The sequence below is a fragment of the Setaria viridis genome, chromosome 2 (genome assembly GCF_005286985.2).
Source record: "Setaria viridis chromosome 2, Setaria_viridis_v4.0, whole genome shotgun sequence".
Lineage (NCBI taxonomy): Eukaryota > Viridiplantae > Streptophyta > Magnoliopsida > Poales > Poaceae > Setaria > Setaria viridis.
The window spans coordinates 11,426,464-11,496,772 of NC_048264.2; the positions used below are offsets into that span (position 1 = coordinate 11,426,464).

General features: G+C 44.0%; 6 protein-coding genes and 1 non-coding gene across 9 annotated transcripts; 4 read left to right on the top strand and 3 right to left on the bottom strand.

Annotated features, from left to right (window-relative positions):
• Window positions 1–4,384: 4,384 nt before the first annotated feature.
• On the bottom strand, window positions 4,385–4,523 carry LOC117846719 (small nucleolar RNA Z247). Its single transcript, XR_004638448.1, has one exon. It is a non-coding gene; the product is annotated as a small nucleolar RNA Z247 (small nucleolar RNA).
• Window positions 4,524–6,660: 2,137 nt separating this feature from the next.
• LOC117846236 (probable inorganic phosphate transporter 1-7) lies at window positions 6,661–8,409 on the bottom strand. The gene has a single exon (XM_034727361.2). It carries the CDS (start codon window positions 8,382–8,384, stop codon window positions 6,759–6,761), a length of 1,626 nt encoding a protein of 541 aa, XP_034583252.1. The 5' UTR covers window positions 8,385–8,409; the 3' UTR covers window positions 6,661–6,758.
• A 2,302-nt stretch (window positions 8,410–10,711) lies between these two features.
• On the top strand, window positions 10,712–14,442 carry LOC117846002 (adenylate kinase isoenzyme 6 homolog). 2 transcript variants are annotated; one of them, XM_072292109.1, is made up of 3 exons: window positions 10,712–11,938; window positions 13,760–13,905; window positions 13,979–14,257. In XM_072292109.1, the coding sequence occupies exons 1-3, from the start codon at window positions 11,729–11,731 to the stop codon at window positions 14,025–14,027; spliced, it is 405 nt and encodes a 134-aa protein (XP_072148210.1). In that variant the 5' UTR covers window positions 10,712–11,728; the 3' UTR covers window positions 14,028–14,257. The 2 variants fall into 2 exon arrangements, with proteins under 2 accessions (XP_072148210.1, XP_034582991.1); XM_034727100.2 differs by having other exon boundaries at window positions 10,727–11,938; window positions 13,993–14,442.
• An 18,541-nt stretch (window positions 14,443–32,983) lies between these two features.
• Window positions 32,984–44,083, top strand: LOC117843539 (poly [ADP-ribose] polymerase 1). Its single transcript, XM_034724163.2, has 20 exons — window positions 32,984–33,267; window positions 33,951–34,000; window positions 34,384–34,570; window positions 35,358–35,538; window positions 35,619–35,916; window positions 36,539–36,734; window positions 36,802–36,960; window positions 37,358–37,418; window positions 38,820–38,883; window positions 39,003–39,257; window positions 40,631–40,868; window positions 40,946–41,058; window positions 41,143–41,219; window positions 41,309–41,472; window positions 42,094–42,285; window positions 42,403–42,511; window positions 42,704–42,786; window positions 42,878–43,015; window positions 43,429–43,611; window positions 43,700–44,083. Exons 1-20 carry the CDS (start codon window positions 33,124–33,126, stop codon window positions 43,745–43,747), a joined length of 2,940 nt encoding a protein of 979 aa, XP_034580054.1. The 5' UTR covers window positions 32,984–33,123; the 3' UTR covers window positions 43,748–44,083.
• A 387-nt stretch (window positions 44,084–44,470) lies between these two features.
• LOC117843540 (uncharacterized) lies at window positions 44,471–48,259 on the bottom strand. Of its 2 annotated transcripts, none has more exons than XM_072292110.1 (7): window positions 47,879–48,259; window positions 46,847–46,956; window positions 46,253–46,422; window positions 46,042–46,130; window positions 45,720–45,822; window positions 45,495–45,637; window positions 44,471–45,027 (listed from the first exon to the last, which is right to left on the bottom strand). In XM_072292110.1, the coding sequence occupies exons 1-7, from the start codon at window positions 48,119–48,121 to the stop codon at window positions 44,926–44,928; spliced, it is 960 nt and encodes a 319-aa protein (XP_072148211.1). In that variant the 5' UTR covers window positions 48,122–48,259; the 3' UTR covers window positions 44,471–44,925. The 2 variants fall into 2 exon arrangements, with proteins under 2 accessions (XP_072148211.1, XP_034580055.1); XM_034724164.2 differs by having other exon boundaries at window positions 46,238–46,422.
• Window positions 48,260–52,852: 4,593 nt separating this feature from the next.
• LOC117842163 (zinc finger protein JAGGED-like) lies at window positions 52,853–53,507 on the top strand. Its single transcript, XM_034722529.2, has one exon. The coding sequence runs from the start codon at window positions 52,950–52,952 to the stop codon at window positions 53,253–53,255; it is 306 nt and encodes a 101-aa protein (XP_034578420.1). The 5' UTR covers window positions 52,853–52,949; the 3' UTR covers window positions 53,256–53,507.
• Window positions 53,508–57,610: 4,103 nt separating this feature from the next.
• On the top strand, window positions 57,611–58,291 carry LOC117842117 (thaumatin-like protein 1). The gene has a single exon (XM_034722471.1). It carries the CDS (start codon window positions 57,611–57,613, stop codon window positions 58,289–58,291), a length of 681 nt encoding a protein of 226 aa, XP_034578362.1.
• Window positions 58,292–70,309: the final 12,018 nt, after the last annotated feature.

Here is a 70,309-nt window from a genome sequence, read left to right on the forward strand (position 1 = left end):
AACGGGTAAAATCTTTTTCCTTTTTATTTATTGTGTGCTCGTTTGTGTGTGCCGTAGATCGCGGAGTACCCGAGGAGGAGCGCGAGGAGGAGTTCGACCGCGAGCCCGAGCCCGAGGACCAGTACCGCGAGCAGGAGCTCCCGGAAGGCTTTGAGAACGGCAAGTCCAATCTCACCCTTTGATGCATATTTAATACCCAGTTTTTCAGACACAACCTATTGGCCTGTTTTATAAAATGCATATTGCTTTATCGCAAGACATGGTTGGATAGCCACCCCTTGATTGTTATGATTATTCCTTGTTGTCCCATATTTATCTCTAAATATGAGTTGCTCTGTTTAGATGATAAATACTGCTAGAATGCTTAGGAACTCATTATCCAAATTCAAACATGACTACATCTGTTTATTCGGAAAGTAACTGTGTGAGTGTGTTCAACTGAGGAGTTGGGTTTTCGGGTGTAGAGAGAGGTGGTGGATGAGATGGATGGGCGTTTCTTGTGTGGAATGCCGGGTTGTTGGGCTCGTACCTTAGTGGTTGAGCAGAGCGGGAGATATCCATCTTGTCATGGCTAAGGACCGAGTTGATGTGTCATCCTGCCTAATTCCATCATCGTACAACCACTCGACCGTTGTATGGGCAACGGCTTAGCATAAACCCCACTAGCTAAACTGCTAGGCTTCAGGTGTGCTGGTGAGCAGCGGGAGCCCTTGGAAAAGGACTAAGCTCTTGGTGACTTAGGTCCCGGTTTCGGCCCCGTGGATGGGTTGCTAACCCCTTGGGTGCTTCCGTGTTGACTAGTCAGCGTTGGCTAAGGTGGGTAATGGCTTTGTTAGGATCCGTACCGTCACTAAGGTGATCGTGATACGGTACCCTACTTGTGGGAAAAGTGTACAACCTCTGCAGAGTTAAAACCTATCCGGGTAGCCATGTCCACGGCATTGGACGAGTTACGGCTCGGTCACACAACTAGCTTTTGGGGATGACTGGTATTTACGGTGTGTGTGGGTGTGTGGAATTTTGGAAGTGTCCGGCAGTTGTGCCGTGCGCTACGGCGGACGGGGAGTCCGGTAGCGATAAAACTTGGATCCTTTGTGTAGGATCAACCCCGCTTGTGTTATCGTTTATTAAAATATTTTGTTGAAACTTCTTTAAAATGAAACCCTGCATATGTCTAAAATTCAGCTTTATTGCAAATGAACCATAGCTATACCCTTGATGATTCATATGCATATTCTTGTTGTATCCCCCTCCGTGGATGGGGTTGGACTTGCTGAGTACTTTGTACTCACCCTTGTGTTGTTACTCCAGAGGAGGATCCGGACTTCGTCGCCGAGGATTTCGAGTAGGAGGTTGCATCTGCACCCAACACTGCCTGCGGTGTTGGCCCTTTTGCAGGATGCTTCCGCTGACGCATAGTTCCGATTGCAGCCCGGAGTCCGACTGGACTACAACTTGGATTTGTATTGTTATCGCTTTAGTCTTGCTTTGGGTATGGCTTGCCCGCCCGCTCCTTCGGGAGTTGTACGATTTCTGAACTATCTGTTGAATAAATGTGTTATCAGCATCCTGGGACTGATAATTAGATCACATTTAGTCTCTGCTTATGTGGGGACGCTTCACTTTGAAGGTTTAAAGTCAAGATCCTACAGCTTCATGCTTAGCCTAGCATACCAGGCCTGTGGTGCCCGTTTGAGACCATATAGAGCTTTATCTAGCTTGCATATGTGACTTGGTTTAGACTTATCCTTGTACCCTAGCGGCTGCCTCATAAATACTTCTTCCTCAAGAACACCATGAAGAAACGCATTCTATACATCTAGTTGGTGAAGGCTCGAACCTTTTGATACTTCTATAGATAGGATTAACCGAATAGTTGCAGCTTGATGACTGGACTAAATGTATCCTTATAGTCAATACCGTATTGTTGCTTAAACCCTTTGCTACCAACCTAGCCTTGTACCTATCAATTATTCCATAGGCATGCCTTTTTATCTTGTAGACCCACTTACAATCAATCATATTTTTACCACAATTAGCAGGTACTAAGTGCCAGGTTTTGTTTTTCTAAAGAGCTTGATACTCACAATCCATAGCATGTTTCCAATTAGGATCACTAAGTGCTTCATCCAAATTATGAGGCTCACCCAAGGCTGTGAAAAGTCCATACCGTACTGAGCCATCAGTGTATACTTTTGGCTTGACGATCCCACTTTGAGATTGAGTTCTTGCATGCAGAGGAGCAACAACAGAGTCTTGTTGCACTAGAACATCCGGATGTGCCGCTGGAGAGCTCATAGTAGCATCAGGAACCGTCTTCGCAGAAAATCTGAGCTCGGCAATAGAGGAAGATTCGCCCCCGTGCTGCGAGCGACTCAACGGCGCGACAGGCGGCGACGTGGTGGGCTGAAAAAGGCTGTGCGGTGGGAGTGTGGGGGACAGTGCCCCACTTGTCCCCGCAGTGAAAGACGGCACCGTCATCATGGCACTCCGTGGCTGGACCGGAGCATGCGCAGGGGATGAGGGGATCGACAGTGATCCCGAAGCCGATTCGCTGCTTGGAACCTGCGCCGCATCACCTGAATCTGCTCCATGTCCCGCGCCTAGGCTTCCTCCCATGTGATAATGCCCTTGTAGGTTCCCTGCAGCATTATTTTCACCAAGATTTTCTCGACGATCATCAGATCGATTAGTAGAACCAGGTGAACTATTGAGCACAGGATCAAGTACTATAGCATCCCCAGTCATGTCAACAAGAGAAGGAGGTAGCAATAAAATTTCAGATCGAAGCAAGGCACCAGCATTTGGATGAAGTTCAGAGAATGAAAAGACAAATTCATCAAACACGACATCCCTAGAGATGTAAACTCGCCCGATAGATATGTCAAGGCATTTGAACCCTTTGTGAAGGTAACTATAGCCAGGAATGTTCTTAGATTGGAATTCAAGTTTTCTATTATTGTAGGGCCTAAGATTAGACCAACAGGCACATCCAAAAATTCGCAGGGCTGAATAATCTGGCCTTTCATGATGTAGAACCTCAAGAGGTGTAGAGAAATCAAGAACTTTTGTGGGTGTGCAACTAATCAAGTATGCAATTGCAAGGAATGCCTGATCCCAGAACTTGAGAGGTGTGCTCGGATGAGATAAGAGGACAATACCTACTTCTACAATGTGCCAATGTTTGCGCTCTGTTGAGCCGTTTTGCTGCTGCGCATATGGACATGAGATGTGATGGGATATCCCAACTTGTTGAAAGAAGGAATTAACTTTTTCATACTCGCCACCCCAATCTATTTGCATAGATATGATCTTGCGATTGAATAAGCGCTCAACAAGATTTTGAAATTCATGGAAGCACTGAAACATTTCTGATTTGTGCTTTAAAAGATAAATCCAAGTAAATTTGCTGAAGTCATCAATGAAACTAACATAATATTTCTTCCTTCCAACAGAATCTGGAGCAGAACCCCATACATCAGAAAAAACCAATTCTAAAGGAAATTTAGACACATTCGATGACTTTGGGTATGGAAGCTGATAACTCTTAGCCTGCTAACATGCATCACAGACTAGGTCTTTATTCTTATCACTAGACCAAGGAAGGTTATTATAACTAATGACACGATGAACAATTTCAAAAGATAGGTGCCCTAGACGACTATGCCACCTTGGTGATGAAGGCTTAGCTGCGGCTAGAACTTGTCTGCTGCTCGGCTCATGCACACTGGAAGGAAGGGTGTAGAGGCCTCCTCTACACTTGCCTCAAAGGAGAACACTCTTTGTTGCATGATCCTTTATTAAGAAAAAATCAGGATGGAATTCTAAGAAAGCTTGATTATTGGAAGTGAGCCTATGAACAGAGATTAAATTCTTGCGAGCATCAAGAACATGTAGGACATCAACAAGGTAAAGATTACGACTAGGGGTATGCACAATAACTTGACCAACATGATCGATGTTCATACCTGCACCGTTGGCTATCTTGATCTGCTCGTTGCCGTTGTAGACATCGTGGACAACAAGCTTGTTTAGCTCACCAGTGATGTGGTTCGTGGCGCTCGAGTCGACATACCAGTTGGTGTCGACGCCGTAGGTGTTCATGGCCGCTCCAGGGCTCCTTTCATCAAGGGCAAAGTCCTGATCAAAGCGGTACCAGCACTCAATTGTGGTGTGCCCTCCTTTGAAGCACACTTGGCACTTCACCTTGGCCTTCATGCCTCCTCCATTGTTGTTGGTGTTGTAGCCATCACTACCACCATTGCCATGATCACGCCGCCACTGTTGCCATGACCACGCATGTTGCCGCCACGACCACCTCTTCCACCGTGCATTGTGGCGTAGGCGGATGACTTGGACCCACCGTACAGCAGATCAATTCGCTGCTCAAATGTGAGGAGTTGGGTGTACAACTCCCCCATGGTGATTCGCTCCAGCCATGCCAGAACAGCTGAAACAACCGGGTTGTACTCAGCGTCCAGCCCGATGAGCATGTAGCTGACGAGTTCCTCATCATCAAGAGGCTTGCTGGAGGCCGCCATCTCATCTGAGAGGGACTTCATCTTGCTGAGGTAGTCCGCCGCAGACATGTTGCCTTTCTGCATCGTGGCGAGGGCGATCCGTGTGCTCACGGACTTGGCGCGGGTCTACGATGCCAGCATCTCCTCGATGTCGTGCTAGGCTTCAATCACCATCTTCTTATCAGCGATCTGAGTCAGGATCTCCTTGGAGGCTGTCAAGAGCAGGTAGCCAAGCACTTGTTGATTGGCTGCTACCCACTTGGCGTACGCCTCGTTCGGCGTTGAAATCTTCTTCGTGTCGATAAGCTCTTCAATCTCCTTGGGAGGCTCGACAGCCTTGCCATTTAGGAACCCCTCCAGCTGGGTGTCCCGGATGGCAGGCATGATCTGCGCCTTCCATAGGGAGAAGTTGTGGTGCGTGAGCTTCTCCGTGACGAGGAGCCCGATGGGTGCCGCGACGAGGAAAGAGGTTGAAGAGCTTGCCATTGCCTAGATGAGTTTGAGGTTGGCCCTAGGTACCATGTAAGTTGGATGAAAGCGTGTACCCCGTTAGGGGCCGCCCTGCATGTTTATATAGAGCTGAGAATAGCCCTCAGCGTGGCTTACATGCCATGGTTGTTGTGATCTGGCCAGCCTCCTAGTTACAAGAGATTTGGTTGTTTAAACAACTCTATCTACAACTAAACCAGCTCGTGATCACAACAACTCATGGTAGAATCTATCTGTTACAAGTGTTTGTTACAAACGTGTTTTCCAACATCCAGGAGAGTAGAATTTGACTATGGAGTATTAGGTTCGGCTGTTGGACATCCACCAGGTGTGTTCGGCGCTTGCAAGAAGATTTGAAGAGGAAGTGTGGACGCGGAGGATGGTAAGAATACTACAAAACAATATAGAGAAATGCTATCTATCTGTTAACTGATTTCTTGAAAAAAAATCTGTCAGATTTATGCCCAATGGGTATGCTTCATGATACATGCCAAAACTAACAAGTGGATCCCTCTTCAAGGACTTTCTTCTCATCCCTTTCCATCCCCTTAATTTCAAATAATCTGATAAATTTCTTGTTTCTTTATCTATTATATTGTTCCTTTGTGATGTGGCAACTTTTTATTGTTTATAATCCGATAGATTTTGTCTAATAAATCGTTCATATTTTTCTTCGTGATGTGGCAACTTTCTATTGGTTGAGAATTCGACAGATTTTGTCTAAAAAATCTTTCATATTTTTCTTTAAGATGTGGCATCTTTCTATTGGTTGAGAATATGACAGATTTTGTCTCATAAATCTGTCAGCAGGCATCTAGACACTCCCAACAATATATTAGTTGGATGTCAATAATTTTGTAAAATGGATTACAAATATTGAATCTTAGATATTTGATCATGATAGATACAATATAGTAAAAAATAACCATATAGATAATAGATCCGCTTCCAACGTACTCCCTCCGTCCCAAAAAGATTGTTTGTTTAACCTTCAAAACTTGTCCCACAAAGAGTATTTATATAACTTTCAAACCATCCAACAAAGGCCCTCATAATACCTTTTGGCCCCGTTAACGAATCGATCATTTACTCCCACCATCGATGCCCGAGCCAGACTCGCTAAATAAAGAAGGCTAATATGTCTGACAATTACTGCAAGTGTGCATGCATAATTAATTGTACTCGGTAATCCATCTGATTAAGAAGAGTTATTATGAGTACTTTGGACTTTTAGCATCGCTACTATCTTATCTAAAATTTTCTAAACGAACCGTCTTTGTGGGAGGGAGAATATATCCAAAGTTGATCCTAATTCGATCTGTTATGGGCATGGGTGTAAAGCCAAACGCCATCACATGGAACCCTCTTAGGCATGAACTTGAGTGTTTTTTTTTTTATCTCAGTAGCTGTGCTACTTTAGTCTCTCTAGCCGAGTTGTATATCCAAAATTTCAGAACACACCCAGGTCTTGTTTCAAGACTAGCCGTTCCCGCTCCCCTTCCCGTTCTTGCTACGTGTATCATTGCTATTGGTTGGTAGCCCACACATTGAGCACCTATCTGGCAGCCATGCCCGGCAGCTCCCGGCCCACCTTCCTGGGAGATAAGTTCAATTTAATTTGAGCTGATTTTTTTGTTATTTTTGACCGATGTTTATATATAAGACTGACATATTTAAATATAAATAATGCGCACAAAATCAATTGCCCCTCAGCCATGAGCACCGGTACCCTTGCCACCAAACGAACATCTACAGCGGTAGAATCTGGGAGTCGCCCACGTCCACGTCTGCGTCATCTTTGTCCATGGACTCGCTGCCGTCACCGGACACCTCCTCCAGCGACCTCCCCTTCGGCTCCGGCAGGAAGCAGGTGAAGAGTATCCCCAGCACGTTGGACGCGCCGAGCACGAACAAGGAGGTGCGGGCGCCAATGCCCAACGGGTACCCCGTCTCGGCCGCCTCGCTGCCGTCTGCCATCTGCGCGGCGTACATGAACCCGAACGTCGCGAAGATGGCACCGACCTTCCCCGCCGCCGCCGACATCCCGTGGCACGTCGCGCGCAGGTGTGCCGGGAAGATCTCCGCCGGCACGATGAAGGTGGTGCTGTTGGGCCCGAAGTTGGCGAAGAAGAAGGTGACGGCGTACATGACCACCAGCCATGTCCGCCGCCCGGGGCTCGCCGTCAGGCCGTCGTAGAGGGCGGCGATGGCGAGCATGAACGACATCATCATGGCGAAGCCGAGGAACTGGATGGCCTTCCGGCCGACGACGTCGACGAAGGCGACGGCGAACCAGTAGCCCGGCAGCGTGCCGCAGAGCGCGATGATGGCGTGCGCGCGGCCGATGCGGTAGGCCTCCTCCAGCGCGCTCATGGTGCGCGCCTTAGGCACCCACTTTGCGTCACTGAAGATCTTCTCCTGGAGGATGTTCTGGGAGTAGACGACGACGTCGAGCACGAACCAGCACGCGGCGGCGCCGAGGAGGTGGAGGCCGTGGCGGAGCGCGAAGCGGCGGGACAGGACGCCGTAGTCGTCCCTGCCCCTGGTGAAGCCCTCCATCTCGCCCGGCTCGCCGGCGGTGATGTCCACCTCGAGCACCCTGGACATGTCGCGCGCGGCCTTGCCGGCGTCGCGGGCGACCAGCGCCGTGTAGCGTGCCGTCTCGGGCATCAGCATCCGCCAGTGGTAGGTGAGGCACGCCGGGATGGCGCCGGCCATGAGGACGATCCTCCACGCGTAGTCGGCCTGCGGCGGGGTGGACGCCGCGGGGTCCTCCTCGTAGGCCGGAGCGCCGGTTCGCGCCTGGAACGTGGCGGAGACGGCGAGCGTGACGATGCAGCCGGCGAGAACGCCGAAGCCCTCCATGGCGAAGACGGCGGCGACGAAGGTGCCCCTAGTCCGCTTGCTGGCATACTCGGCCATGATGGTTGCGGAGAGCGGGTAGTCTCCGCCGATGCCGACGCCGAGCCAGAAGCGGAAGAAGCAGAGCGTGGCCATGACGCCGCCGGCGGTGCGGCCGAAGGAGAGGCCCGAGAGGAAGGAGCCCATGGCCATGAGCATGACAGTCTTGCCGTAGAAGCGCTTGCGGCCGACCCTGTCGCCGAGCCAGCCAAAGAAGAGCTGGCCCACGACCATGCCGCAGAAGGTGGCGCCGCTGATCGCCGCCTCCAGCCGCGGCGGGAGCCGCCCGGGCTCGCCGCGGCCCGGGACGTGGTAGTAGATGCGGCCCAGGAGCCTGGTGACCAGCGTGATGCAGAAGAGGTCGTAGGCGTCGGCGAAGAAGCCCGTGCCGGCGATGACCACCGCGCGGACGTGGTAACGCTGCGTCTCCGCCACGTCCAGCGCGTGCAGCACCTGCAGCTTCTCCCGCGCCATCGTCGCCGCCACCTCCTCGATCGTAAACTAGCCTACACGAGGGAGGGATCAACCCGAGCTCTCGCGACGGCTTATATAAGCAGGCGTGCATTTGGCGCGACGAAGGGGACAACGACAAGATACGAGAGCGCGTGGTAGCTGTCTGGCCGTCTCTGTGGCATTGTGACATGGCCGTGTAGCTAGAAGACACAGGCGCCGACGCCAACATGTCGCAGAAGCAACAAGGGGCAGGTGTCAAAGGGGTCGGTTACGCGGATGGAGACTCCAATGCGCGGGACTGGATCCTACATGCGCAACGCGAAGAAGATGCATGCGGTGCTGTTCGCGAATCGAATATGCTGAGAAACGGTGGTGAATAAACCTTTTTGGAGTTCTGTTGGAGGCCTTTATCGGGTAGTATTTGTAACAAAGATGCACGCTAGAACTTTGTGCACAATGTACACATGCTGTTTGTAGATTTATGTTTACAAACCTTAGAATGGGATCATTTTCAGTTTCCAGGGAAGTAGGCAACTGAGCCGGCCACCTATCCTCAGCTGAAAAACTAACTCAATGGATGCCCCTGACTATTGGAAAATGCTGCAGCTGTTGCAAATTCCACAAGAACAAAAAGGCATTGCATATAAGCCAGCACAATGTGCATTATGCAACGTGTCTTCTTACCCAATGTAAACCTCCAAATTATGTTGCCACTTGCATTGCTTATGTTGCTAGCTTAGGGTTCTAATTATCAAAGAAATGGACTGATTATATTGGAGCATGGGAGAGGCTGCAAGTGGTGGCAGTTAACTCGGACCACTGGCAGCTGCATCCTGCAGGAGGCCTGTAACCGCTGGGGAAAATAGCTGAAGGAGCAGTTAGCCGGACAGCCACGAGATGATGACTCATGCTGTTGGGCTATGTTGTAACATGACGATTCCATCTTCCTGGCAGATGACACATTGCTGAACCACGTACGGTATATACAAGCACCCAGAAATCAATCCATGAAACGAGCAGGTGTTTGGTTGGTTGTACTACAAGCCACAAATACATGGTGTTCTAGACAAGGTTTGATCAAACTTTCACTAGAAATGGTTTCGAGATATTTAGTTTGATCAAAGCTGTTTTTACATTGCTATGAATGTTGCATAGGGTGATTAGTTGATAGCTTGCTTTGCATGATGATTCACCTTGTGCTTTATACTAGGTGTTTGAATAAGTTTTACAATAAAATATATTAAGTTGGTCTTTTATACTGGGTGTTCGAATAAGTTAGTACAATAAAATATATTAAGTTAGAGCAACTCCAGCGATAGGTTCTACTTCGGGTCCCTATTTTGTTGAGTAGGAGCTCCCCCTACTTTTTCCATCCATGTTTTCTAACACCAACTCTAGAAACAGCCCCTACAACTAATCCCTACTTTTATTCTTATGGCTGGGACCCATTATAGATGGCTAAACGGGCAACCCAGCCCGGCCTGGCACGGGCACGGTTTGGCCCAACCTGATTAGGCCCGGCCTGCCTGCTTAGGCCCGCGTGCTGAAGAAGGGGCCCAGGCACGGCCCACAACTTTCTTAGGCAGACCGTGCCAGCCCACTGGCCCGGCGGGCCTTAGTGGGTTGGCTGTGCTCGTGCTGGCCCGCATCACCGCTCCGTGCGCCGTACAATACCCCCTGTCACCGGATGTCGTCTACGCGCTCTCCCTCGACCTCGCCTCCCACCCATCGACGCCTCCACCCTGAAGCTCCTCCTCACCGCGCTGGTGCCAGCCGAATCACGCGCGGCCTGGCAGGGGAAGCGACGGAGCCGCGGAGGGCGCGGCCACGCGGGGGAGGGCCAAGACGCAACAGGAGCCGGCTAGCCAGGAGGGCCAGGAGGCAGTGGGAGCCGGGAGGGCCGGGAGGCGGCGGTGAAGGGGCACGGCCGTACGGGAGCTGGAAGGAGGCGAAGGGTTGAGAGGAGGCAGGGGAGGCGAAGGCGAAGGGTCGAGAAGAGGTGGAGGGTCGAGAGTCAGTAGGAGGTGGCTGGAACTTGGTAGAAGAGGAGCGCGCCGTTGGAACAGGCCGTTTAGGCCGGAGAGTTCATATGGGCCGCCCTCTTAGTCGGGCCAAAACAGGCCGTGCCAGGGCAGCCCACGGGTTGAGGCAGTGGCCCAGGCCCGGCCTGTGGTGTAGGCCAGGCCCGACCTGTAAGGCCGCCGTGCTGGGTCGTGCCTAGACTGGGCCAAAATGCTGTGCCGCGTGTCAAATGGACAACTATAGGACCCATCTGTAAATGTCTAATATTTTTTTCTCATACGACAAGCAGGACCCACTCTCCTCTCCCTCCCACCTTTATCTCTTCTTTCTCCCACATGCCGAACTCGATCCCCTGCGTCGCTTGCTCCCATCCCGCCGGCTACCACTACTCCACCGCATCCCAGGACGGACCTCTGCCCACCCGCCCGGCGTCGTCGATTGAAGCGGGGGCCGGCCAGTGGGCAGCAGGCGAGGAGGGCGACGGGGATCCCTCAGGCGAGGAGGGCGATGGCTCGGACGGCGAATCCGCCCGCGCGGGGGAGGAAGCTCCAGGCGGCGCATGGATTGCACTCCCGCCGGCACCGGGGAGGAATCGAGGGGGCGGCGCGGCTGGAATCGGTAGCGGGGCGGAGGTGCGCGGGCCGCGCGACCCGAATCGAGCGACGGGGCGGAGGAGCAGGGCCTGCGCGGCTGGAATCGACAGGCGGGGCGGAGGAGCAGAGCCCCCGCTGCCGGAATCAACCGGCGGCGCGGAGGAGCATGGCCCGCGTGGCCGGATCGTGTGGGAGCGAAGAGGCCGGCCAGTGGGACGCAGTGGAGCGGGGGCGACGCGATGAGTCTGTGCGGCGACGCGGAGGAGCGGGGGCGACGCGACGAGTCTCTGCGGCGGAGAGGAGCGGGGCAAGGTCCGGTGAGTGGTTTCCTCCTTAGCGTGGGCGGGTTGGAACGGCCAACCACCGAGTAGGGGCCTCCCTACTCACCCGTGGGAGATGGGGTTGAGGAGAGAAAAATAGGGGCCTCCCTAAAGTAGGGATCCGAGTAGGGCCTGCAGTGCGATTTTTTTTGCTCTCGGTTCCTACGGCTTGAGCAGAGACTTTGGGGCTAAACCCTAGACTTTGCTGGAGTTGCTCTTGGTAGACGAGCAACCAAAAATGGAAAAAAGAGTGGAATAATCCGGCCCAGCAAGAATAACACACCGGCCCGCAAAGGCATCCTACTGCCACAAGCCCAGCCCACAACCGTGGTGCTCCTCCCTCCCTACCTCTCTGTCTGGCAGGGGGCCCGTATAAAAGCGTTCGCATCAGTTTTAGAGAGAGAAAGAAACCTAAAACCCTGCTCTCCCGATGGCGGTGGCGAACGGCGGCGCCTCCCGGCGCTCGCGGCCGAACGTGTTGGTGACGGGGACTCCGGGCACGGGGAAGACGACGACGTGCTCCCTCCTCTCTGAAGCTGCGGGTCTCCGCCACGTCAACATCGGCGACCTCGTCCGCGAGAAGAGCCTCCACGACGGCTGGGACGACGACCTCGAGTGCCACGTCATCAACGAGGACCTGGTAAGCCTCCACCTCCGCCGCTAATCCCCCATTCTCCCAGTCCTGGCTCCTGTGTTCATCGAATCGTGTAATCTGTACCGTAATTTCGTCATTTCCCGCGTAGATTAAATTAAAAATAGAGCGGAAATATCTGATTTCTTATGCGTGGATCCTGAAAATTGGTGGTTATTCTGGGGTTGATTTGCGCTGTGCCTTGTATTGTTTTTATCCCTTCCGTGTTAAGCTTTTAAGATGCAATAATTTTGTATATGTGTTTTGTAATAATGTCGTCTGCCCAACAACAGGGCAAGTTTCCAGGCTAGCATTACTGCTTTAGCTAGGCGCCATTTGAGAAACAGGGCCTCGCCCATGGTTAGCTGGTCATTCTGAAATCTGGATCACCTGTCAGAACAGGTAGATTCGAGACATTTTGTATGCTCCTGCAACAAACAAAATCCCATGTTAAATTGATTGATGCATACACTGGATAAATAGGTCTGAAGTCTCATATCTCATTTGTCTCAGAGGTTTACCAAGGTGGTAATTTTTCCTACAACAATGAAATTGATTCACATATTTTAGGCTTGTTTATAACAATGAGTGTATCATGTTCACTTGGCATCTTAGCTGCCAGCCAGGCAAGGACACAGCAGCAACAAGCCAGGGCAATGGTAGAAGTCATCGAGTTCGGATTAGTTAGTCTCTGTTATCTTCTCTTGGTCAGGTCTTAATTGATAAGTTATTTTCTTAATTCCGAATGAATTTACAGCAGAGTATCCTGTTTGCCGATGATGATTGTTGTAGACCTGGGATGTCTGTCTATGGCTCAACTGATGTTGGCATTCAAGAAGACACATTCCACTAGTGCAACATCCACATGGAACTATTGCACTCTTTGTGTGGATGGTGCTCTTCTACTAGACTAAATTTTTCTTGAAACTAACATGGTTTTGTTTTGTGGACCTACATCCTAGCTCTACAACAACGATCACCTGGAACTGAGTCTATATGTGTAAGTTCCTTGTATAATACCATCTGTAGGTAGTTGTAATCTAAGGCTAGTCATGCTACTACCTTTTGTACAGGGTTAACTAATGATCTAAGAGCATGTAAGTTATCCTGTTTGTTATTGATGATTGTTGTAGACCTGGGATGTCTGTCTATGGCTTGACTGATACTGGTATTCAGGAAGAAGGCACGATCCACTAGTGCAACATTCCTCATGGAATCACTCCATTCTTACTGTGGATGGTGCTCTTCTGGATTAGTTTTTTTCTTCCTTGAGGCTAGCATGAGTCTACTTCGTGGACATACATCCTAGCTCCAGAACAGCATCTGAGCAAGGATCTTCTTTCCCAACACTGGCATTAGTTGATCCATGTACATTTATTTTATGTTCTCTTGACGATTCCCTCTTAAGGTGGTTCTAATATATACAACTGTAACAAATGTTGTTATAAATTGCACACAGGTTATTGGTAACTCTTGTGTTGCAGTTGTGACATGTATTGCCATATTGCATTTATGGTTGGTTGATCTTATAAAGATGGAGATGCTTTTATGTGCCACATTCTTATTATGGGCGTAACTAACAAGTGACTGGCCAGTTGTTAGTGTGATGTAGCGACTGCCTCCCCTGTTCAACATCATCCATTTTGGGGCTTACTTTGCTACATATTTGTCATGCTGTTTATTTACATGCTGGTGAACATGGCGCCTGTGGTGCCTGCGGGACTCCATGTTCCCATTTGGGATTTACTCAAGTTCACTTAGAGCACTGTCAGTGTTCCTTATTTCTGCTGTTGGATAGGCTTTTAATGGTTGCTATATTCTTGGTTGCAGGTCTGCGACGAGCTTGAGGACATGATGGAAGAAGGTGGTATACTGGTAGATTACCATGGATGCGATTTCTTTCCGGAGCGTTGGTTTGACCTAGTAGTTGTGCTCCAGACTGACAACTCAATTCTGCATGATCGCTTGACCAGCAGGTAATTCAAGTGAAATTTCTACGGAACCACTCATTCAGAACAACTGACATGCCACGGTCATTATGTCTGACAGAATCTTATTCGCAGAGGTTATACGGGTTCCAAGCTCTCAAACAACATAGAGTGCGAGATCTTCCAAGTGCTCCTGGAGGAAGCGAGGGAGAGCTACAAAGAGGACATTGTGATGCCCTTGCGAAGCGACAATGTGGAGGATATTAGTAGGAATGTGGGTACATTGACAGACTGGGTAAACAACTGGAGACCATCCTGATGAGTTAGTTGACATGTTAAACCTATGTGGTGCCCTTGGGGTAGTGCTGCCTCCGAAAAGAAATGTTATTGACTTCGAGCATATCCTCTGTGTATTGACTTGTATTGTTTTAACAACCGGAGACCATCCTGATGAGCTAATTGACCTGTTAAACCTATATGGTCTGCTAGGGGAAGTGCTGCCTCCGAAAAGAAATGTTGTTCACTTGAATTATATGCTTTATGTTGATTTGTATATTGTTTTATAACAAGATGTTTTTCTTCTAATGCATGCATGTCTTGGATTGTTTTTTTTGAAAAATATGTCTTAGATTGTAAAAATACAATTTTGAATGTGTTAGTACTTTGGATGTTTCGTAGAGATCCTTCATGCCAGTTCGATTATTTCCTTCTGAGGGCCAAAATGGAAATTGAGGTTTGCTGCTGAACCAACGGAACATCTTACACAATTCTTAATGCCTGTTTTCAGACCCACCTCGGGTACACTAAGTTGTTAGTATAACGGCTGGGTTGTTTGTTGAATGGCAATCATAACTTGTATATTGATACATGAACGGTCTTACAGTTCTAAAACTTAGTAATAAAACTTAGTTTTTACTAGGCTCATGCTCATGCGTTGCTACGGGCGAAATAAATTTCTCTTATATAAAAGAAAATGGTAAAAAAAAATGCTTGTCAACCACACCAAAATATGTGTAGCCATGTTTCTGTTCATACAGATTTAGCTTGCATATTCATACATTCACAATCAATATAAATTTGTCGTGCGCATAGAAATTCAAATATCATTCCAATACACATAGCCCAACTGCCACGTTATATTTCAATATTTCAAAAGAAATGTCATGTGAACAAGACACACACTAATAAATCCACTTAAATGGTGAACAATGATGGTAAATGGCACTTGAAAAGAGATTAACACATACATAATTGAAAGGATCTTGTGATGCCTAGAAAGGGGTGAATAGTCTCACTTCAAAAATTTTCTAAAAACCTTCGTAGCGGTATTAGATATGTCGGAACTGCCAACGCTGTGCCGGAACTTCCGATGGATCGAAACTTCCGGTACAGCGTTGGAACTTCCGACAGAGGAAAGTGAGCCGAACGAAATTCAAAATCAAAATTGAATCTACCAGTTCTGCTTGAATCAAAAGGTTATAAATGAAGTGTAGAGACTAATGCAGGTGATAGATATGCTAGGAACCACACAAACTTGTAGATCGGCTTAAATCAAGCTTCTAGGTCAATATGAACTCGAAGAACACAACACAAGAGGTAAGGATTTGTTTACCAAAGTTCACTTCCATAAAGAAAGCTACATCTCCATTGAGCAGCTCACAAAGAGTTGGGTCCTCACTAACCCTTTACCTCCCTCAATCAACCACAAAGGAGGATTGAGTCACTTACTATGAATCCACGAAGGATGGGTGATATAAACGTTCCCAGGCGCACCACACAAAGAGGGCGCTCAAACGGGTGACGTCTAGCTGTCTAGAAGCAATCTTCAAGAGTAACAAATGTGAATCGAAGGCCGAAGATGCTTGGAGTGCTCTTGAGATGAACTTGTTGAACCTCACACTCAAATCCTCAAGACTCACACCTTCAACCTTGCTCTCACCCAATCTCTAGCTCAAACTCTCAAGGATTTAGCTCAAAAGGGAGTGGGGGAGTAGTATTCAATGCTTGGAGGCTATTTTAGCTCGAGTTGTTCAGCAGCAATGAATGAGGGGCCTGAGGGGGTATTTATACCCGAGCCCCAAAAATAAACTGTTACAGTACATTTATTTGCTTGTCGGAACTTCCGACATAGGGTCAGAACTTTCAACGAAGTTAAATTAAAACAGCTGAGAGCTTCTCCTCTGAAGTTTCAAGAAACTTCTAGTGGCCTTTATCGGAACTTCCAACACTGCCAGATAAAAATGGCTGAGCACCCCCGGTTGGAAGTTTCTGAATACTTCTGGTCGGTGTCGGAACTTCCGACACTCACAGAAAATGTGAGAAAACAAGTGTGCAAGTGAGTGAGTTGTGTCTCTCAATGGGTGGTTAGCATCTCAATTGAGCACTTTAGCATCTTCAAGTTATCCATCTGCATCTCCCTTAATAGTACGACATTCCTATACCCAAATTCAAAATTAGAAATTATAGAAAAGTCTTCTTTTGAGCTCAATACCGTTCTTTCTTTGAAATTTAGGGGTTCTTGAGATTCCTTTCATAACCTTTGCACTTCTTTAGAATTAAAACCTATTAATCACTTGATAAAATTAATAATCCCGTAACCATGTATGTCATCAACACCAAAACCCACTTAGGGTACCAAATGCACTTCCAATCTCCACCTTTTTGGTGATTGATGACAATACAATTTGGGCTCACATGAGATATATAAACATTTTAAATCCAACTATATAGGTGAGCTCCCCCTTAACATGTGCATAGAAAAAAAATGGCCTCAAATGCCATTTGCACATATTAAGTGAGCTCCCCTTATATCCTTGCATTCGTGGGGTGCAAAGGTGTGACATGTATATCAACGTGATGCATATGACAAGATATAATCACTAACATGCTTGATTTCTTCTTCATCAAGAAATTCTTTCTTGTACTCATGAAGATATCCGGGGTCTTGTACTCATGAAGCATGGTTTTTGCGGCTTCAATCAATATTCGATTCTTTCTCTACACAATGCCATTTTGTTGAGGTGTGTATGGAGCGGAGAATTCATGCTTGATTTCTTCTTCATCAAGAAATTCTTCAACATTGGTGTTGTGAAATTTCAAGCCATTGCCACTCCTTATTTTCTTGATCTTCAACTCATATTCATTTTGAGCTCTTCTTATGAATTTCTTGACTATTCCTTGAGCTTCACTTTTATCTTGCAAAAAGAATACCCAAGTGAAACAGGAAAAATCATCAACAATAATAAGATCATATTTATTACCGCCAATGCTAACGTAAGCAATGGGTCCAAATAAATCCATGTGTAGAAGCTTTAATGGTCTTGATGTGGTCATGATGTTCTTAGTGGGGTGTGGAGCACCAACTTGCTTTCTAGCTTGACATGCACTACATACCATATCTTTCTCAAAGATAATATTTATTAGTCCTAGGATGTGATCGCCTTTTTGACATTTGGCCAAGTTCCTCATCCCAACATGGGCTAGTCGGAGATGCCAAAGCCAACCCAAGTTAGTTTTTGCCACTAAACAAGTCTTGGACTTAACTCTATCCATTGTGAAATCAACTACATAGAGCTTGCCCTTCAAACGACCCGTAAAAGCAATCGAGAAATCCTCCCTTTTAAAGACGGTCACACCCTCATTAGTAAAGAGATAATTGTAGTCCTTCTCACAAAGTTGTGAGATAGACAACAAATTGTATCCTAAAGATTCAACTAAATAAACATTTGAGAGAGAGTTGTCATTTGAGATAGCAATGTTACCCATTCCGATTATATCCCCTTTGCTATTATCACCATAGACAATGCTTTCTTTGGGTGTGTCAAAATACTCTAGGGATGAAAATATATCCTTCTCCCCGATCATATGATTTGAACATCCACTATCAAGCAACCATGCGGTGCCACTGGAGGAGTAGGCCTACAAAACAAGTTAAGCTTAGAATTTAGGTACCCAAAAAGATTTAGGTCCTTGTTGGTTAGATGGATATATCTTTGGAACCCACACACTTCTAAAGATGGCCTTTTTCGTGTAGGCACCAATATATTTGACCACTATTTTACCATTGTGGTCCATTGTAACCATATAATCGGTGGTGTAGCTTGATGAGGCCTCATGTTCAACCACCTTGTCCTTTGACTTGGTCATAGATATCTCCATGACATTTACCTTGGTAGTTGCATTGGCCGTTGACTTGACTTGAGTTGTGTTGGTCTTTACTATGCCATGTGCCATGTCCATCAAGTCACCAAGGTTTGCACCTTTGTTGAACTTGAGGACTTCCTTACCATTCACCACCTTCCATTCATTTACCTTGCTCCTCTTGTAGTGTCCAAGCCCGTCCATGTATCTAGGATGCCTCCCATCCTTATACTTGATCTTAGGCTCGGGCTTGGCTTTACCTTCATATCCTTGTGTCACTAGCATGTTCAACCTCTTGATTTGAACATCCCTTGCTTTGATTGAATCTTCTAGCTTAGCAATGTTAGCAACACAAGCATTTACATCAATTTTATAGCATCTTGAGCAACCTTCACTAGTGGAAGCATTGGAGTCAAGATTTGCCTTGAAATTGGCTTTGGAGCTTTCCCAAAGAGCACTATAGTTAACTTCAAGGTCTTTGAATTTAGCTGTTAAGCATGAGAAGTTTTCTTGAAGTTCACTCTGAGTAGTCTTTAGAGAAGTTAAAGATTCATTTGCCAAAGTGAGCTCCTTCAACATCCTGTCATGTGAATCATTAGCTAGAGACAAGTCAATAGCCAATTTTTCACCCTTAGCCTTTTGCTCAGCAAGAGCCTTCTCTAAGGCAAGGTTTCTCTCCTTTTCAAGGATGAGCAAGTCCTCCTGCCTATTGAGAGACTCCTTCTTTTTCTCTAGTTTCTCCGAAAGCTTTTTAATTTCTTTATAGCGTTTGTTTCCAAATTCTTTTATTATGTTGTCATTAAGCTTTTCTTCCTCATCATCCAACTCATTTTGCATATTGCTAGATATAAAGGAGGAGATGGATGAGGAGGATGTGGTATCTGGTACCTTGGTTCCCTTTGCCATGAGGCAAAAAGGAGTGTCATCTTGATTGTCGGAGGTGTTGTTAAAGAATCTAGTTGATGTAGTAGGCTTGCATATGGCTAGTATTTCCATACACTCCTTGTTGGACCCTTCATCACTAGAATCCCATTTTTGACCAACATGAGTTTAACCTTGATATTTCTTACTGTAGTCCTTGTTTTTCTCCTTTAACCTCTTCTCCTCCATTTCCTTCTTTTTCTTGTAAGGACAATCGGCAATGAAGTAACCAACTTCCTTGCACTCATAGCATCTTCTTTGTGATGTCTTCTTTCTATCATCACCATTCTTCTTGAAAGCCTTCTTCAAGAATTTCTTACAGTTTCTAATGGCAAATGCAGTCTCTTCATTGGTGCTTCCTTCTTCACTTGAGTCTTCCTTCTTTGACTTTAGAGCTTTGGGACTTGACTCAATCATGGCACTAGAGCTAACATTGAGAGACACACTTTTTTTCATCCTCACGCTAAGAGACTTGGCCACATCTCTCTCAACCAATTCTTGATGTAATATTTCACCGAGAAGTTGATTGGGAGTCTTTGCCTTGAAACTTGGATCTCTTCTGATCATGGTGGCAAGAGTGGGGTTCCTTGGAGTGAAATCTCTAAGCATCTTCTTGGTGACCTTGTGATCATCCCAATCCGTGCTTCCAAGAGATCTAATGTCTGGTACAAGGAGCATTAGTCTATCAAACATTTGCCTCACGGTTTCTTCCTCAAACATGATGAAATACTCTAGCTCTCCGTGAATGAAGTTCATCTTTCCTTCTTTAACTTGATCGGTCCCCTAATATGCCTCTTTAAGTGTATCCCAAATTACCTTGGCAATTTCAACGGAACGGACTTTGTTGAATTCTTGAGCACGTAGAGAGCCAATGATGACTCTTACGGCTTAAGTATTGCGGAAGTAGTCTTGAGCTTGCTCGGCCATTGGTATGCCATTTTTGGGCGAAGTCACACCTACAACCACAACTTCCCAAATAGAAGGGTGAAGCCTATAGAGATGCATTTTCATGTCATATGCTCATTTGGGATAATCCGTCCCATCAAAGTAAGGAGGTTTTCCTAAGTGGACGGATTGAAATTGAGAAGAATGATATTGAGACGATGCATGTGGGTAGTTAGGAGGAACTTGATGATATTCGAAGAAGGGATGCTGGTCATTTTCTTCCTTGATTCTCTTCTTCATCAACTTATTTGCTTTCTTCTCAATCTTAACTTTCATCCTTTCTTTCATTATTTTCTTGGCCTCCAAGTCCTCACCCTCAAGTTCATCGTTTGAGCTCGAATCGTCACTCGAGGTAGCCACATGAATGGACTGTGGTCGACTCCTTGGAATTTGACTAAAGGGGTTGACGTGGCCTCCTCCAAAGCTTGGAGTAGCACCAACAATGACAGCAGCTTGAGCGGTGGCTTCTTCGGCAGTGGCAAGTCCATCCCCACTATGAGAAATCTTCAATCCCTTAGCGGTTAAGCCTTAATCAAGAGATTAGGCTCTGATACCAATTGAAAGGATATTGTGATGCCTAGAGGGGGTGAATTCTCACTTCAAAATTTTTCTAAAAAACTTCGCAGCGATATTAGATATTTTCGGAACTTCCGACCCTGTGCCAGAACTTCTGATGGATCGGAACCTCCAGTACAGGATCGGAACTTTTGATAGAGGAAAGTGAGCTGAATGATAAAATCAAAACTAAATATGTCAATTATGCTTGAATCAAAAGGTTATAAATGAAGTATAGAGACTACTGCAGGTGATAGATATACTAGGAACCACACAAACTTGTAGATCGGCTTGAATCAAGCTTCTAGATCAATATGAACTCGAAGAACACAATAAGCACAAGAGACAAGGATTTGTTTACCGAACTTTACTTCCACAAAGAAAGCTACATCTCTGTTGAGCAGCTCACAAAGAGCTGGGTCCTCACTAACCCTTTACCTCCCTCAATCAACCACAAAGGACAATTGAGTCACTTACTATGAATCCATGAAGGATGGGTGATACAAATGTTCCCGGGCGCACCACACAAAGAGGGCGCTCAAACGGGTGACGTCTAGCCGTCTAGAAGCAATCTTCAAGAGTAACAAATGCGAATCGAAGGTCGAAGATGCTTGGGGTTTTGAGATGAACTTGTTGAACCTCACACTCAAATACTCAAGACTCACACCTTCAACCTTGCTCTAAACCAATCTCTAGCTCAAACTCTCAAGGATTTAGCTCAAAAGGGAGAGGGGAGTAGTATTCAATGCTTGGGGGCTATTTTAGCTCGAGTTGTTCAGCAGCAATGAATAGGGGGGTTGAGGGGTATTTATACCCGAGCCCCCAAAACTAGCCGTTACAGTATATTTATGTGCTTGTCGGAACTTCCGACATAGGGTCGGAACTTTCGACGAAGTTAAATTAAAACAGCTGAGAGCTTCTCCTCAGAAGTTCCTAGAAACTTCCGATGACCTTTATCGGAACTTCCGATATAGTATCGGAACATCTGACACTGCCAGATAAAAATGGCTGAGCATCCCCGGTCGAAAGTTTCTTAATACTTTCGGCCGGTGTCGGAACTTCCGACCCCCTATCGGAACTTCCGACACTCACAGTAAATCTGAGAAAACAAGTGTACAAGTGAGTGAGTTGTATCTCTCAATGGGTGGTTAGCATCTCAATTGAGCACTTTAGCATCTTCAAACTATCCATCCGCATCGCGTTTCTATACCCAAATTCAAAATTAGAAATTATAGAAAAATCTTCTTTTCAGCTCAACACCGTTCTTTCTTTGAAATTTGGGGTTTCTTGAGATTATTTTCATAACCTTTACACTTCTTTAGAATTAAAACCTGTTAATCACTTGATAAAATTATCAGTTCCCTAACCATGCATGTCATCAACACCAAAACTCACTTAGGGGACCAAATACACTTTCAATAATAAGATTTGTCATAGACACCTCTAATTGTACCCTCTGAAACAGTTGAGGAAAGGCAATCCTCTCACTCATATTGAAGCTGAGCCAACTACATTTGGGCAGTCAACGTGTAGGAACCAATGATTGCAGTGGCAGGATGATGCTGCTGCTGATGCAGAGGTTGCCATCAAGAGAGACTCATGGGCATCAATTGGGATGGAAAAGCTTCCTTGTTGTTGTTGCTAGTGTGCAGCTTTTGCTTGCATGTCCTGCCATCTCCTATCTTTCCTCTCACTCTCTTCTATTATCTCTTCTATTACTACCAGCAATTGAATTAGTGTAGTGCAGCAGCAGACTGGAGCTCAATAGTCCGTTCTAACGGAAGAAGCTTTCCACCAATGTCACCTTTCTTGCCCCTTAGCATGAGAGAAGCCAATCCATCTAACAGAAGGTAAAAAGAAAAGGAAACCAATCAACTTATGTGTAGAAGAAAACAATGAATAATATGGGATTGTGCCTATTTTTTCTTATGTAAGATCTAAAACAATTGGAATACTCTATAGCATTCTTGAAAAAAAACTGAATGACATCAGTGATCTCTTTAATGAACAGACCTTCAAATCTTTTTTAAGCATAATATCAATTCTTGAACTGAGGCCTTCTTACAAAATTTATGATGAGACCGCAAATGTGTGTTTGATGGCATCACTTGTTTCTTTATAATTTAGACATTTTAACATTGTACACCTTCACACTTGACAACATTTTAATTCTAGCGATCATGTGACATATATCATATAAGACAATGATGTTTTGCAGATACTGTTAGAAATTTAGGCATTTTACGGTATATATTAATTCTGAATATTATTAAGTAAATCATGATTATTGTGAGTGACTCAGAGCATGTGCGAGTGTTCATGTTTAACACAATTTTAATCATGAACAGAAAGAAACAAAAGAACCAGAAAAGGTTCAGAATCTACCTAGGGACAGGACCATTGCTGGGGGCAATAGCTGTGCCGTTCCCAGAACTGAAACTATCAGACATTGTGCCTGAAACTTCGGTTCGGACTATTCGATGTAGTCGATCAGAGTTGGTGCAGTGACGTTTTAGTGCAGCGCAGTCCCTCGAACGGCCTCCGCGAAGTAGTAGGACGTAGTCGTTCGCAGCGAGCAGTCGCGCAGAAGATGCGCTCCCCAAAAACTTGATCACCTGCCTACTCGTGCAAGTGTCGCAGCAAGAGGAAGTTTCGGAGGCCTATTCTCACAAGCTCTGTGCGCGTAGAGGCTTGCGATGATTGCGATGGAGATGCGAAAGTAGCAGTGGGCAGCAGCAGAAAGGGAAGAGAGAGTGGTTTTCTCATGCGTGTTAACCAGAGTACGAGCATCATTTTATAGACACAAGAGGAAGGAGATTCAACGAACTTGGACACTGTCACAGGTGATTGATAGCCATTAACCAGCCATCAGTTACCAGTAACCTCCAGCAGTTACTAGTCACCATCAGTTACCATTAACCCCCAACCGTTACTAGTCATTGGTGTCAGCCTTTCAAACCACGTCAATTACTAGTCACTAAACACAGCGTCAGTTACTAGTCATCAACTCATGATTAAAAACTGCAAAACCAGACCAAACCCAGCCCACACATCACGTCGCCGCACTGCGGCTCGGCACGGCTTGGCGAGCGAGCGCGTGGCACCCTTTCTCTCTTCCTCAACTTCTCAATTAGTGCACAGATAGTCCACCAATTTAAGTTGGTTAAGATACTCCTTAACTACCCATTTGGGATTAACCACTTTAACCACCTAGCATTAATCGTGGGCCTTGAGATTAAATGAAATAAATGAGCCTGGCCCAAATATTCCAACAGATACTTATTTTAAAAATGTATAAATAAATTATGAGTAGAGTGCAACCAACTTAAGACTTAAGGCCTACGTTATCAGTAAAACTGCAGTATAATATGTAAAGATTGTAGCAATTCTAGAATAGGGAGAACTTAATACTTGAATCTTTATAAGGCTGAAATTGCTTCACATTTCACTTCGATCAGTATAATATGCAAAAGTTAAGGGAATTACAGATGCTTCCGGCACAAATTCAGTGGTTAACTACATTCTGGACCAATTATATACCTGTCAGAAGAGAAAAATAGAGATCTGTCCATGCAGATTAAATTGAAGCACAACGAAAAATCCAAATACACTCTAATAACATGATTAATTTACTATACTTGTATGGTCGCCAATTTTGTCAGTGCAGATCAAATCCAAGAAATATTTGCCATTTTCTTCCTTCAACCAGGTAGCAAACTCATTGTCCTCTCCAAAGTAGCCATCCTTGGATGTTCCTTTAAAGGCCTACATCAGCAAGGGGGAAATGAGAAACAACGATAATTTAAGGCTTGGCGACCAAGAAAGATCAATCACTCTTGTCTTCGCAACAATATACATACCCTGTAGGTCCAATGAATCAAGTAGGGACTGTAAGGCAATGCATATCAATATGATTTGCTTCAGGAAATAATAGAGAAATGTATCATCTGATGGCCAAGGACGAAGTGCATGCAATTTATTTATCTGATGGAGCCCTTGAAATGACATCAGGGCTTTATGCGATTATGGTCATTATCGGATAGCAATATTGATGAGTCATTCTATTGCCTATTGGTACAAAGCACATTATACTAAATGGAGAAGCTGTGCTCTGCTATCTGATGGATGATGACGATCACAGTGTAAGACCACAACATGTGCAGCCTTGAAAATGGATTAAGGGCCTGTTTGGGAGGAGGGGCTAAAGTTTAGCCTTGGGCTAAAGTTTAGCCCACTCAAATGAAGGGGCTAAAGTTTAGCATCTAGGGTGTTTGGGTGGGAGGCTAAAATTTAACACCTAATAAGCAAAATGACTCCCATACCCCTCCTTTCCTCCTCCCACGCTGCCCCTCCCGCACTCCCGCCCGCGCTGCCCCTCCCACCCGCGCTACCCCTCCCGCCTGCGCGCGCTGCGCTGTCCCGTGCCTTTTTTCTGCCTGGGCTCGCATGCATGCATGCATGCATGCACTGTTGCTGCCCATGGCCCTCCTTGCATGCACCCGCGCCTCCTTGCATGCATGCATGCAAGCACTTGTCCGCGGTTGCTGCCTCCCTTTTTTCTACGCACTACTTGTTGCCTCTCGTTCATTTTGCCTCTTAATTCTTCTCCTCTCTCTTCTTCTCTTTCTCTTTCACTCCTACGGACAGTGCATGAGAAGGAAATATTATGTGTATTACAATGTCCAATAACCCCAAAATGAAACTAAAAATACATTATCATTACAACATTGAAATCAATTTTTTATGACCTATTGTACAAGGCATGAGCTATTTCATCTCGAAATGCATTCATGTTGCTATCTTCATCTCCTCCTTGGGTACTTGTCCTATCTCCTCCACAGTTTGAAGTTCCGGGCATTGGAATAAAATTTTCATCACGATCGCACAAATCAAATTCCCTATCGGCAATACCATTCTCTCGAATAAAATTGTGAATTGCCATGCATGCCACAATAATTTTGCTTTGCTTGAGCATTGGAAAACTTGGTATACCCAACAGTATCCTCCACTTCATCTTCAAAACTCTAAAGGACCTCTCGATAACATTTCTAAGGGATGAATGTGCATAATTAAAGGTCTCTTGCATACCTTTGGGTATTGGACCATTACGAAACTCCGGTAGATGGTACTTCGTACCCTTGTAAGGTGCTAGGTAACCGGGACGGTTAGGATACCCCGAGTCAATTAGGTAAAACTTGCCTACAAATGAAGACAAACTTGTTAGGTAAAAGAACTAGACAACATGTATGCACAAATGTAGAGACTATCGTATAGAAACTAGTGTACCTGTAGGAGGATGTGGAAACTTGTCACCGTATTTTTTTATGGCATCACTGAACACTCTCATATCATGGACCAATCCAGGCCATCCACTAACAACAAATGTAAACCTCATGTCGAAGTCACAAATAGCTAGCACATTCTGTGTGGTATACCCATGTCTCCCTGTATATTGCACCACCTTATCACTTGGCACCATAACTGGTACATGTGTGCCATCTATAGCTCCTATACAGTTGTTGAAATATGGAGCAAACCGAGGGTTTAGTAATCTTTTGTGCACCGTCTTAAATTGAGGGTCGAGTGGCCTAATATTATCTACTGCTAGCTTAAGAACAGTGCATAACACTTTGTCGAACGTACGGCTTATTATCTCCAACGACCTTACAAATCGATCCTCAACTTGCCTAAGTGACTGCGGTGCACCAAGTATCCATAGGAACATTCCTAAAGCCTCCACTGTTGACATATCTTGAGTCCCTCTCAAACCATAGGAGTCAACCAATAAATCATGAAGTTGATGAAATAATGGGCAACTCATCCTAAACATGTTATAACAAGAGGTCATACTTGACAATGTTTCATTTACCCATTCAATACCCGTCACAGTTGCAACCCTCCTTGGAGCTTTGTGTATGGAAGATTCGTAGTACATACCGAACATTAACATCATATTGGCGAACTCCCGATTCCTCTTATGACGGTGCATTATGAACTCCATAGTTTCATCTTCACTAGATAAATCTTCCATGGTATGATTATCCTCATCATCACTTGAAAACTCAGTTGAAGAATTAGCATCCTAAATCATAAACAATGCAAAGGTTAGTACTGTTAGAGCATCAGGTTAGCACATATCAATCACTAAGACAGCAACACACTATTCGTTTTATTCAAACAGTTCTTAGCAGCAAAGTAGCAAACAACTCAGTTCATTATAAAGCTAACATTATGACATCTCCAACAATGATCAACAGGCCCTAAACTAATACAGCTTGTGTTCCTCGCACCATCTCTTTAAGAAAATCAGCCTAGCTTCAGGAGTTGGGATATTGCAGAAGAACTCTCTGTGCAGTCCGTCTTTAAAAATGGTCAGACAAGCATAGTACTCAACACTATTAGGAGCAACACCACATTCTAAGGCCAATTCTTGACACTTCTTCAACTCTGCTCTTTCCTTCAACTCCTTGGTAGCTTTCTCGTCCACCTTCTTCTTCAACATCTTGTGATGCCTAGCATCAGATTCAACCCATTTATTTAACATCTTGTGCATAACCTGAACCATAGGGCTCTTGGACTTCTTTCCAGGACTTGTGGCAGTGGACCTAGTGCTAGTACTACTAACCGTCTTCCTGCTATTAGTACTAATCGGGCTGTCATCACAACCAAAAGGGAACCCCAGTTCTCCATGAAGCTCTTCATCTTCTTCTTCATCTCCTTCTTCCTCTTCTTCATCTTCTGCTCCAGGTATAAAGGAGGTAGACCCATCTACTACAACCTCATGGAATATCTCCTCTAGCTAATCAATATACTCTAGAACACCATATTTGAATTTTTTTACATTCTGATTTGGGGCCCTGCAAAACAAATACATGTTGAGGTTACAAAACTTCATAAGACAGGAACACACGGACAACACTAAAATGGTACTTACCTTTGTGTTTTGATCCCACCACCAATCTGGAGCAATGACAGTACCATTTGAAGCCTTGCCCAAGCCACTTTCTTTCTGCAAGCCCCTCCAGAAAGTTTACAATGTTTTCAATTCATGTAGCCTATTCATGAACTGCCTCCTTTCATGTTTCAATCCAGTTGCTAAGAAATATTTTTCTGCAACTGTTTTGTAACCTTTTGTGGACATGGTAGCTTTGTGACAATTCTCTTCTCTAATTTGCTCAATGCACAAATTATAGAACAAAAGTGTATTTGGTTCTGACCAAGATGCCTTGTCAGCTTTAATCTAGTGCATACACACAAGGATATAATTTGAAGCATCAGCATATGAACAGCTAGCTACTCTTACTAGCATCAGCACATGAACATTGCATAGTACTGCTGGATTACTAGAAGAATCAGCAATCAAATGAAGCATGAGTACCATCATTTGAAGCATCAACACAACAATCAGGACATTGCCTAGATTAACACAGCAATCAACATGTCTATATTACTACAACAATCACCAATCAGAACATTGCCTACCATCATTTGAAGCATCAACACAGCAATCAGGACATTGACTACCATCACTTCAAGCATCAACACAGCATAATTGCATACACATATAAGCTGCAGTTCAAGTTTAGATCAGTACCTTAGAAGAGCCAGGAAAGATCACTTCGACGCCATCAGCAACATCTGGAGCGTTTCCTTCGTCAGCATACAAGAAACCTTCTTCATCAACACTGGCTCCACCTCGATGATGCCCACCGGCACGTCCACCGCCGCCGGCACCACCATCAGATGCGGATCCAATGAACAAGTTCCTAGTCGCGCGCCCACTACCTCTGCTACAGCCACTGCCGCCGCCACGGATTGTGCCGCCACCTCTGCTTCTCCCGGCGCTGCATCCTCTGCTTCCCCCGGCGCCGCGAACCTTGCTCCCCCCTGCGCCGCCACCTCTGATGCCTCCTCCTTTGCTGCCTCCGCCACCATTGCGGGGCACGCGAAGCCCAAGGGTGCGAGCACCGCGCCCTCGAGCAACTCCGCCGTCGTCACCCCGGAGGATGTCGGCGTACGAGGTGAAGGCGGGGAACTCGTCGACCTGCGAGTTCAGATCCAAGGCCTGCATCCCGGATCCTGGCCCTTGGTACGACTTCGCCTGCGAGAAAAGGTTGAAGGCGCCGGAGGGGAAAGGTAGTCCGGCTGCGAGAAGGGGTCGTCGCCATGGCCGTCCATGACCACGCGCGAGTAGCTCGGCGGCGCACTTCGGGGGGGAGGGGGCCTCTGGATCTAGAGCGGCGTGGGGTGGGGACGTCGCCGCCGCATGTGGTGGGGAGGGATGGACGGAGGCGGGGTGGCGACGCAAGGAAGGCGGCGGGGTGGGGAAGAAAAGGAGGGCGACGGAGGCGGGGTTAGTGGAAGGGAGAGGACAGCGGAGGCGCGTCGGCGGAGGGGGCGCGGTGAGGGAAGGGAGCGGCGGAGGTGGATGAGGAACGGGAGTGGGGGGAGAAGATGGCGGCGCGCGTGCGGGAGTGGGAGGAGAGAGAGGGGGTGCGGGAGGATACCGGGTGGAATTTTGGACGAGGGGACCACTTTTAGCCTCTCTAGTCCATTTTAGCACCCCTTGGAGGGGCTAATGGATTATGAGGGGCTAAAATTTAGCCCATTCACTTTAGCCTAGGTGTTTGGATGAGAAGGACTAAAATCTAGCTAAAATGGGGGGCCAAAGTTTAGCCCCCCTCCCAAACACCCCCCAAAAAGGGTATTGCTAGAATACCTTGAAAATGACCGTACCCTCCAGGTTCCTGCCGCACCCCGTATCAGGCCTCCTCATTGACATTGAGCCTATTCATAAATGAATGCTTGATTGTGTCCAATTCAGCTCGAGGAATCCATTCAGTATTAGCTACAGTTCAGTTCATTTTCTGTACCAACAGTAACATGCATGATCATTTCAGAAACACTCTGCATCCATCAGTATCTAAAATAGATCTGTTATTTCTAGGAAAAGGAAAGCCAAAGCTGACAAGAAAGCCCATATTGAATAGTTCCCAAATTTTAGAAACATATATACTAACAGAAGGCTAGCTTACCAAACTGATTATTCAAAAAACGTAGCTTTTAAGGTTAATACATAGCTCCCATCCTAGCTATACAATACAAAGAACGGCATGCATTATAGGTTTCAGTTTTGTCAGGGTTCAGATTCAACTCCCTTTCTTCTCGCTCCACTGACCAGTATTGTCTGCTCATAATAATCATGTTTCAATTGAAACTACTGAAGAAGAACCTAGCTTGATCTGAAAATCTAGACGCTCAAACATTCGAGGCAAAAAAAAAATCTAAAATGCTTTGTGTTAAGAAAAGGGACTAGCATTAACCGGCACCACCTACAGTGATCTGATGGATATAAAAATGAAATCAATATGAAGAATGAAAGATGGGGTCAAACTGAAGTTCTGAAGGCCCAAGCTGCCGAGCATAGAGGATGTGCAGCTCCCAAATCTGACAGTCGCCTCCGGAGTTGAAGCCAAGCGCATTATTTTTCTCAATCTATCAGAGAAACAACGCAAAAAACTTGCTTGTCACTTGGAAGGGCAGCAAGAGGCGGGGAAAGATGCGACCTTTGAGCGGCGGGGGAGGGAGCAGCGAGAATGAACAGAACAAGTTGTCCCACAGCCGAGAGCTGGTGCCTGAGCGAAGGTCTCCGCCCTTCACCGCCGCAGGCTCGATCCAAGGTGCTGCGGCTGTCAGATCCCGCGGCCTGCATGCAGTGTAGACCTGGACGGAGGACGCAGAAGATCGGACGCCGGGGCAGCGCACCACGAACGCACGGCTGGTGGCGCCCCGAGCGCCCGCGAGGGCAACGGGGCGTGGTGCAGCTTCGGAGGACGACGTGTTACAAGGTGGTTGGCCTATTCCTTCTAAAGCAAGGATCTCCTTTTCTTAAGCGCATGTTTGTTTTTGCCTAAAGTTTAAAGTTTAGTGGCAATCATATCTAATATTTAGATATTAATTAAGAGTATTAAATATAGATTAATTATAAAACTAATTACATAAATGAAAGTTAATTTGCCAGACGAATCTATTAAACCTAATTAAACTATGACTTGACCATATGATGCTACCGTAAATATGTGCTAATTATGAATTAAATAGGCTTAATAAATTCGTCTCGCAAATTAGCCACGGCTTATACAATTAGTTTTATAATTAGTTCACATTTAGTCCTTCTTATTGGTATTTAAATATCCGATGTGGTCCGAACTAAAAATTAGTTCATGGATCCAAACAGTCCTGGCTTGTTCTTTCGTTCATATCATCTAAAATCTCATACATTATGTAGCGATGTATTTGACTTTATATTCAAAGCGAGAGAAATGTAAAAAAACTGCGACACATAAAATATATGTATCAAATAAAAGGTTGTTTGAGATATACGAGGATGCAATAGTGTTTTTAATTACAATAGTACGGTGCTCTAGTTTATTTTTCCTCCCAAATTATTTACGTGAAATACTATTTTAGTTTATTTTATCAATTTTTTGTTGATCAATAACTTTATAACTTGCGTAATATGAGTGGTCTCATAGTCTAAAAAATTAGGGTTATTTGGTTCACGTATAAAGTAGTACAAGTTAGATGGTGGTCATTTTGTTGGTTGGTTGAACTGTACCAAGGCCTTGTTTAGTTGGCAAATTTGGGAGATGCAAAATTACTGTGCCAGCACTGTAGCACACTGTAGCGTTTCGTTTGTATTTATGAATTATTGTCCAAATATTGACTAATTAGGCTCAAAAGATTCGTCTCGCAAAGTACAACAAAACTGTACAATTAGTTTTTAATTTCGTCTACATTTAGTACTCCATGCATGTACCGCAAGTTTGATGTGATGGGGAATCTTCTTTTTGCGTAGTGTCAAAGTTGGGAATTGGGGGGAAACTAAACATGGCCCAAGTTCCAACTCATACATGATGAAGCCATATGTAACGCTCGTCCAATTTGGATATGGCCCAGTAATGACCCATGAGCATAGCTGCGCATATTTAGTACCACCTTACTAATTAAGCAAGGTGGAGCCAGCTTATAAGCCTTTGTCATCCAGCCATAACACCTTTGAGTTAATCATTTTACACAAAGCGAGGATGAAAAGTGTAAGCAGAGTGCTACGTGTATGCGGGCCCGCCCCTTGGAAGGGCTGGGCAGTGCAGCTTCGGAGGACGACGTGTTACAAGTGGTATTAAAGCCGACCCTCGCGGTTGTGCGTACGGGTCAGTGTGCGGGCATAAGACGCATGGTGCGTGTTGGCTTTGGATGAGACACACAGCATGACATATGGCGCCGGCACTAGACGTACGGTTGTGCGCTAAGAGTGCTAAGAGTGAAATGTTCCTGAACATTTGCCCAAGTATGAGTGTGGACCTACGGTCGTGCGCTAAGAGTGAAATGTTCCTGGAATTTGTCCAAGTACGAGTGAGTTGGACCGACGACGACGTTGGGTTCTTTGAGGGGACGTGAATGTGACGCCCGGCCCAACCTTGCTAGTTGAGCAAAGGTGGAGCCACTTATAAGGCCCCGTTTTCTTCCACTTGCTAAACTTTAGCACCCGTCACATCGAATGTTTAGATACTAATTAGGAGTATTAAACGTAGACTATTTACAAAACCCATTACATAAGACGAATCTAAACGGCGAGATGAATCTATTAAGCCTAATTAGTACATGATTTGACAATGTGTTGCTACAGTAAATATTTGCTAATGATGGATTAATTAGGCTTAATTAGGCTTAATAGATTCGTCTCGCTAGAATATTCCACTTATGTAATTGGTTTTGTAAATAGTCTACGTTTACTACTCCTAATTAGTATCTAAACATTCGATGTGACACGTGCTAAAAATAAGACACGGGAAGAAAACGCCCCCTAAGTTTTTGTCCTCCAGTCATAACACCTTAGCCTTTTACACGAAGCAAGGATAAAAGTATAAGTAGGGTGCTATGTGTATGTGGAGCCTGCCTCTCGGAAGGGAGGACGATGTAGCTTTAGAACTTGATATTATTTTCTACTAAGAGAGATGAATCATACGGTTTGATTAAACCACACCATAGGATCATCTATACACGTAACTAGGGTATTCGCATTCTAATTTAGCCTAACAAATCCTTAGGTATTCGTGTTCTAATTTAGCCTAACAAATTTAAGGATCTAACTTAATAAAGGTTGGACTCATATACTATATGATTTTGAGCTAAAAATAAATGTAGCTGAGTTAGATTGTGAAGAAGACATGAGAACCGTGATACATTACCACCTAACATGCGGAACACACCGGTTGCCTATTCCTTCTAAAGCAAGGATCATCTTCTTCTCTTTCTCCATTCCTTCTAAAGCAAGGATCATCAGTATAATCTAAAATATCATATGGCATGTATTTGACTTCATATTTAAAGCGAGAGGAATGATGCAACCTAACGACACACGTTAAGAAAAAAAACCACTCGCAAAACAACTACATACAACACATAAAATATATGCAATGTCCCATACTCCCATTGTGCTTAACATATATATTCTTTTGATACCGAATTTGCGCAATGGACGCACAGCACACGTGAAAAGGGTGGCTTCCGCATTGACACCTCAGAGCCCCCCACCTCCGCCCCAACACTGGAGAGTCTCTGCAGTCTGCGCCCCCTCCCCTGTTGTGCGCGGGTCAGGGGGAAGGTGCTGAGGGAGGCGGAGAGCAGGAGCGGGCCGGCGGAATGGCGGCGCCGCCGAAGGCGTGGAAGGCGGAGTACGCCAAGTCCGGGCGGGCCTCGTGCAAGTCGTGCCGGTCCCCCATCGCCAAGGACCAGCTCCGCCTCGGCAAGATGGTCCAGGCGACCCAGTTCGACGGCTTCATGCCCGTGCGTAACCTTTCCGCCCGAGCAGCCCATTCTCCCCGCTCTCTTCGCCGCCAATCTCTGTTTATGGATTGGCGATTCTTCGTTGGATCATCGAGGGGTTCGGGAGGGTAGGGTTTAGTTGCGGCTTGGCGTTCTCGGCGGTTTCTGTGGGCTGGGTCTGGAATGCAGGCAGATTGGATTGGTGGTGGCCGGTTTGGGGGCATTTTTGATGCAAAATCCGCGGACCTGATGTGGGGTACGGGTCTATTTTGATCTGTGACTTTCCCTATTCATGGTGGTTCTGACGCCTGATTTTTGGCGCGTTTGATTGAAAACGTGGTTCCTTCTAGATTCTAGAATGTGATGCTCGTGGCGCATTCAGTTGTTATTCTATCCGTTTGTCCGATTAATTTTCACATTGAGAATTTTTATTTATTTAGGGGAAAATAAGGTGGCCTTGGTTATATTCTGGGTATGCATGCCACATTGCCACCTTCATTACATCATGCTCCTTAACAAAGATAGTTTGATTGGCACTATCATTTCCCCTGATTTTAGAGGTATAGAATTGACTGTGCCCAGCCATGTCTTGGTGATGTTTTTGTAAACCATATCTTTTTCTCCTTCTGGACCAAAGTGAAATATATTTTGCTTTTTGGGATGGTAGAGTTGTATGATGCTTATCCCTGTTTTGTTGTTTCCAGATGTGGAACCATGCCAGATGCATCTTCGGTAAGAAGAACCAGATAAAATCGTAAGTAATCGTGTCTCTTATTTGTCAAGTACGCCTACTCTTACAAAATGTATAACTTTTAGTTGTCTTAAGTCAAACTTCTCTAACTTTGACCAAGTCTATATAAAAATATATTAACACCTGCAATATGCCAAATAAATGCACTATCAAGACATATTTCAAGGTGGATCTAATGAAACTAATTTATTATTGTAGATGTTGGTGTGTTTTTCTATAAACTTGGTCAATCTTAGAGAAGTTTGATTTGGGACAAACCTAAACGCCTTACATTTTGAAATGGAGGGAGTAGATTTTAGGCTTTACTCTCTTAAACTATTCAGCTTCGCTTTATCTTTTGGGTATTTACTGTCAACATTTTAACTTGATCTTTGATATGCATCCAGTGTTGATGATGTTGAAGGAATAGACACACTTCGATGGGATGATCAAGAAAAGATAAGGAACTATGTTGAAAGTGCCTCAGCTGCTACAAGTTCCACAGCTACTGTTCCTGATAAATGTACTATTGATGTTGCTCCATCTGCTCGTACTTCATGCAGACGATGCAGTCAAAAGATTACAAAAGGAACAGTAAGTATATTATGATTAATTTATATTTTGTGTCATCATTTCTTCTGAAGAATCATTGAATTGGATAACACACTTACACACATGATTATTTTTGGGTTGATAGATGATGTTAAGTTTCTTTTGTTGTTTTTATAGTATGATAATGATCAAAATATTCCTTCCAGTGATTAACTGTCTTAAGTATAATTTATATGTTGGTAGGAATTCCACCTTTTGGATTTTTGAATTGAAAGCAATTGCATACAATTTACTTCGTGTACGTCTAATGATGTTCTTTTTTCACTGAGCTCATAGAAGCGACGTCCAGCTCGATATAGTGCCAAGGCTTTTATTATTCTGTTGTGCTGGAACTAGAAAGAACTGTAAATATCCTTTGATGTCACGAACTTGCTCCTCTGTTATCACATTGCACTTCAAATAGTGAAGAAGCTTTTAGTATTCTTGTGTGCTGGAAAATGAGGAAGATCTGTAAAATCATTTGAAGTCACCAACTTGCTCCTTTATTATCTAAAACGCATGCCAATATCTATGAGTTGTTGCTAAGGTGACCTGTGAAAATAATTAATTAGAATGCGAAATATAGGAACTGGTAGAAAAGTTAAATATATTGAATTTGTTCTTTTCTTTATTTATTATTTATGTGGCCTTCATACTTGAGATGCTTAATCCTGCTTTATATTCTGGAGAGAAAAAAGGATCCAATGGCCCACTAATACCTAGGAGCTTATGCTGTAAAACATGCTGTTTGTCTTGACTCAATTTGTCAATAACAGTTTTATTTGACTAGGTCCGTGTTTCCGCTAAGCTTGAAGGTCAAGCTTCCAAGGGAATACCATGGTATCATGTCAACTGTTTCTTAGAGGTATCCATATCTGCAACTGTTGAGAAATTCTCAGGCTGGGATACTTTGTCAGATGAGGATAAAAGAACTGTTCTTGATCTTGTTAAGAAAGATGTTGGCCATAATGGTAAGAAATCGTGCAGATCTACCCCCACCCGCCTTTATACTTCACTTAGTAATCTAACTTCATTTATTTTGGTCATCAAGAACCAACTAAGGGTTCCAAGCGCAAGAAAGGTGAAAATGATATGCAGAGCTGCAAAGCGCCCAAGTTAGATGAAAGTACATCGGAAGGCACAGTGCGAAATAAAGGAAAACTTGTTGACCCACGTGATTCCAATGCTAGTTCTGCTGATATCCAACAAAAGCTTAAGGAGCAAAGTGACACACTTTGGAAGTTAAAGGATGAACTTACGAAGCATTTATCCACTGCTGAATTAAGGGATATGCTTGAAGCTAATGAGCAAGATACGTCTGGACCAGAGAGGCTCCTATTGGACCGTTGGTAATTTGCATCCTGTTTCCTCCTTTTTCAATAATGAAGTTGTTGTTCATGTTCTGTTTTGTCCTTCCTTTTTCTATAAGAATTTGCCACTTTAGATTATGTTAGTGATTAGTGATAGCTGAAGATCAATTGGCATCTAAACAAACAATAATGAAATGATCCTTGTCATAAGTGGACCTTAGTATTCCCAAAGTAAGTTACACTGATAAATAATGAATAGTACTTGTTAAGCAACATACCTCACTCAAAGGATCACCTTGTGCAAACACCAACTGCCCTTGTACTGAACTTTTCTCCCATCAACTTGCCAGACCCTTCCAAGGCGTTTACTACTCCTGCGGCATCACCATCTAACCTAATCTCGCGTGCTCAAATTCTGAACACTGCTGCAGACTGCAACACTGGTGGACCAACTATGGGCCACAGCAGATTGCAGGTGTGGGCTAGTGCAGATAGGGTTGGCGTGCTGCAGTTGATATCTGCAATAGATATTGTTGGCTACATGGACATTTCTGGGGCATTTCTCTTTTGTGTTTCTCGCACAGATTTTAGAGGCTTTACTCTTTACAACCTTTTCATATATGGCACGGACTTTTGATAACTCTCTTTTGTTTTCTGACAGTGCCGATGGAATGCTATTTGGAGCGTTGGGTCCTTGCCCAGTCTGTAATAACGGCCTGTACTATTATAATGGTCAGTACCAATGCAGTGGTAATGTGTCAGAGTGGTCCAAGTGTACATACTCTACAACAGAACCTGTACGCATTAAGAAGAAGTGGAAAATTCCAGATGGAACAGAGAATGATTATCTTATGAAGGTATGCCTAATGAATCTTAATGCTTGTTTTCGGCAGTTAATTTTTAACAAATAGGTATAACTTGCAGTGGTTCAAGTCTCAAAAGGTTAAGAAACCAGAGAGGGTTCTTCCACCAATGTCACCTGAGAAATCTGGAAGTAAAGCAACTCAGCGAATGTCGTTACTCTCTCCTGAAGGATTGGATAAATTAAGGTTTTCTATTGTAGGACAATCTAAAGAAGTGGTGGTAAGTAATCTTCATTAACTTAGTTTCTGGTGCTGTTGTTATCAGGATCTTTGGTTATTTTCTGTCTTGCTTTATTTTTTCTTTTAGTTACAAGTAGGTGCTATGTTAACTGTGTTGATCTGATCCAGAACAAGACATATGTGTCTTTTCCAAAAGCATACATGCCAACAAGCTGTCTTTCCATGAGTTGCATCAGTGGAAGCAGCAGCCGTTTTGCGATGATCTTGCTGCAAGTTTTGGCTTGCACCAGCCGTGACCAAAATAAAAAAAAATCACAATCATGATTATTTAGGTTGTTTGTTCTTAGGATAGGTTATTACCATATTGTACAAAAGAATACATTTGTGTATGCTTGTTGCATCATGAATTTGATATTGCTCTTACTTATCTGTTGCAGGATGAATCGATTCAGAAGCTCAAACATGCTGGTGCCAACTTCCATGCCAGGGTTGCCAAAGGTTTATTTGTATTCCCTTCTCAGTCTACAATTGTCTTTTCTTGTAGCTCAGGAATATTAGCTTGTTCGATCTGTATGGCATTGGAGCCTAAGATATTGCTTTGTGAAACAGAATTGTTTTTTTTTTTGAACCGAACAGCAGGGGAGGCCCCTACTGGATTTTTTTTTCTATAGGGGTATGATATTTACATGTTACAAGGCTTTAAGCCCAAGGAGAAAAGAAGGGGGGGTGGGGGTCGGGGGGGGGGGGGGGGGGGGGAATAGTTATCTGAAATTACACAACCAGGCTTCTAACTCCATTTTCAAGGATGGCTTTGCCCTATGCAAAACAAGCGCAAATTCTTCCTTGAAAATTTGCTTCCACTTAAAGAAAGTGGAATGTTGTCGAAGATGACCTCATTGCGGTGCCTCCAGATCGCCCAACAGGTCATTATGATAATTTCCTGAAAAATTTTAGACCCAAAGTCTCTCCTACCTTCGACAATCATGTCAAGACACATAAGACTGATTCTAGCGTATGTGGAGAAGGCGCCAACACCATTGACTGAATGGACATGAGAAAAACAGGTGGAGTAGGGTCTCTTCTACCACAGAACTGCATAGGGCACAGCTGTAGTCATCTAGAATCCTTTTGCATTTTAGAATGTTTCTGGTGTTAAGCCTGTCACATAGTAGCAGCCAGAAGAAGAATTTGTGGTGTCCTCTGCAACAAGATTTCCACATCCACATGAACACAGGGCTGACTGTCATAGAGCCCTTCAGCTGCGTAGAGCTGAAGCTGCCTGTCCCCCAAATATGGCTCCAATGGTCCTCTATGGAAGGATCAGTCCCAAAATCATGCACCAGATGGTTGAGCTCTGCCAGTTAGGCCATTTTTTTGATAAAAAAGTGCAAATAACCCCCTACAGGTCAATTCGAGTTCCAACATTTTCCTTAGTTGCATTTACTACCCCACAATTCTAAACCCAGTGCCAAATCCCCCTTGATGCTATGCCATGATAGCATGTTTGCCGTAATGCGACTTTGGGTGCGTAGTTGTCGCCTCCAGAAACAAGACCGAGTCACAATTGCGGAGTCTGATTGGCCCTAGTGCATCCTTAAACCCTCAACCCTCTTCTACCTCCCACAGTAGCAACCTATGTGGAACGAGCCAACATGGCATCTCCTAAACACCCAAATAGTTAAGAGTTTTTTTTTTCCTTTTTGTTGTTAAATGTATACATTGAGGTTAGAGTTATGAGATTGTAAATGTAACTAATAAGCTTCAAGGGTGGTATTTGCAACATGAAGTGATTTTTAGTGGTATATTTGCAATTTCCCAAAGACTAAAGGAAGACAATATCTGGTACTGTTTTTAGAAAGAGATGTTGCAATATGCTTATAGGGAATATTTGCATTGCAGACGTTGATTGTTTAATTTCATGCGGGGAGCTCGACAATGAGAATGCTGAAGTTAGGAAAGCAAGGTCTCTCTCTCTCTCTCTCATTTGTCCATCTTTTTTCAATTGTAATTTTATGCCTTCCTTTTGATAGCTACTATCAAGGATTCAGATTCCATGATACATATATATCCATTTGTTTGCAGGAGGCTGAAGATACCGATTGTAAGAGAGGATTACATTGGAGAATGCATTAGAAAAAATAGAACACTTCCATTTGATTTGTATAAAGTAGAGAACACCTTAGAGTCAAAAGGTGGTACTGTCACTGTTAAAGTTAAGGGCCGAAGTGCAGTTCATGAGTCCTCCGGCTTGCAAGATACAGCTCATATTCTTGAAGATGGAAAAAGCATTTACAATACAACCTTAAACATGTCTGACTTGGCACGAGGTGTGAACAGGCAAGGACATTTTTCTCTTTCACAATATTTTCTTTTGGGATTCAGAACTCGTTTTTCGATGGGATAGTTCAAAAGTTTCTTTCTATCATTTACCCGCAATAAGTTCTCTCCTTTTGGAAATAACCCTGTTTCCTGCTAATTTTGGTTGATTTGGGCCCCATATGCTGTACCATGAACTATCTGTCGTTTGTTTTTTGGATTTTACCTGACCTTTAGTGTTTAGCAGAGCAGAAATGTATCTACAAAGTAAATATCTATCTTGTTCTTACTAACCAGGAGGTAATAAATTCAAATTGTTATCTGCTAGTCTTTATATAATTTACCCTTTGGAACTTGGAAGCCATCCAATCCTTTCTTTCAGCACTTGCTTTATTCTACGTGGATCTTGAACATGCATGGTAGATGCAACACAACAGGGGGGACACACCACTAGGCTCTAACAGTTACTCCCCACGACAACCGAGTGTTTGGATTTAACTTCTTATAATTTGTATTTTCTGTAGAAGTTTGATTGGACATTTGGAGTCCCTGTTCTCTACTAGAAAGAAAATTCATCATTGTAATTTTAAACAAGTTGTTGTTTGGGACTACCCGAACTTGCTTGGGACTAAGAAGCTTTGTTATTGTTGCTTCAAATAAGTTTATGACCCCTTCAAACCTGTTTGGAGTCCAAATTTCACCCCGAACATCTAAACTGTCTGTATGCCTGCCAAGCTGCAATGCACCTTACGTCCTGAAAACGATCTGGTTTTCCACCCCATTTGATGTCAGTTCCATGTTAGAGACATACACTGAGTCAGTAACGTCATCTCTTCTGTCTTGCCCTTCCTCTCCTCTCTGCACAAACCTAGTTTCGCTTGCTAGGGTTTGGTAGTCACTGTGTCCTACTGCCTCGACAAACTCTGGCGCCAGGTGCAAGTCAAGTTTGTCTTGCTTTCTGTCAGACTGTTGCCCATAATATCGAAACTTGCATACTTTTTCTGTTCCATGTCCTGTCAGAGATATGATGTAGATGTCTACTGTCTAAAACTCTAGTCTCCTGTGGTGTGTTCTTCAGATAGAGGGGCCCTTTGTTCGTTCAGCTGGAGCTCGCTTTTGTTTGCTTTTCAGTAGCTTCATTCTGGTGGTGTAACCTGAACCTGGAACTTTGTAATTTCGTTGCTTCTAGTAATGAAATTCAGGCAAGGTCCTTAGTGGGAAAAAAATGTCCTGTCAGAGATTGGTTGATGCTTAGAAATGCAACACAGTAAAAAAGTACTTAGCCTCATGTTTTAATTATACTAATTGCTACCTTGTTATGTTATTCCACGCTATGATGCTATTGCTCTGGCTCGTTTCTTACTAGTTTTTCTTTCCTTTTTTTTCCCATGAAGTTACTATGTACTCCAGGTCATTGAAGAGGATGATGGGTCTGAATGCTATGTATTTCGAAAGTGGGGAAGGGTTGGGAATGAACGAATTGGATCGCAAAAGCTGGAGGAGATGTCAAAAACTGATGCAATCCAGGAATTCAAAAGATTATTTCTTGAGAAGACTGGGAACCCATGGGAAGCATGGGAACGGAAAACCAATTTCCAGAAGCAGCCTGGGAGGTTTTACCCGCTTGATATTGTATGTTGTGAAAAAAATATCTAACATTGATTTTACTCATTTTGTGTATTTCAACTGATTTGTTAAATGCAATGCAGGATTATGGTGTTAAGCAGGTACCCAAACGGAAAGATATCAGTGAAACAAAAAGTTCTCTTGCTCCTCAGTTGCTAGAACTTATGAAGATGCTTTTCAACGTGGAGACATATAGGTGCATTATTGCTTCTTTTCTCAATGTCATGCTTGCCTACATTTTTTATTTGCTCCTCTTGTATTAAAATAAACCTTTTTCCAGAGCTGCTATGACGGAATTTGAAATTAATATGTCGGAAATGCCTCTTGGGAAGCTAAGCAAGGAAAATATTCAGAAAGGTGTGCTAATATCGTTCCTTGTGGACCTCATATCTTTATCTTTCAAATTTATGATGATGTGAACATGGTTACACTCGCACTACTTGCAGGATTCGAAGCATTAACTGAGATACAAAATTTGTTGAAGAACACAGCTGATCAAGCACTGGCTGTTAGAGAAAGCTTAATTGTTGCTGCGAGCAATCGTTTTTTCACCCTTATTCCTTCTATTCATCCTCACATTATACGGGATGAGGACGAGATAATGATCAAAGTATGCTCTCATTACCCACTTTTATTCCTGTAAATTGAAAGAAGTATTCTATAACTCTTCTTATATTTCTTAGTTCATGTTAACTTCTTCATTGGAGTAGATCGGTTTCCCCATAATTCCTCTGATAAATGCTGTCTATAATGCTGCAAGTTCATTGCTATGTCATGTGTATTGATCCTTTGTTACATGTAATGATAGAGCTACACCATTACACAAGCTTAAACAGAGTCAAAAGAATATAGTATTGGTCCTGCAATTATGTCATATATGAAAATAAAGCCACACAGTCATTTGAACTAAATCGCGATGTATGTACTGCTGCTATTTGTGGTGCAAATTCTAAATGAATCTTGTATTTTGCTCAATCTTTCTCTATGCTGTGCACTTGCATGGATTTTGCAGAAAGTTATGATACAGCAAGGACATTTTATATTTCTTTTGTTTGTGACATAATGTTATCTTCCTTGCCATTAGAATCTGTACCTTAGTCTATTTTATGATTATTATTATCCTGTCTATTTTGTGCTGTTCATGATTCTCTAGTCATTCTGTTGTAGTTATTTTCCTTGAATATGATGAAAGAACTTTCTTAGACCTAACTTGCATGTAACTTAATTACAGGCAAAAATGCTTGAAGCTCTGCAGGATATTGAAATTGCTTCTAAGCTAGTTGGCTTCGACAGTGATAATGATGAATCTCTTGATGATAAGTACATGAAGCTTCACTGCAACATTGCCCCACTGCCTCATGATAGTGAAGATTACAAGCTAGTTGAGCGTTATCTCCTCAACACACATGCTCCTACTCACAAGGTATGGTCCTATTTCTCTTCCGCACACAGTGCATTTTTGTTTGTATTACTTTGCCGTTTTTATTCTGTTTATTTTGGGTTCCTCCGCCAAACATTTTGATATGTTTTTATTTTGAAGGACTGGTCACTGGAACTAGAGGAAGTTTTTTCACTTGATCGAGATGGAGAACTTAATAAGTACTCAAGATACAAAAATAATCTGCATAATAAGATGCTATTATGGCATGGTAAGCAATAGTTTGAATATGCATTAGTTGTACCTCTCAGTGTACAATCATTGCAATGGTGTACATTTATTACTTATTGTTTACTAAATGCACAGGTAAGTATTTACAAATTCACAGTTAATTTGGTAGCATTTGAGATCTCTTAAACATTTCTGAAGAATAACCCTTCTCTCTGTAAAACTCAACTTGTAGGTTCAAGGCTGACGAATTTCGTTGGGATTCTTAGCCAAGGACTAAGGATCGCACCTCCGGAGGCTCCTGTTACAGGCTATATGGTTTGCTCATTATCCACGTTCAATATGTTTTCATTGTAGCATCAGTTGGTTGAATATAATTATCTGATGATGCTCCTCTTTTATTTGACAGTTCGGCAAAGGCCTCTACTTTGCAGATTTAGTAAGCAAGAGTGCACAATACTGTTATGTGGATAGGGGCAATCCAGTTGGTTTGATGCTTCTTTCTGAGGTTGCTTTAGGAGACATGTATGAACTAAAGAAAGCTACGGTAAGCTTCAAAATATCTTGGTGAAAGCAATCTAATTGCTCATATTGGCTTTTGTCTCCTTCCATTTTATCTGCTATGCCATGTAGGTTGTTGTGGCACTCAGACAGGATCCAGATAAAATATATTTGCCATAGATATATCAAGACTCTGATTTCCTAAATTTGTTCACATATTTGCATCACTGATCAACGGTTATAATGAAATGATCTAAGAGCTAGCATTTTGTTCTCCCTGTGATCCTATTTACACATTCCTACGTCCTCTTTAGTTTAGGGTTATAGTATACTGGGTTAGTAAACACATCACTCATAGGACCTCGTGACACCTTGTTATGGGGGCTTTCGTTATTCATAATTCAAGTGCCATCATTTGGTCCTTTTCCATGGGGGCTTAGCATGTCCTTGTTGATGCAGTCCATGGACAAACCTCCAAGAGGGAAGCACTCCACCAAGGGCTTGGGCAAAACTGTGCCGCTGGAGTCGGAGTTTGTGAACTGGAGGGATGATGTCGTCGTCCCCTGCGGCAAGCCCGTGCCATCATCAGTCAGGAGCTCCGAACTCCTGTACAATGAGTACATCGTCTATAACACATCCCAGGTCCGGACACATCCTTCACCTTGCGCCTTCCCTCTTGTGGTTCATTGGAGACTGTTGCTGACCTTTCGTGAAAACCCGTGTCTGGCAGGTGAAGATGCAGTTCTTGCTGAAGGTGCGGTTCCACCACAAGAGGTGACTGGGAGACTAAACAAGTAGAGTTGGTTGGCGCGTCACTTATGGTATTAGTGCTCTGGCTGTGTATATTCGGTCCTGTTAACCTGCAGTTTAGGTGGTGCTCGCGCTTGATCCATTTTGGGAAGTGTTGCTTGGGCATCGGCGTGAGTAGCACAAATCATCTACCGCTTATGTCTTTTATTAGATGACGGATTGGGAAGTGTTGCATGGGCATCGGCGCGAGTAGCACAAATCATCCACCAGTTGTCTTATGTTAGATGATGACAAATTGCTGCTTGAATCTATTAGGAGTAATATGGCAGCTGGAACCTCTTGGTCTCCTGCTATTTTATCTTCACTTGCGTTGGCTGTGCTTTCAACGGACGTACGGCGTGTTTGGTTCGAAGAGTGGGATGGTGTTGGATTTTCTGATCCTAACTGCGAGGGGTAAACTGATTTAATTTGGTGACAGTAAAGTTATCTTTCACCTGCTGTCTGCTGTAGCACAAGTGCACAAGCATCCCCGAATTGGGCGTTACAAGCTTGTCCAAGGGCCATCGCACACAAATTTTCGCAGGGAAACTTGTACGAAATCAACACAATGATGATTCGACTTTCCAAAAATTGAGTTTTTTTTTGTCTAATCTAAGAAAGAAAGATTTGAGATTTTCACCACATTTTTAGGTTCAAACTGATTCAGGATCGTGGAAGCTAAAACTTCAGTTACGCTGGATCTACAAGCATGTTTAGGAAAACGAAGTAAACTTTCAAGCCAGTCTGAACAAAATTTGATGACCTTACATACCTACATGAAAGCAAAACCGGGAAAAGGACTCCAGTGTAAGCTTTCAAGTCTGAGCATGTCTCACTAGAGTTCATTTGCTTTCTCCCGCAAGCCGCAAAACGACATTCTTGCAGCATACTCCAACGCAACGGGTCCAGATCAAATCCAAGTCCAACCACCCGAGAGAACGCTAGCATGCAACTATGGAGAGGGATTGAGGAGCGGTCAGGCAGTCCGTGCAAAGGGACTCTGATTCGGTGGCTAGAATGGCTAGTGTTGAAGCAGGGCCACTGAATTTCCACAGCAGAGGAAGAAGTTTGTGGGAACACAACGTTCACTCTTCACCGCGCTTTGTTGGAGCAACAAAGTGGCCAGACAAAACCACCTCTCTAATGTTGCTACCGCCACAGTTGGCGTCAGCTTGGTGGTTTCTGGAATTTCCCATGCACCCATACCCGCTGCATCTTCTTCCCATTCTTTCGGTTCACTGACTTGACACAGCAGTACTCCAGCTCCAACTGCAGAGCGGTGGGCAAATGTAAGTAAGCGTTTTGTAAACTTGGATTCAGAATGATGTATAACTACATAGGCAATAGATATGCAAGGAAACTCCAATAAATAAACAATATAATAAGTGACCAGACAAAACAGAGTATGATTATAGCAGCTTGTTGATGAATTTGGAAGAAACACTGAACCATGGAAGATCTGTACCTAACTATAATACAAAATTATATATCACAACTGCACATTGTAATTGATACAATGCACAATTCTTATGTAAAACTACAGTGCATTAGATCCATACAGAACATTTCTATTTCAATAAGCATACGAAACAATCAGTCAAGTCTAAAAAAACTCAATTCAATAATTTTGTACACCAACATGAGGCATCAAGAGCCGCATTGGGCATGATGGAAGTGGTCAAACTTCAAAAGGTAACATTCTAACCCTGAAAAATGTTGAAGAATTTGAGAGTTACCTCTACTAGCCCAGCAGCATGAAAGAGTTCTCTCACAGTGTCCAATGTGAAGAAGTATGACAAGGTGCCATCTGACCGCATATATTCCCGAAACCCTACTCTTTGATGAGGTAAGAACCGAAGCATTGTCATGTCATAAAGACCTAATAAAAAAAAAGAGCTGTCAGAGACTAGTTTGTCATAAGCAATGTGAAATTATACCATTGTATGTCTATAAGCAATTACCATAATCCCTAAACAGAAGGAGGCCACCTGGTTTCAGAACAGAAACACACTGCTCTATAGTACTTGGCATTATGGCGAAGGGTATGGCTGATAATGTGAATATCTGCCACCAAAAAGAATGAAGAAAACCACAGCATATAATATATTTACAAACACAAGTAGGCATATTTTAAAAATTTTGCTTTCCAAAGTACATTCAGAACTAAAAATTTGCAATACAATTTAAAAGATACAGGCATAGGTACATCATGATGAATAATTAAAAGGATGCAAAAAAACAAACAACCAACCTAATAGCACCACATGCAAAAGATCAACCTACCATGGTGATAAAATCCATGCCGCCGACACAACATTGATTCTCTCTCAGGAAGCCTGGGTGCTCTTTTCTCATTTTATGATGACTTGCATCTGAAAACAAAAATGTTATGCAGAGTTCAGAACTAGGTAGTGCAAAAAGAAAACTCAAATAAAGGGCTTAATTAAATGAATAACCAAGAAAAATTCAGCAGCCTTTCCATGTGAACTTTTACAGGCAATGCAGCATAGCCAATCTGGAAAAGTTTCTTTAGAAACATCCATTAGAAAGGGCTGGAACCTATCCTTGATATCAATCCCTTTTGTATTGGATATAATCTCATTTGCCTTCTCGAGAGTGTCTTTACTACAGTCACAAGCAAAGACAGTAATGCTTTCACTAGACCTGAAGAAACCATACATTATGATGGTGTAGCCATTAGGAATTAAGTTCCAGTTAATATAACAAAAGATGATAGAACAAAAAATACAGGACAGAGAGTGCGACATATTCAGGACCATATATTTGTTGGACGCAATCCTAGCAACACTGCAACACATCACATTTGGAAGGAAAGATTTGAAGTATCATAAATCTCTATCAGCATGCAAAACTTGAAAGTGAGTTTAGAATTACAAAGCATCCGTCCATTGTCTTTTAAGAACAGGTGACTTTTTTTCCTTGAACAGGCAGGAGAGCTGCCCGTCATCATTAAATTAAGAAGAAGATGAAAGAAAAGAACAATAAAACAAGTCCATACCAACAACTCAGTGAATGTTTACAATCAAAGCTATTTTGCTGAACAAAATCATAGTTCTGAGGACATTACCGTAGTAGGGAAACAGCGGTGCTTCCATTCCCACATCCCACTTCTAAAATCTTGGAATAATCTTTACTGTTAGGCAGTTCAGGAAATTCCTTAAGCAAATATCTCCTTTCCTGTACAAGCAACATAGGAACATGAACTTGACATGAATCACAATTCACAAAGTGTCAACGTCTAATGCCGCAAACTCTTTAGTTCATATTCAGTCTGAATGTCTGACACATTGGTTCTGCATGTATCTTTGCCGACTTGACGAGTAATCAGTCAGGCATGCCATTTTTCGAATCTAATTTACTGATGAACAATGGGCAGGAAATTAAAGAAAATGTTGGAAAAAACTATGGCACAATAAAAACAAATGCATAATTTTAATAATCATAAGGTCATTCTGGTGCAGATGAAAATCCTATTTCTGAGCCTGACTATGTATAGTGCACAGGTATTAGTGTTATATTCGTACATGTATAGCGCGCAAGTATTAGTGTTATATTCATACATGTATAGCGCACAAGTAAAAGACCAACAAAGGCACTATTTCCCAGTTTTCTATGGTGGCCTAGTCAATGCTGCATAACCCGGGTGTTGAACAGAAAACCAAACATTGCTATCTGAAGGCTCATTCCACTCAGAAGTTTAGAAATATAAATTTGTTTGAGAGTTCTGAGAGAATGGTACAGAACATAAAAAACTGCTATCCAGAAGAGGTTCCGTTCCATTTGGTTTGTTCCTCTATCCACTTTGCAACTGGCACTCTTTCCTTGATGAATGAAAAAAGATATGTATATGATTAAGACAGTGAATCTCTAATCAACCCTGTTCCATCCAAATATGGGTGCTGTCAATTCATCGCACGCCTAACTCCAAGGCACAGCTCTGAACTGAAAATTGATGAAGAACAGCAATCTAAATCAGACGAAACAGACGGTCCAGACTGACGTTTTCCTAGTAATTCCTACTAGTCCTGATTGGATAAGCAGATGCACAGTTCTGAAAGGAAACGGAAAAAAGTATCTGCAAAGGGGGTGGAGAGGCAACCTTGAAGAACTTGCCGGACGCGTGGCGACGGTGGAAACTTCTCCAGGCCTCCGACGAAGGCTGCGGCTGCGAGGTAGTGCTTGCGGCAGGGACGCGAAATGGGGAGAGGTGGTAGGAGAAGGCAGGGTCGGATTCCACCTCCGCCTTGAGGTCCTCCCACTCGAAGTCGTGTGAATGGTACTCCGCCTCCGCCTCGTCCTTGCCGGCGTTCTCCAGTTGGCCTCCCGCTTCTTCCACTTCCATGGAGGCCCTGCTTGTTGCCGAATTAGCAAGATCCACGGGGACTTCACCGAGGGAGCTCAAGTCACCGGGAGGCCGGGAGGGGAGCCGCCGCCGCAGGTACGGGAAGGGGTGAGCAGGCGTAAACCTCCGACGGTAATATATTGTTAAAGTAAGGGAAACGGGGCAAAAGGACAAAAAGGAACAAAACCTTGAAAAAGTACCGTGGCGGACAGGATTTTCATATCGAGTGTACCCGATGAACCGAATAATGATTCTATAAAAACATTTGAAGTTCCACGAAAGCAAAAGTAGAAATCAAATAGTCACATAATCATACAATATCACGTACTATTTATTCTCAATTAAAAGCATTCACGTACGGGAGTAGAGGGCCTGTCCTGCGCCTGGTGGTTTTACCCCCGGTTGAAGGATCCGGGATTAAAGATCCCCATTTTGTCTCGATTGGTTTATTCCGGATGGATTTTCAGGAGATTTGCACCCTACCAACCGGGACTAATACTGAGTTCTCTACTGGTGATTGACCTCTCATTTTGTTTTTCTCGTTCTGTTTCCAAGCTTATTCTTCACAAAATCTATTGATGAAAATTCTCTTTGAACGTTTGCAGTTGCAACCGGTAGCAGTAGCACCAATTTAAGAAATTTGTGGACATATATATGTGTATAACATCCATCTTTATTTCAACAAGCAACACTAAAAGCTCGCCAATATTTTTTGCTAAACCACTATCCCTACACACATCAGTGATGAAGTTACTAAGTTGGTAAGATAGACGCTCAACTCCATAACTGAATGACTAAGAAGTTTTTAGGATATAATTTAGTAAGTTCTATCATGTTATTCTTGTCAAAGGGAGCAAAACAGAGCTACACTATATAAGGTTTTTGGTTGACTGAGAGCTTACCATAAAACAAAATAGCAACTCTCTCTCTCTATTGCCAATCACCTACAGCAATAGCTGGCACACACGGCTAGCCCTGCCCAGCACCGGCGGCGGTCGCCCCACTCACAAGGAGCCTCCTTTGCATCCGTGATTGCCTTGGCCAATGAGGCTTTGCCGCGTCGCGCAAAATCGCCAATTGCCGAATGCTAGTACTGATGAGGGAGGAACAGAGGAGCAGAACGCTAATGATGACCAGCGAGGCAGCGACGCTCGACTACTGTGCAAAATGCAAACTGCGCGTGCGTGTGCTAACTTTTATCAGGCAACCATCACCTAGCAAGCCGGCCAAACATGGGAGGGTGAGGCAAACCCAACCTGTAAAGTGGACTGTTTTGTTTATCTGGACTCCAATGTATACAGACTGACCAAAATATGACTATATGTATATGTGGATGCATACCCAATGTAATTTTTTTTAATCAAAATTATTAGGTGTACTGTGTACATCTATACACCCATGTTCACGTACTAAGGTCCGCCGCTGTCCCTTCGTTCTATCAAATCTGAACAATTCTTCTTTTATAGTCTTATTATTTCAGTTATGTCTCGAGCATAACGTGAAACCCTCTAATGTTCCTTGCAAGATTAATGCGAGAAAGTTTATATTGGTAAGGACTACAATTATTCTTTTATAGTCTTATTATTTCAGTTATATCTCGAAAATAACGTGCAACCTTCTAATGTTCCTTGCAAGATTAATGCGAGAAAGTTTATATTGGTAACGTGAGTCCTTAATGGATCGTTTGTTTTACGAGGAATAGTTGATAACAAATTTAAATGGATGATAATTATAAGTGTTTTATTTAGTAATTGTGTTAAGATGAAATAGGTTTATCAAAAGAAAATGGGAAGTATTTGATTTGGGAGATGATCTATTTATTTTTACCATTGCTTTGATAACTCTCACCTTCTCAACCTTAGTTTTTGGGTAAGAAAATGTCAATTCGACCAAATAAATCTTTACCAAGACGAATGTCTAAGTGACTTTATAAGAAGAATATGACATGCCTTCTGATTTTTCCATGTATTCACTGGACAACATATCCAGGCGCCTGAATTCTTTTCCACGTAAAATAAAGATCAGGCGCCAATTTTATTCTATTTTTTCTAAACCAAAGCGAAAGGACCTCTAGCCTAGTTGATAGAGCATTCAGCAGGTCTGAGTTCGACTCCCTGTGAGAGCGAATTAAATGAGTTAGGAATAAAAATTATACAAAAATAGGTAGGGGCTTCCCTAGTGACTTCGGTCAAAAAAATTTCTTAACCATAGTTCCTACAATAATAATAAATTTCTTTTTGTACTTCAAGTTACTTTCTTTATTTTCATCGTTAGAGCTCTCATTTTTAACAACCATTCTAAAATTTCTCTAACAAAAATAATTCTTTTCTTGCTACATGTACATGCTACAAAAACTCTACGTAATGATCTGAACTAAGGTACTGATCTTGATGAAGAGGTCAGCAGCTACCCTCCAGATCGGTGGAGATGTGAACAGGTGGAAAGCGAGTGCTCTCTTGACACTTATGTCCAACTCATTACCCAACCACTCCGCACAAAAACAATTCGCTGCCGTCCGTCCTATTTCTATATGTTTGTTCTCCTCTCTATGTTTGAAACCTTGGATCTGCAGACTAGCTTGGTGATTGTGACTAGACCTTGTCGTATGATTCTTTCGTCCCGTTATATAGCCAGTCCTGGCCATATCTTCCTTGTGGAGTGAGGCAAAATGTTCAGTTTTTTTAAAAAGAAAAAATAGGGGCTAAGAATCATCATGGCCGTGGTCGGTCTTGGTCTCTTCCATATGGTTTTACTAAGTAGGTTTCGATGACATCTCGATATCATGAGAAGTAGGTTTCGACGACATCTCGACATAATTGGTTAGTAAGGTTCTTAATATGAAAAGTCGTCGATGCATTTTAGGTTTATATTAGTTAGTGATGCAGTACATACCAATAACTAAAACTAGAAGTAAGCTGTGTGCTGCTATATAGAGGCTGGAAACAATTTCTTTATTTTAAAAAACAGGAGTTTTAGAGCAGTTCATCGAGAAACAATTTTCCTGAAAAATTACTAGAGTGTTCTTAAACAAATAAAATCGAATTATGATTAAACTGATTAGCTCAGTACATACATGCCCATTCATTCCAATATTTACATCCACAGACAAAAACCCCATGGCATATGCCATTCATATTATTTGAGAAAAAAAAATTAATATGTCTAGTTATGTCCTGTAAAACTTGGAGTGAAATTAAGGCGTCTAAATAACAAGTGCTTTTCAAAATAAAAGTGCTCAATGCATGGTAGTTCATTTTTTTTAAGAGACTTCATTTTCTCACAACAAAAGGAAAGGAATAATGGTATTCTTAACTGGCTCATATAAGAAGAATGTGTACGTTCATATGTAGACAAGACGTGCTAATGAAAGACATTTGAGACAAAAGGATCAGACAAACTATTATGGCAATCAATTTGACTGAATCAAGAGGCATGCGAGGTAAGTCCTGGAGAAGTATTCTTCTGCGCTTCTTGATCGGCATACATCAGTTTCTAACAAATAATACTTTTAAAATTCTTAGTCCCTAGGGATCAATTAGAGGAAAACCTATAGGAAACTCTCCCCGGATGTGATTTTATTGCTTCATTGATTCAGAAATGGAGGGGGTAAAGTATAGGTCATCCACATAGTTTACCTAGTGAAAAGTTAATTTACAAAAGAATTATATATTAGGAAGTGAAATGTCTTTTTCAGATAGAGTTCAGATCTCCCCAGAACTCTGAAGCCAATGGTGCCTTGATAGTGCATGAAAATTCACGTCAAAATCAAGAGACTGGACAATCGGCATCATCGATCTTAGTTTCGACAATAAATCGGTAATTTCTGACATAATTTATCATGTGCACACGAGCAAATCACTGTCCTCTCGCTCATAAACGTAACAAAGACTATATCACATGTTGGATTGGATCGAAAAATATCTGAAATATATTTAGGTAGATAGAGAGTGTGACATATACAGGAAACCGCCGGCTGCATCAGGAGCATCCAAGAGTGAAAGCAACAGAAAGTCTAAAAATAGCATCGGAAGAGAAACGGCGGATCTAAGTAAAAACAAATTGCATACGGATGCAACGACTCATCTTTGTATCCACTGTCCTATAATACACCTTTGCTACCTGCTGTTGCAATGGTATGGCCGTGTGGCCCATAAATTAGATTTCTAAACTATGCTTCTGAACAAGTCATTTTTTTTGTAAATGATTAATTCCTCATGTATACAATATATATATATACAAACTAATTTTTCCAAACAATATTCAAATTCATATATTGGATCGATACTAGGAAAAAAAATTGACAATCCATCCAATGCGAAGCTTGTAATTAAGGATAACCAGCAGTGTAAATCTTAGATTTTTCTTTTTATTTTGCACATCATCCGTTCACCACTACCGGCGCCGGCACACGTACGCACATGTACATATGCAACTTGGCCTTCTTGGTATAGCTACCAGGCCACGCCAAGCCCGAGAACAAGAACCGTTCGCACTGCAGTCGGCTAGGAGGCCGGGCGGCAGGGGCGCTGGACTGGCAAGCAAGCAAGGACGGCCGGCCGCGGCCGGCCGAATAGTTTTCTCGTCCTTGTCGCCATCCAAACGGCGCCAGAACTAGACGTCAAAGCCGTGTCGATTACTCCCTAAATAAAACTAGCAACTTGCACCTGCACCTGTCATTATATAAGGCTCCTGACCTTGTTACATTCGGAGTCTCCGAGTCCCCAGCTAGCATTTCTCTAAAAAACCCTAAGAACTTCACTCTCCAGGCACCACAGCAGCTAGCTTTGACACGGTCCATACTCCATAGAAATTGTTAGCTGATTGCTCCATGGAAGGTGGCTTCAACAAGGCCGGCTCACCGGAGGCGTCCGGCGAGGGCTCGAGGCGGGCGCCGGCGGCCGCCTACTACGAGTGCTCCTTCTGCAAGAGGGGGTTCACCAACGCGCAGGCGCTCGGCGGCCACATGAACATCCACCGCAAGGACCGCGGCGGCAAGTCCGGGGCCGCGCCACCGCAGCAGGACGACGCCGGTGGCTCCCGGACCTACGGCGGCGACGTGCACCTGGGTCTCTCCCTGGGGAGGAAGGAGGATGTTGATCTGGAGCTCAGGCTTGGAGGCTATCCTTATAACTAATAGCAGACCTCATAATTTGCTAAAGTAGTGGAGCTGCTATGTGCTGATTAATATAGGTACGAAGCTAAGTCAGCATGCTACTTGTTTTGCTGCTCCATTTTTCATTTGGTAGTTTGGTTCTTGCTTGTCCGCTACCGAGACTTGATTGAGGAAGTGATGATTGCTGTAGCAGGATCAAATAATTCTTGGAGGTGATCCTAACTTTAACTTGTTTGGTAGCTCATGTATATAAGTGTGTGGAATGCGCGCAATATGGAGGAAAATTTTATAAGTTTTTTTCATCTTTTCTCAGCTCCTCCTATATGGATCTGAGTTACCCACCCTTGAAGAAGAAGTACTTTAAGACAGACTTCTGATGCTTTGTCAAATTGATGGAAATTTGGAATTTTGTGTAGTGCATTGTAACTTTCAGGTTCTGAGTTCTGACTGAAAATACGAGATAACAAGGGTGATAGGTCCAAGAAAACTAAAACATTGTTTGTAGGAAACTATTATGGTTTGGCGCCCTTTCTAGCAACAAAAATGATCGAAATATTCTAATTAATGTGAGTTTATCTCCCTGCAGCTACATCGAAACTTTAACCCTTTAGGTTTTTTTTTCTTGATTTTCCTCGAAAGGAAATTATCAAAGTAGTACAAAAAAAAACTCCTTGGTTGAAATAAAAAAAAATCTTTGTGTTAATAAGCAAGCTTTGTCTGTGCAATATTTGCTTCTGTGAGTTTATAGATATCAAAATGAACTCGCTCCCTAGTCTGCCTCCTCCTTTAGCTTCCCTCTAAGAGCAATGTAATTTATCTTAATATCATGCATGATACTCGCTCCCAATCTACATTATGATAATTGATTTACTAATAGCTGCCCGCTTATTTGGTGATACTGATGACCTTTATCATTTGACATGTAGTTTTCCCATTTTTCTCTGACTTCAGGTTTAATGGATCATGCTGATGAGAAGTGAAACAAATTTGCAAAAGGCAGTGTAAGTTATGAGAGAGTATGTGTATGCAAATGGATGTGGTTTTGACCTATACTGTAAACTATATATATGTTAGGATATGATGTCCCATAATCGATCAGGCATTATTGGTGGACGATCGATCTGCCATGTTAAAAATGGCAGAGCTTACAGTTACAAAAAAAATCATATTCATAGTTAAATTTGTCTGTACTATTGAACCTTTTGGTTTTTGTTTCAGTGCTCTCACACCTTATTATTCAAGCAAATAAAGGCTGATGACCACATAACGATAAATATGATGAGATATCTCCAGTTACATGTTCAGTTAAAGGCTGATGACCCACTGTGCATTCTAAAGTTCGGTTAAGAATGCAAGAAAATAGCTTCACGGGGCTTGTTTTAGTTTGAGAACATAAGAGGAAATCATGTTCATCTGTTGGAATAACAAGCAATACTAATATACAAATATTTCCCTTAGCAGCCGGAAACATGGAACGTGGTCCCGGGAACATCATTCCAAGAATGGTTACGTTCCGGGAAAGAGAACAGGTATTATCCTGAAATGTAAAAATCTTCCATATAAGTGTCATACCACGTTCCCAATCCCATAGTTCCGGGAACATGGCTGCTAAGATGCTACCACATATTGTGATGAACTTTGAGTATAGTTTCAACTAGCAACTTGGAGCAGAATAATCAACACATAATGCATAAATGACATGGTGATTTATATGGAAAACATCCTCCAGAACAAGAGGAGTAAAAACCACAGGGCAATCAACCCACTCCTAATCTCTTCCACTAAATTTTGATAATGGGTAAAAGAAGTCTTCTCTAGAACACCTAAAGGTACATCTCAGCAGCACCACTAACAACAAAGCATTCCTACCTTCATACAACAGCAATATAATAGCAACAACATTAAAGCGAGATACGTACAATAAGAGGTATTACTTTCAACTTCACTAAGTCCTGCTCATACCGAGCAAATCTCAAATCCAAATGCCTTCAAAATTGGTACAACTGAAGTTCAATGAGTTCCTCACGAGTTAGTAAAGTTTTAGCCAATTCAAACCACGTTTGACCCCCTCAGATCATACTCTTACCAAAGCTATGCACCACTAAATATGCTGACGAATGCCCCCCCCCAAAAAAAAAACTGATGTTCCGCTAACCAAATCCTCAAACCAACCATGCAAATCAGAAAGCAACATGTGTGGAATAAGCTCCCCATGTTTGACAACAGTCGAACTTTATTTGCACATCCAATCACAAGTTTGATGATAGTTGCATGGGACGCACTAATCTGGATGGCAAGCTTCTTCTTCTTTCTTCTCTCTCCTTTGTTGTTCTATGAGCTGAATGTGGCTGATGCTCTCTTGGCTCTTTATCATCTCTCTCACACACTTGACCAAGGTATATAAGAGGCCTATGTTTACTCTGAAACCCATCTCCATCGTCCAATAAGGTTGAATTCAATGACTCACACGCAACAGACCATACTAGGCTATTGAGCTTACCATTTCTTCATGTGGAGGGACATTTAGCCCAATAGTCATCCTCATGGAAGGATACAATTCTTTAAACTTGGGATCTGAGCCAACTATAGAGGAAAAGGGTCACCTATATCATAAAATATAGGTTAAGGAAGTGGTAAAGGACAAATAAACCAAACTATAGAGGAAAAAGGTCACCTATATCATAAAATATAGGTTAAGAAAGTGCTATTTCCCTTCCCCTTCCCCCACAGATGTAGGCCCCAATAGATAAATCTCACCCCTCTATCTTTCTCTTTTCATTTCTCCATTTCCATTCTCTCTTATCTCTCGCTCCTCACCTATTTCATTCCTCTCTCTCTCATCCCCTAGAACCAGCAGCGGAAGGGCGCACAACCCCAAGGAGTGACAACGAGTGGTCCTGTGGGAGTGCCGGCAAGCAGCAATGATGGCTCAGTGGATCCCCTCCTAACCAATGCAAGTAGAGCATTGGTGGGAGTAGCCGAGCTTCCCAAGCGGTAACAGTGGGGGCCAAGCTGGAGGGTCCAAATCTGTGTGGGGCACCACCAGATCTGCTCGCAAGAGCGACTGAATATGCGCAGGCACAACCGTCTGCAACCGGATCCTCTTGCCGGAGTGGTCAGATCCGTCGGTGTCCGCTCGGGCACCGACGGATCTCATTGGAACAATGACGGATTTTTCTTCCTTTGTCTTTTTTTATTTTTTTCCCAAAATTTGCCTATAGCTTTTATTCTCCGAACTTTTGTTGCCTATAGTTTTGTTTGTGATTTTCTTCCAAAGTTTGTCTATAACTTTTTGTTTTTTGAATTCTATTAGTAACTTTTTTCTAGATTTTGTTTCCAATTTTTTGTTTGTGATTTAGAAATTTTGTTTCGAGTGTTTGTTTCCAAGAATTTTCCATAATTTTTTCCACCTTCTGTATTCTAATTTTTTATTCAGATTTGTTCGTACAAATGTTTATATGAAACATATTTGTACACATGCATGTGTCATACACTTTTTGCAGAAAGAAATAGTGAAGACAGAATTAAGTGGGTCTGTGAGAACCCAGCCAAAGGATGGGTCATAGTACTACCCTGCATTTTCCTTTCTTATGAGTGCCCCTAGTTGAATGAGAAGCAAACAAATACAGTTGGGCTAGTGACAAGGTGGAAACGGCCGGTGATGAACTAACTCCCCGCGTAAGCCAACACGGTATGCAACACCATGTGCCAAGCAAAACTTAATGAGTGTGCTATCACTGAGGAGGAAACGACGATGCTTGACGGTCTGTAAGGAAAGTAGCTGCGTGTGTGAAGAGTTTGTGTATCAAAATTGTTGTTGCGCTTCTAGGAGAGAAAGAAATTTTTTGGATACTAATGCATTCAATATCCCAAATAGGCACAGCAAGCATCCAATGGATGTAGCCAGGTGAGCCGTCCGGATGATAGTTGTTTCCACTTAGCCTTTTCCAAATATAGATTCCTAGATGATCTTCAATTTACTGCTGTGTATATCCTTTTAAAATTTTATGAATCGATTTCCTAGTAACATTTTTTCTTCAAATGCGGCTATAAATGCTGCCTACGCGCTTCACCATACCATTTGTGTTGCACAAGCTCGAATTTCCTTAGCTGCCTACCCGGTTATCGTTCACCTAGGCCACAGCCACACCATGGGAGCCTCCTCGACCATTTTGTTGCCGCTCTTCTTGGTCGCTGTTCTTTTGCCAGGTATATTATATTATTATTCATCCTCTAACAGAGGAATCTAGATTTTCTATGATGTAGTTCATCATGGTCATTTTTTGGGGGATTGGAGTAACCTATTTTGGTCCAAAATTACCTTGAATTTTGATATACTGACGACGCTGAAGCGCTCACATGCATTTCCAGGCGCCATGGCAACAATATTCGTGTTCACAAACAGGTGCCCTGAAACGATCTACCCCGGCGTGCTGACGAGCCCAGGCAAGCCGGGCTTCCCGACCACCGGCTTCGCGCTGCCGCCCGGCCCCGACGCCGCCTTCCCGGGCGTCCCCGCCGGTTGGTCAGGCCGCATCTGGGGCCGCTACCGCTGCGCCACCGACGCCTCAGGCAGCTTCGGGTGCGCCTCCGGCGACTGCGCCACGGGGCGCGTCGAGTGCGCCGGCAACGGCAACCAGGCGCCGAGCACGCTGGCCGAGTTCACGCTCAACGGCCAGGACGGCAAGGACTTCTACGACATCAGCAACGTCGACGGCTTCAACGTGCCAATCCAGATCCTGCCGTACGGCGGCCCGGCCGGCGGCTGCGCGACGGTGACCTGCGCCGCCAACATCAACGCGGCGTGCCCGCCGGAGCTGGTGGCGAGGGCGGCGGACGGCAGCACGGTGGGGTGCCGGAGCGCGTGCGGGGCGTTCAACACGGACGAGTTCTGCTGCCGCGGGGAGTACGGGACCCCCGACACGTGCAGGCCGAGCAGGTACTCGGAGTTCTTCAAGGCGCAGTGCCCGCAGGCCTACAGCTACGCCTATGACGACAGGAGCAGCACCTTCACCTGCGCGTCCGGCGGCAATTACCAGATCCTCTTCTGCCCTTGATCCTTGATTTACCTCTGGATTAGCACGCGTTTGGAACTCTTTGGAATAAATGTTGTTGCAGTTCTCTAGCTACATAGGTTCAGGCTTGCCATCATGTACACGGCGCCAAGTATGGTTGATTTCGCTGTAATATGCTTGTATATGTTTGGCACTGCTTGAACTCACTACGGGAAACCTCAAAGTCGCCGAGTGTAATTACTTCGTCGAGTGTATTTTTTCGGGCACTCGGCGAAGGACCGGTTTGCCGAGTGCAATACCAAAAACACTCGGCAAACATAATACACTCGGCGAACCCGTCGTTACCCCGACACCGTCATCCCGCATTTCGCCGAGTACATCTTTTCGCCGAGTGTTTTTTGGCCGTCGGCAAAATGTTTGCCGAGTGCTCGAGTTTTGACACTCGGCAAACTAGTCTTTGCCGACACAAAATTTGCCGTGTGCGCTTTGCCGAGTGTTACACTCGGCAAAGCCTTTGCCGAGTGTTTTAAGACCTTTGCCGAGTGCCTGGGGCACTCGGCAAAGGTTCTGTTTCCCATAGTGACTGTGTTCCTAATTACGACAATTGTGTGTTTCGATGGCACTAGTGCCTTCAACACTCAGACTATCTTGTTTGAAAGAATTTCTATAACTTTTTTAAAGAGAAGTTTGTCCAACTCCTGTGAAAAGCTCTCTTGAAAAAAGTTTGCATGAAAAGTTTCCCTAAAAATTGGTGAAAGTTGGATGGGAAAGTTACCCAAAAATGTTTTTGAAAACTTACTAAAAAAGGAATGTCACAGAGATGAATGGTTGAAAAATAAAAAAGTCAAGATTTGTCGTTTCTCGATCGGAATCGTGCTTGCCAAGCCTCCCTGGTGCATATGAATCTATTAGTATCTTTTGTGTTTGGTGTCATCTATCTTGTTCCTATGCAATATGCAAAGTTCCATATCTCGTACTGACCCTTGCATCGACCCTTCTAGGCAATATGAGGACAACCAGCACCCGCCGCCAAAAACTCCGCTCACCAACCCAGTCGGTCACCGCCGCCGTCGACAGTCAACAGTGGTGGTGGCAGCCCCTCCTTCCTTTTTCTCTCCATTCCTCCCCTCATCTTTTCCACTCTCTTTGCAACCCTAGATCCAGATCCAAATCCATTATATACCATGGTAGGGCAGCACGCTCTTATCACCCGATGTCAGCATGTAGCGGGCGAGGGCCTTCAACCTGGGATTGCACAACCGATGGAGGTGGTCATTCTGGCTAGCTGCGACCATCGAAGGACAACTGCGGCTGCGGCGGCGCTTCCTAGCGGTAGCCCACACTGCCATGGCTGCATGGCATGGGCCCTTGTGAGGATTTGGATGGATAGGGCCGCTTATCGTGAAGGGCCGCATGCTTGGTGGCGTTAGGGCTCTCTGTCAACTTCGATTAATGGGTGCGACGGCCTTCAACGATTGGCAATGGCACGGTATGGGACGTATCTCATCAATTATTTATTCAGGCTATGTTGTGATGGATAGGGTGCACCGGTAAAAGCCATAATGGTCACTCTATCAGCTTCGATGGTGATGATGCCTTTGGGCACCGTTTCCCTCCTTGGAGGCACTATCATTGCATTCCCTTCCAGGTGAAAACTTGTGTCCCAATTCAGGGCAGGTGGTGACTAAAACTATTGTCGTGTCCTCGGTGGAGGTGTCGCTTTGGAGGACTTTTGCATGGTGGTATACTTCGTGCGGGTGTTGAGGTTTTCTAATTTGTAGTCTTCAACAGTTAAGGGTATCTTATATATTCTCACCGTCTTTGAAGGTGGATGTGAGGATGTTGATAGCAACGTTCTTGATTTGGTGGTTAGAGCTTCAAGCACAGCATATGGAGTTGCTTTCTTCCCCTATGCTGGATTTAGCTCGTGCTTTGATTCCATATTCACCCAAAGTTGGTTCATTTGGAGTGAACTTAATGAAACAAGCCGTAAACAAGCCGTGAATGGACGATTACACAAGCTGTATATATAGGTTGGAGATTTTGATTTTCTTCAATTTTTAGTTGTTTATTTTCTATGGTACATCAGCTATGCCACATTATGAAATTGGTTACAATGGCAATTCATGATGTGGCACATCGCACACTCGTAAGAGTTCGGTATATCTCTAAGCTTGAATAAAAATATAATATATGTGAGTTTGCCTAAACTCTAAAATCTAGATTAATAGAGAATACCAAATAATGGGAGAAAAAGGTGATGTAACCAATGAGAGATTTGATGAAATATACTATAGTGAACGTCTACTTTTATCCCTCAAGTTCCAAAATCAGACAGTAGCACCCTTAATACCGTGCATTTTTCACCCTTGTGCTAGTTTGGTTGCCGGTTTACTCCATGATGACAGCTAATAGGTCACCTATTTTCTACTGACATGCTCAGGCTACTAGAAAAATACATTAGCAGCCCCCCGTTTATTCCTTCTTTTCTCTTATATTGATAGTAGGAACCACTATTCTTTTTAATTAATTCTACTTTATTGCTGAAAAAGGATGAAATGCCAACATCACAAAACATGATGTGGCTTCTGATAAAGGGTGCCCACCTCCGTGTCAGCAGAGACAAGTTTATTTTAAGTTTAATTTAATGGGACAAAGTAAAGAAATTCAGGCATTGCGAGTCCATACTTCCATAATTCTTAAATTTTCATAAAAACTATGTTAATTACATCTCCGTAGAGAACACCCCTGATTAAGAGTTCCAACAGAAGTACATAAAAAGAAAGATTATATCATATGGCTATCCTATTACATATCTACGGAAAAAAAAGTCCTTAAGTCCACTAGTAGAGAATTGGCTTTCGATGCGCCCCATTTTATCCCAGTTTAAAGTTGACCCGGGACAAAAGGGGGTGCGCCACGGTAGGCAAAAATGGAGGGCAGAGTTAGTCCCGGTTGGTAATTGCAACCGGGACTAAAGGCCCCCCTTTAGTCCCGGTTGCAACGGCTAGTTGTGGGCTGTCGGTGGCGGCACCCTTTTATCCCGGTTGGAGGCTCCAACCGGGATAAAAGGTCAACCCTTTTATCCCGGTTGGAGGTTCCAACCGGGATAAAAGGTTCAGGCCCGGTTGGAGCTTCCAACCGGGACTAAACCTTCAACCGGGACAAAAGGTGTTCCTTTTTGTCTCAGTTGGAGTTTTTAACCGGGATAAAAACTCATCCCCATTATATACCAAGACAGAGGACTTTCTTCCTCCTCCAGCCCGAGCCAGTCCAGCACATTGACAGAGAGCTGAGCTTCACCTACTCTCCGGTGGTGCCGAAGCAAGGGAGGTGCTGCCCGAAGTTTTTTCCCTCATTTTCGTGGGAATTTGACTCAGCCAACACAAGTGCTGTGAAGGTTTGCTACTTCATCCTCGTGTTATGCTTTAATTTATGCTTTGGAGATGGAAAGATTATTTTCTAGAATATGATGAAATAGAAAATGGAGAGGTATTTTGAGTTAGAATGTGAGGGAGATTGATGTGTCATATATAGTATGCATTCTTGCAGTGGTTTAAGAATGATGCTACCTTGTCTAGACGGTTTATCTTATCAAATTCAATATGGTTTTTCAAATCTATACTTGTTGAACTTGCATACCGTGTTCATCTCTGCGATGATGTTCTTGGCCGAGCAGCAACGTATTTCAAGAAGGAGGTTTGATTCTACGAGAAAGAGTGGATACGGACATCATGACCGTGTCCCCTTTTCCGTAGCATCTAACCTCTTTCATGATGAAGTGCGGTGCCACCCAGTTGAGAACATGCTCGCGAGATGATCACGGTCTTCAAGTTCAACAACTTCTGCAGTGGTAAGGAAAGAATTTTTGTACATAGATGATTTCTGCTACTTGTTGAACTTATCAAATTCAATAAGGTTTTTCAAATCCATACTTGTTGAACTTGCATACCGTGGTCATCTCGCAGAGGATGTTCTCCGCCGAGCAGCAATGTATGTCAAGAAGGAGGTTCGATTCTACGAGAAAGAGTGGATACGGACATCGTGACCGTGTCCCCTTTTCCATAGAATCAAACCTCTTTCATGACGAAGTGCGGTGCCGCCTAGTTGAGGACATGCTCATGAGATGATCCCGGTCTTCAAGTTCAACAACTTATGCAGTGTTAAGGTAATAATTTTTGTACATAGATGGCTTCTGCTACTGGAGGAAGTGGCGATGGTAGGGGCGATCGTGGTTCCTATTTTGGCAAGGGGAAAATCATAGTTGGCCCTCAGCATAAGCCGAAGAAAAAAAGCGCGCTGGAAAAATCAATGCTTCGTTATTTGCAGCAACGTCATGAAGAAGCTGTTGCCGCGGGTCAGGAACCTCCTTTTGGTGGTCGTTATGCTCCACCCTCAGTCCCGGGTGTTTCACGTCCACTTAGTACTACCGTTTCAGGTGGTACAAATAAACCTAAGGATGAGGCTGGGTCAGCGGAACCTTCGTCTTCACCGTACAAGAATGCTTAAAGTCCTCCTACATAATAACCAATGGATGACTTGTTGTATTGTATCATGTTGTTTGGATCTTTAATTTAAATATGTGTATTTGGATCTTCATGTTGTTGTATTGTACCATGTTGTTTGGATCTTTAATCAATTTTCACGCGTAATCCATTATCAAGTGTAATCCATTTTCATGCGTAATACGATGCAGATAGACCGGCAATGAATGTATAATGCAGACAGGTGGAGCAAGGTGTTTATTGATGGCTTACATTATTTTCTCAAAGTGGCCAAACCGAACAAGCCAGAGAATGGGTTCGTATGTTGTCCATGCTTCCAATGCAATAACAAGAAGGAGTATTCAAAGGATTCCTGGGGGACTATTCACAGCCACTTGTTTAAATACGGTTTCATGCCTAACTATTTGGTTTGGACCAAGCACAGTGAACTAGGGGTCGTAATGGAAGATGGCGAGGAGGAGGAGGAAGATGACACCATTTCGGACTGGTTTGCAGGCCAAGCTTTTGCAGGTACTACAATGGGCGAGGCTGATGAAGATGAGTTTGCAGAAAATGGCCCAACTGATGACCTTGGTCAGGTGATACGAGATGCATACAGAGATTCCGAAACTGAGAAGGAAGCAGCAAAGTTGCAGTGCATGATAGATGATCACCAAAAATTGTTGTACCCAGGTTGCTAGCAGGGCCATAAAAAACTAGGTACGACAGTAGAATTTATGCAATGGAAGGCAAAAAATGGTGTGTCCGATAAGGTATTTCAGGAGATGTTGAACATTATCAAGAAGATTCTCCCCGAGAATAATGAATTACCATCCACAACATATGAAGCTAAACAAATTATTTTCCCTCTCGGATTGGATGTTCAGAAGATACATGCATGCCCTAATGGATGTATCCTCTATCGTGGTGATGAATACGAGAAATTGGATGCTTGTCCCGTCTACGAAGCCCTGCGATATAAGATCAGGCGAGATGATCCTGGTGATGTCGAGGGGCAGTCTTCCAAGAAGAGTGTTCCCGCGAAGGTGATGTGGTATTTCCCTATAATACCATGCTTGAAGCGCTTGTTCAGGAACAAGGCGAATGCTAAGTTGATGCGATGGCACAAAGAAGACTGTAAGGAAGATGAGATGCTGAGACACCCCGCAGATGGGGCACAGTGGAGATCAATTGATAGAGCATTCCCGGACTTCGAAAGTGAAGCAAGGAACATAAGGTTTGGTTTAAGTGCTGATGGATTCAATCCATTCGGTGAGTTGAGTATTGGCCATAGTACTTGACCTGTGACCCTATGTATGTTCAACCTTCCTCCTTGGCTGTGAATGAAGCGGAAGTTCATTATGATGCCGGCGCTTATCCAAGGCCCAAAACAACCCGGCAACGACATTGACGTGTACCTAAGACCGTTGGTTGATGACCTTTTACAGCTCTGGAAGGAAGAAGGTGTACGTGTGTGGGATGAAGATAGACAAGAGATCTTTAATCTACGAACATTGTTGTTCTCAACCATCAATGATTGGCCTACATTGAGTAACCTTTCGGGACAGACAAATAAGGGATATCGGGCATGCACCCACTGTTTAGACGACACAGACAGCATGTATTTGAAGCATTGTAAGAAGGTCGTATATATAGGTCATCGTCGATTTCTCCCTGCTCACCACTAGCTGAGAAAGAGCGGGATGCATTTCAAAGGGGCGCCAAACCATCGTAAAAAACTTGCGCACCGTAATGGAAAGCGCGTCTTCGAGATGATGAAGGATGTAAATGTAGTCTTTGGAAAGGGTCTTGGTAGCCAACCTGTTCCGAATGACGATAACGGACATGCACCCATGTGGAAGAAAAAAGTCAATATTTTGGGAGCTACCTTATTGGGAAATCCTAGAGGTTCGCAACGCAATAGACGTGATGCACCTGACAAAGAATCTTTGCGTGAACATGCTATGCTTCATGGGTGTTTATGGGACCTCAAAAGATACATTGGAAGCACGACAGGACCTAAAAGCCATGGGGCAACGAGATGACCTACATCCGGAAAAGAGAGATAATGGACAGCATTACTTACGTCCTGCCAGTTACATTCTCAGCAAGGAAGAGAAGGATAGCATGTTTGAATGCTTGAATAGTATGAAGGTCCCGTCTGGGTACTCCTCGAATATAAAGAAAATAATAAATATGAAACAAAAGAAGTTTACAAATCTCAAGGCTCATGACTGCCACATGTTGATGACCCAGTTGTTTCCTGTTGCACTGAGGGGTGTTCTACCAGAAAATGTCCGGTTGCCGCTCATAAAGCTATGCGCGCTTCTCAATGCGATTTCGCAGAAGGCAATCGATCCATCCAAACTATCAAAGCTACAGAACAATATGGTGCAATATCTTGTCAGTTTTGAGTTGTTATTTCCACCATCCTTCTTCAATATTATGACACACTTATTGGTTCACCTAGTAAAAGAGATTGGTATTCTCGGACCTGTATATCTGCACAATATGTGGCCTTTCGAGAGGTTCATGGCAATCCTAAAAAACTATGTTCTTAATCGTGCCCGCCCAAAAGGAAGCATCGCAAAGGGATATGGAACAGAGGAGGTGATCGAGTTTTGTGTTGATTTTATTGATTCAATTGACTCGATTGGGGTTCCAACTTCACGCCACGAGGGGAGGCTCCGAGGAATGGGCACCCTTGGAAGGAAATCAAATTTGAGCAATGATACTGATTTGTTCGACAAGGCACACTACACTGTTCTACAACAGTCATCCTTTGTGTCTCTGTATATCGAGCAGCACAGGCAGATGGTAGTTTCCAAAAACCCGACCAAATCCGATGCTTGGCTTACCCGTCATCACATGGAAACTTTTCCCTCCTGGTTGCCCCAACAACTTATGGGTAACTCTGAGATTCACCCACGGCTTGCCTGGTTAGCCAGGGGACCTGCTAGTATAATCGTTAAATTCCAAGGCTATGAGATAAATGGTTATACATTTTCAACGAGAGCCCAGGACTAGAAAAGCATGAACCAGAATAGTGGTGTCCGCATAGATGCCATGGACAGAAATAATAGCAAGGAGTCGTATTATGATTTCATACAGGAGATATGGGAACTCGAATACGGACCGCTGTACATCCCTCTATTTCTTTGCAATTGGGTGAAGCTAACTGCCGTAACCAAAGATCAGTACGGAATGACAATAGTAGATCTGAGCAAGACTGGATACAGTGATGACCCATTCGTACTTGCCAATGATGTGCATCAGGTGTTCTATGTGAAGGACATGTGTAGCAAACCCAAGAGAAATCCAGAAGAGACATGGGAGCCAAAGTGCCACATAGTTCTTCAAGGTAAAAGAAAAATCATGGGAGTCGAGGATAAAACAGACCAATCAGATGATTATTCGCCGTTGAAGTTGATCCAAGCATCCTACTATCCAAAGAAGAGGCTCCGTACTTACGTCGCGATCATGATCAAGGAACTTTCATGAAGAAGAAATTTTACAACGTTGTATTGTAATGCGCTAAATTTACATGACCTTTGTGTAGTAATTGATACAATTTTTAATTTACCCTATGTATGATTTCATGTGTTCTTAAATTTGTTAGGTGAAGATTTATTAGATAAACATGAACAATATTAACCACATACATACATGGATTTTTCTGCGCATTGAAATTATTTAATTGAATAATTTCTTGATCACAGCGATGCAGTAAAATAAGTATTTTAGAGGCTAAATGAACTGGTATAGAATTAATGACTAAATCAAACTTATTGTCAATTTACTCGCTAATTAAATATATTTTCGCATGTACAAAATATGTGAAGGTTTTTGTTTTTCATCCTGAAATGCAGTGAAAAGATAAATAAAATCCATTACCAAAAAACAGGCGGGAGAAGAAAACTGGGAAAAGGATCTTTTGTCCCGGGTGCCAACAGCAACCAGGACAAAAGGCCCCCCTTTTATCCCGGTTTGCAACCGGGATAAAAGGGTACTTTTCGACTCCCGCCGGGACGTACCCTTTTATCCCCGTTGCCAACTGCAACTGGGATAAAAGCCCCCCCCCCTTTTATCCCGGTTGGTGGTGGCACCCGGGATAAAAGGGTAGGCTCCCAGCCCCACCTGGCGGACGCACCCTTTTATCCCAGGTCTCGTCACCAACCGGGATAAAAGGGGGGGCCTTTTAGCCTTTTATCCCGGTTGGTGATGGGACCCGGGACAAAAGGCCCTTTAGTCCCGGGTGCCATTACGAACCTAGATAAAAGGGGGGGGTTAAAAGTCATTGTAGCCCCTTCTACCCCCCACGCCAGTTACACTTAGCAAAATTTCCGCCAAGATCCCGCGCGCGCTCTGCTCCGTCGCTGCCCGTCCGCCTCCCTCGCCGGCTGCCGTCGTCGTCATCCCCCATTACCCCGGCCGTCGTCATCCCGCCACCCGACCGCGCCCAGACAGCCTCCTCCTCCATCGCCCCGGCACGCCTCGATCCTCCTCCGTCGCGCCCGGCCCCTACCTCGTCGCCGCCTCCATCCTCGTCGCCGCCTCGTCGCCTCGGGTCACCCCTCGTCGCCGCCTCGTCGCCGTCCCGCCTCAGCCGTCCCGCGCGCCTTCGGTCTGTCGTCGCCTCCGCCGTCCCGCCGCCCCGGCCGCCGCCGTCCCGGCCACCTCGTCGCCCCGGCCATAGTCGACCGCGCGCGAGGTCCGCCGCGTCGGCACTGGCGCCAGGAGTACCGCCTTGCTGACGCAAGCCTTGCATCAGCAAGGGCCTTTTTTAAGTTAGAAAATAAATAGAAAGGAGTAGTAATTAGGTAGAAATTCAATAGATTTTTGTATATTTTTTAGAAATCAAATTAGTGTAAATTAGTAGTAATTAGGTTCGTCGCTCTGCCTAGGTTAGAAATGAATTGTGTTTCGTCGTGGTTCCGTCCCCGCCTCCGCCGTCCCGCCGCCCTGACCACCGTCGTCCCAACCTAGGCACCATCCGTGGTTCCGTCCCCGCCTCCGTCATTCCGCCTCCGTCGCAAATTCATGTTATTGCTAGAAATTCCAATAAATATGGACAAATTAGTAGAAATTAATCGTTGCTGCGGCCACCTCGCTCCGTCCCCGCCTCCACCGTTCCGCCGTCCCGGCCTCCGCAAATTCATGTTATTGCTAGAAATTCGTAAAAATTCATGTTATTGCTAGAAATTCGTACAAAATTCATGTTATTGCTAGAAATTCGTAAAAATTCATGTTATTGCTAGAAATTCGTAAAAAATTCATGTTATTGCTAGAAATTCGTACAAAATTCATGTTATTGCTAGAAATTCATAAAAATTCATGTTATTGCTAGAAATTCGTACAAAATTCATGTTATTGCTAGAAATTCGTACAAATTCATGTTATTGCTAGAAATTTGTCACAGAGTACTACTAATTTGTAGAAATTTGTATAAATATTCCGGACTTTGTGGGATTCATGTTATTTTATGATTTCATGTATATACCCTTATGTACATATAACTAAGGCGATTTCTATGACTGTCATGTATGATTCCATGTATGTTTCAATCAATAGTTGAAATGGCAGACGATGAGACCGCAAGGTATCTCATGGAGCAGATAATCACTGGTGATGGTAGTGGCGACAACCTTCCACTATCGTACACCGATGAAGAGGGCACCCAGGCGGACATGTTCCTCAACATGTCCGCCGATGGGAATGAAGAGCAAGAGCCCTAGCAACACCTTGCCGTGGCGGAAGGTTCCGGCGAGGTATATATAACGATTTTTGTATTGTTTCACGCCACCGTTACTACTACGTACTAATTAACGAATCTTGAACTGTTAGCCCTCTAGATCGACACAAGGGCAGAAGACCCGAGGTCGTACAAAGGTGATGGAAGGGAGGCTTGTCATCACGGAAGTGACAGAAGAGGGCAGGCCAGTTGCTCCCGAGAAAGTAGCAAAGAAGTACGTGAGTCGGATCAGGGCAATCGTTCGGGACAACGTGCCTATCAGCATAAGAGAATGGAAGGGCAGAAGCACTAATCCGTACGCCCTCCTGGAGACAGAAAAGAATATGCTGTGGGAAGACGTCAACAGACTTTTCACATTCCCTGAAGGATATATTGAGAAGGATGTGAAAGCGTGGACACTTAAGAAGATGGCTACACAATTCCAGACATTCAAGAAGATGCTGGATACCCACTACATTAAGAAGGGCCGAACTCCAAACTTCAACGCGTGGCCAAAGTTGAGGGAACACTGGGATGCATTTGTTGAATATAAGAGGAGTGAAGACGGTGTGAAAAATATCATGACCAACACAACAAATGCTAGTCATAAGGGCTACCATCATCATATGGGGTGAGGTGGTTATGGCTCAGCAATTCCCAAGTGGAGGAAGATGGAACAAGATCTGATCGAATGGGGAATCGTACCGGCAAATATTGAATGGCCCGAACAATCAAAAAATCGGTACTACGCTCATGGAGGCTCCCTAAGCCAAGAGGATGGGACGTTGATTTTCAATGACACAATACGTGAGAAGGTCGAACATCTTGTGAAGACCATTGAAGATTCTAAGGCTAGGAGGTTGAAGGTGGACCGAGAAAATGATGAGCTCACATTGGCCCTCGGTAATCCGGAGCACCCAGGACGTTGCCAAGGGTTCGGGGTCGTTCCATGGAAGTTTGCTTTCCGAGGCGACAGCGCCTCGTACAGAAGCCGAAAGCGAAGAAAGGAACAGATCGAGGAGAGATGGCGGCAGATGCTAGAATCCAAAGTGCAGGCACAAGAACAAAGAATGATGGAGGAAATCAATTGTCGAGTGGCCCACGCAGTTGCGGAGTTAGCCCAATCTGGAGCATTGCCAAATCCTAACAACGCCAGCCCTTCTCAACGCCTCTTGAGCAGTTGTGCTTCTACAGGGGTCCCCGATGCGCAGATGCCCAGGTTACCCATGGAGGAGCAACGGTTCTCCGTGGATGCCATCACGCAACGCACCACATGTGAGCTGCATGCACCGGTCGGCAACCTCACTATTAAGGTATACTTATACATAATATTTATGCAATCTTGTCAATTGATCCACGCCTTGAGATCGGAGTTTAACTTGTTACTTCTGCTATATGTATAGGTAGCATATGGGAGTGCGTTAGCAACCCTGGCAGGGCAGAGCAGTCATGGCATGGAGATTCCACCTGGCTACGCCAGCGTCCGCGTAGAGCAAATAGTTGATAGCCAATATGAAGGTCTAGAGCTCGACCTCCCGGGAGGTGACAGGGAAAGGACACAGCAGATGAGCTTCATGTGATCATTCTATGACGAAAACGCTACATCATTATTCCCGGCACAGAGCCATCTCCTCAGAGCTCAAGACCGCTCCCCGTAGATCCCCAGCAGCGACCTTCTCCTCATAGCTCGAGACCGTCATCTCCTGCACAACCTGCTCCAGGACCGTCCCTTCCATCTATATCAAGGTCTCCATCTCCACCACATCCTGGTGGTGGGAGCGACAACGACAATAACAACACCCCTCCCCGATCACCGTCGCCGGCACCAAGAGCGGCCCCCATGAA

Excerpts from the sequence above, each read along its gene's own strand:
- LOC117846236 (XM_034727361.2), bottom strand. The coding sequence starts at position 8,384 with ATGGCGCGGGAGAAGCTGCAGGTGCTGCACGCGCTGGACGTGGCGGAG.
- LOC117846002 (XM_034727100.2), top strand. The coding sequence starts at position 11,729 with ATGGCGGTGGCGAACGGCGGCGCCTCCCGGCGCTCGCGGCCGAACGTG. Across the intron at positions 11,939-13,759 it reads ACGTCATCAACGAGGACCTG|GTCTGCGACGAGCTTGAGGA; the intron begins GTAAGCCTCCAC and ends TCTTGGTTGCAG. Across the intron at positions 13,906-13,992 it reads CATGATCGCTTGACCAGCAG|AGGTTATACGGGTTCCAAGC; the intron begins GTAATTCAAGTG and ends TCTTATTCGCAG.
- LOC117843539 (XM_034724163.2), top strand. The coding sequence starts at position 33,124 with ATGGCGGCGCCGCCGAAGGCGTGGAAGGCGGAGTACGCCAAGTCCGGG. Across the intron at positions 39,258-40,630 it reads TTGGCACGAGGTGTGAACAG|TTACTATGTACTCCAGGTCA; the intron begins GCAAGGACATTT and ends TTTCCCATGAAG. Across the intron at positions 42,512-42,703 it reads TAAGATGCTATTATGGCATG|GTTCAAGGCTGACGAATTTC; the intron begins GTAAGCAATAGT and ends CTCAACTTGTAG.
- LOC117843540 (XM_034724164.2), bottom strand. The coding sequence starts at position 48,121 with ATGGAAGTGGAAGAAGCGGGAGGCCAACTGGAGAACGCCGGCAAGGAC. Across the intron at positions 45,638-45,719 it reads CCTTCTGTTTAGGGATTATG|GTCTTTATGACATGACAATG; the intron begins GTAATTGCTTAT and ends TTTTTTTATTAG. Across the intron at positions 45,028-45,494 it reads ATGCTGCTGGGCTAGTAGAG|TTGGAGCTGGAGTACTGCTG; the intron begins GTAACTCTCAAA and ends ACCGCTCTGCAG.
- LOC117842163 (XM_034722529.2), top strand. The coding sequence starts at position 52,950 with ATGGAAGGTGGCTTCAACAAGGCCGGCTCACCGGAGGCGTCCGGCGAG.
- LOC117842117 (XM_034722471.1), top strand. The coding sequence starts at position 57,611 with ATGGCAACAATATTCGTGTTCACAAACAGGTGCCCTGAAACGATCTAC.